The 72,089-nt window shown below is 39.2% G+C and overlaps 2 protein-coding genes across 2 annotated transcripts; one reads left to right on the plus strand and one right to left on the minus strand.

Annotated features, from left to right (window-relative positions):
* Window positions 1–11,978: 11,978 nt before the first annotated feature.
* On the minus strand, window positions 11,979–22,912 carry cebpg (CCAAT enhancer binding protein gamma). Its single transcript, XM_079460984.1, is given in 4 exon segments — window positions 11,979–13,811; window positions 14,012–14,034; window positions 14,037–14,233; window positions 22,798–22,912. Coding segments are annotated over 3 exon segments (504 nt in total). The 5' UTR covers window positions 14,128–14,233; window positions 22,798–22,912; the 3' UTR covers window positions 11,979–13,421.
* A 1,424-nt stretch (window positions 22,913–24,336) lies between these two features.
* cebpa (CCAAT enhancer binding protein alpha) lies at window positions 24,337–26,531 on the plus strand. Its single transcript, XM_079451587.1, has one exon. It carries the CDS (start codon window positions 24,544–24,546, stop codon window positions 25,414–25,416), a length of 873 nt encoding a protein of 290 aa, XP_079307713.1. The 5' UTR covers window positions 24,337–24,543; the 3' UTR covers window positions 25,417–26,531.
* Window positions 26,532–72,089: the final 45,558 nt, after the last annotated feature.

Genomic DNA, 72,089 nt, shown 5'->3' on the forward strand with positions numbered 1-72,089 from the left:
CCGGATATCCGGGGGCGGAGCCCGGCATGCAAATTTCATTCGCCAATTTCATTGGCCTTTTCAAAATAGTCAGAGATGATTGGTTCTCAAGGGCGAACCCCATCTGTCGGCTTCGACACAACGTCTTGTTCCCTCCATCAGGGAACAGAGGTTACATACGTAACCGAGACGTTTGCAGGACACTGTTGAATAGGAGCTACCCATGGTCTTTAAGACTTCAGTTACAATATGCATTGTGTCTTATTATTACATGTAAGCTCTTTTGTTCCAAAGAAAACAAAAGTTCATTTTTTAAATGTTTATGGCCCCTTTAAAATATTTTTTATGTAATCTGGCTTTTCCTCCTCATCACAGAGTGATATGTTCTCAAATTGACCCAAAAAAGACTTAACATGTAAAGTCAATATTGGCATTCATTTCTCCTATATCTGCAGGACAAATCTGTGAGAACATACTTTAGTTTAAAAAAGGCACTTTTAGGATGTCAGCAGACACACAGGGATTAAGGCAATATACTCAAACAATAATTTATTGTGTTCTTATAAAGGAAAGTTTTTCATTTTAACACACAAACACACACAGATAGCTGCCGCTGTAATACACATGTGTGTTGTCTCTAGGAAGCAGTTCCATTATTTATCTTGTCCTTCATGCTAATGGCTTGAGTGTGTTGGCAGCGGTAAACCAAGCATCAGGTTTATATACACAAAAATGACAAAGACCCAAAAGTCTCTCTTTTCATTTCTCTTTCAGATTTGTCAGGTACTGGTTGCTCTGAATCATTTGCTTCCAGCTTCTTAATTTAAGCATGCTCAAAGAGCCAGTTAACAAAATAAAAGAGTTATTGAATGAAATTGTGGCATTTAAAACTCTTATTCTTCTTGCTTTTGTGAGACATTACTCAGTCAGGACCACTGCCATGGGAAACTTGGACAACTCTAGTTATAGCACTAAACCCAATATTGTTTACACAGTATTTTTTATTTTCATGTTGTGTGTGTTTGTGATTTGATTTTGTTTGCAACTTTTCCAAAGAACTGTACAGTCCATCAACTACAATGACATGTATGCTGAAGCACTAAATAGCACTTCAATTGGAAGCAGAAAGGCTTTTACAGGCTGATGCTACAGAAGAATGTTTTAAAAGTAATTTTATTATTCCGTTTATTGGTAAACTAACTATGTACCGATGCCCTTAAAACCCAGAATGCAAAACACTGGTCTGTTGACCTATAACATCAACTTTTTTCATTTCTAAAAACGATATAGTCAAAAATATTTTGAACTGCTAAAAGTGGTTCTTGATTTAAATCTACCAAGAAGACTTAATGCTACGTCATTCATAACAATTAGGTATGCTCAACACTTGAAACTTGAAGTATGAAAGAACTGAACTTACTTATTTTTGCCTTTGCAGATGTTTACGTTCTCCCCCATTCCCCCATCACCATCAAATTGGTCCTTGTCCATCTGTCTGGGGGGTAGGCTCCTACAAGCTTTCATCTTCAGTTAGGACCAGCCAGAATCTGCATCCCTCAGGTTTTGGACTAAGGGTGGGCCAAGCAAAAAGAAAAGCTATATCATTAGTGATGAATAATTGTTGCTACTTTATGATAATGTTTTTATGAAATAAATAATCTAAACAACCACCTGCCCCCCAAGCCTTTCTGGATCTTAAATTTCTTTTTAATATAGTGAGTCTACTATGCTAAAGCATAGATACTAAACTTAAAGACATATTGCTTGTATCTGAGACAAATTTGGCCTCTCATTAAAAGGTCTTTTGTTTGAAGAGAAAGTTGTCCCCAGAAATATAACATTTATTTTGGGGACATTTAAGAGATTTATGTGTGTGTGTGTTACAGTATTTGTTCTATAGTAGGTTTTCCCGCTCTTACACACAAACACAAAAAGTATATTTATGGAGAAGAGCCAGTCTCGCCTGTGGGGGTGACAAGCAGATGTGAAATGTTAGTCCTGTAGTTCTCGGAGTTCTTTTTAACTTCGACCCTATTTGTCTTTTCCATTTCTCTCTTTTATTTGTCCAGCATCCACCATCTTGTCTACTGTGTTGTCAACAACAACAGGAAAAAAGATAAATGTGTGAAACGGATGAAGAGAATAAGGATCAAAGAAACAAAATCCCTACATCATATGACTTGTTCATCGATTACCAGCATATCTGCTTTGTCTGAACAAATTTAACATTGTTGGCAATAAAACAGCACGTCAAGAGGCCCAGCGGCTTTTTTCAGTGTAGAGTATGTCTGTATGCATGTTCTTCTTCACGTCACTAAGACTATGTTTGTAAGCTTAACATACTATGTGTGAGTGCTATAAAACAGATGAGAATGTACTACAAGCATTGAGCACAGAGAATATCTTTTCATGCCAGGAGCATGTTGGCAGCTCTCTCCTGAAAAGATCTCTACGTAAGATTTGTTTATACATATATATTTCAATATCTGTTGCAATCATTCATTCTGTAGAAAACAGCATCATGTACCACACATGCACCACCAGGAAACCATGGACAGACATAAAAACAGGACAGTGAGAAAATCTCTGTCACATAACATTGCAAAGTATTAAAGGATGTAGGTAAAAAAAAGTGAAAATGCATAAAAGGTACTCTCCCTCTGTTGCCTTATCTGACCTGTCGCAATGAGGCCGAATGCTCTTGGCAGACGTGCAGTGCTCGGTCACAGATGACATCTCCACTGCTCTGAGTTTTATGGGGAGACTGTATGAATAAGAGATTATTGAAACGATTATTCTATACTTTATGCAAAATTATGAAAACCATTAGGGGCCTTTGGTTCTTAAAAGACAAACAATAAAATCTATCTGCATAGGGCCTGTTTTCCAGATGTGCCGCTACAGGATGATTCTCGCCAAGTTCTTCGAGGAGGTTTACTTTAAACAAACGTATCTTGGCATTCACAAAGGAGGAGGGTGAACTTTAAAGTGAATCGTTCATTTTTATGTTGAAGTTTTGGATGCTTTTTAGACCGTCCATCTGCTAGAAAACATGCAACAAGAAGTGAAACATAATGTCAGTATTTGCAGTTTGTGGGAAAATCCTATTTTATCTGACTAAATCTCTTATCGCTGTTATGATCACAACTACTCATGTTTTTGTGCTCATGTTGTCTCTTTCCATTACAACTATCATGGCACACTGAAAACAAAGCCAATTATTAATAAATACCAAAGACTGGTTAAAGTGCAGTCCAAACCATTACAATGACAAATGTGGACATAAATGGCAGTCAAACCAAAAACAAGTGTTCTCTCTTACTAACACTATATGTAAAATCAAAGCAACCAAAGTTGTTACCAGTGTAACCTTAAATCCTCTAAGCAACAAAGTGTTTGGTTGATCTGAACCCAGATGTGGAGAAGATTGAAGAGGAATCTGATCTGCCTGTTTATCAGGGGAGGATTCTGCCAGAGACACCTGGCAACCAAAACACCATGACCAGCCAATGACCTTCTCCCACACGGGCTAACAGCCAATAACATCGTCTGATAGGGGCCAACAGCCAATGACCTTTTGTTGACCAGCCTGAACTACCCAATGAACTCCAATATTGATTCCAAATAGCAGAAAAATGCTAAAATGTAAAGTGTTTGTACATCTATTACAGATTTTCACAAAACAAGCTAAATAAATGCATTTTGCTCAATTGCATTTTGACATTCTTGTACTTTAACTGTACCAGGTAATTGTGGTTTGCCATTCAAAATGATTCACTTTTGCTTCTAATGTTCTAATGTATATTACAATTCAAACCACACAACATCAACCTCATATTTAGGAAATTGATTTTAAATAATTAAAAAACTTTAAAACCACAATTTTTAACTGAAAGTCGTCAACTACCTATGATACATGCTTAAAAAAGGTGTGAGGTAATGAGATTGATTGATGAATTTGTTATATAATGAAAGGTGAATCGTGCAGCAGTAAACAGGCAGATAAGAGTTTCAGTACAGTGCATATGATAAAGTAAAGTCTAGAGTTGAAGGAGGATGTGGTGAATGATATTAATGAGCATATTAAAACAGGAGATGGATAGAGAAGCAACAGAGTAAACAAGTTCAGCATAGATGAAATTCCAACTGAAAACCCACTGAATTCCACTCCTCTTCATGAATCAGAACACTGCAGCCCCAGCCCTGCTTGTTCTCTGCCTCCCTCCTACACCGCCCCGCAACGGTTCTTTACTGGGATTACCGGGTTTTTCAATTTCTATTGAGCGTTTACCAATTTTTAAAGTAATTTCTCTAAACTCTTAACATAGAAACACCCCTACATCCCAATATGCAAAATAGTACATTTATGGGCCAAAACCACAATTTGTTAAATAAATACAAACTGTACATTGCAAAATGCTGAATGCCTTTTTCTACATATACTTACTCTATCAAATCACAGCAGACATCATTCAGAATCAATCATTCAGTCAAAACATTAGCACTGTCCAACAGGAACACATAGTCAATTATAGTGCATAGACTAAATGCTAACAAATAATTCCTAAAACTGCATCACTTCTCAAGTTTCATGTCGACCTGTATAGAACATTTAAAAAAATACTGTAATTCAGTCAGCTGCACTGTGCACCTTACTGCTGATTGGCTACAAGGTTGTTTTGGTAATCAAACTTTGTCTAAACAAGTGTAATCGGAAATCGGACACCCCGCCTTTAAAGCCAGCAATTAAACGGTTGCACGCACCTCTCTGAACAACATAGGCTACAGCGGAGATCGGCTTAAAAAACCCGGCTACCTCCTGGTCGGGTTGGTGTCATCCATCCATTTTCTACCGCTTATCCGGGGCCGGGTCGCGGGGGCAGCAGTCTAAGCAGAGATGCCCAGACATCCCTCACCCTAGACACTTCCTCCAGCTCTTCCGGGGGGACACCAGCGTGTCCTAGGTCTTCCCCGGGGTCTCCTCCCGGTCGGACGGGCCCGGAACACCTTCCGGGGAAGGCATCCAGTAGGCATCCGTAACAGATGCCCAAGCCACCTCAGCTGACCCCTCTCGATGTGGAGGAGCAGCGGCTCTACTCCGAGCTCCTCCCGGGTGACCGAGGTTCTCACCATATCTCTAAGGGATCGCCCAGCCACCCTGCGGAGGAAGCTCATTTCAGCCGCCTGTATCCGGGATCTTGTCCTTTCGGTCATGACCCAAAGCTCATGACCATAGGTGAGAGTAGGAACGTAGATTGACCGGTAAATTGAGAGCTTCGCCTTGCGGCTCAGCTCTTTCTTCACCACAACGGACCGGTATATCGACCGCATTACTGCAGAAGCTGCACCGATCCGTCTGTCAATCTGCCGTTCCATCCTTCCCTCACTCGTGAACAAGACCCCGAGATACTTAAACTCCTCCACTTGAGGAAGGAACTCTCCACCAACCTGAAGTGGGCAAGCCACCCTTTTCCGACTGAGGACCATGGCCTCGGATTTGGAGGTACTGATTTTCATTCCAGCCGCTTCACACTCTGCTGTAAACCGTCCCAGTGCATGCTGAAGGTCCTGGTTTGAAGGGGCCAAAACGACAACATCATCCGCAAATAGCAGAGACAAGATCGTGTGGTCCCCAAACCTGACACCCTCCGGCCCCTGGCTGTGCCTAGAAATTCTGTCCATAAAAATTACGAACGGAACCGGCGACAAAGGGCAGCCCTGCCGGAGTCCGACATGCACTGGGAACAAGTCTGACTTACTGCCGGCAATGCGAACCAAGCTCCTGCTTCGGCCGTACAGGGACCTGACAGCCCTTAGTAAAGGACCACAGACCCCATACTCCCGAAGCACCCTCCACAGGATGCCACGAGTGACACAGTCGAATGCCTTCTCCAAATCCACAAAACACATGTGGATTGGTTGAGCAAACTCCCATGAACCCTCCAGCACCCTGTAGAGGGTGTAGAGCTGGTCCAGCGTTCCACGGCCTGGACGAAAACCACACTGTTCCTCCTGAATCCGAGGTTCTACTATCGGCCGTATTCTCCTCTCCAGTACCCTGGCATAGACTTTCCCGGGAAGGCTGAGAAGTGTGATCCGGGGGTTGGTGTCATATTTTATTTAAAATCATGTTTTTAATCAATATTTAATGTCTCGGTCTCTACTCTACTGATTAAATGTTGTATTACCAGTGACTAGTATTTTAATATCTTACCCAGGTGATATAAAAATGCCCCAATGTGATATACCTGTAGTGCAAAGAAGGACTTTAAACAACACGATTGCATAATTAAACCAAAGGGAATAAAATCCTCTGTTTTTATTTCACATACATTTACATAAACATTTGTTTAATTTACTAATCTCGAGCATAATGCCAAATTACTTTTATCTTCAACATTAACTTTCTATGTCAAAAAATTTAGAATATATATTTTTAGTGGGCTTAGATTTTGTTTGAGAAAGCATTTGAAAGTTTGTTTGTATCGATCACAATGCGAATTTTGGCAACCGAAATGTGACAGTAAAACGCATTTTTCAGCTTGGGGAGCGCTTCGCTGACGCTTACCTTGCGCTTGAAACAACCTCCATGCCAGCAAATTCTACGAACGACGCGCAGCTGCTTGTGAATCCGTGAATCCCGCGAAGCTTCCGTAAATGGGACACATTTACAAAAAGTGTATTCAATGTACCTATTTACAGCAAAGTATACATTAACGTAAAACTACAAACGGCCCTATCTACGAGTGCTGTTTACTTATCCCTAGACCAGACCTGACCTATGTAACTCTAACTTAATTTACTGTATATTGGCAAGAATCGGCAATAATGGCTTTAACAAATATAATTAATTGCATAGTAATACATCGGGAAATTATTTATTATCAGTGGCGCCCCAGAAATTTTTTATTGGGGTGGCCACTAGGAGGCTACAGCTAAATCTTGGGGTGGCACCAAAAAAAATAAAAATGATGTGTAATGTTTGTTACACTTGTTTACGTTTGTTTCTGGTTAATGTAACAATATGAATTTAAAGCTGCAGTCCGTAACCTTTTTTGGTAAAACATTTTTCAAAATCAATTTGTCACGTGTGAAGATGCAGCCGGTGGCAGATCGTTCTTAGCCTATTCTTCAAGCAGCTGGAATGTAATTAATACAGTAGACAACTGAATGGCATACATACCCGTTAACGTTTGTCGTCTGTCCAAAAAGTGAAGAATAGATGCTCCCCTGAGTCTTGTGATCGAATCAGTCAGTCCTGCTTCCTGCACTTGCACTGACTCACTGAGCAGCCAAAGACAGACGCAATAGAACAGGGGGAAGGGCAGTGAAACAGCTGCTCTGGTGGCGCCAATCAATCTTCTATTATTTTTTTGTGGCTGCAGCGGATGTTGAATTTTATTTCACTTCACAAACTATTGTGAATTTACATTATGTATTATTATTAATAGTACCCACTGCAAAATCACACTAGGGGTGGCCATGGGGTAGCCAAAGTTTATACAGTGGTGGCCGTTGCAACCCCTGGCTGCCCCTTAGGGGGGGGGGGCTGTTTATTATACACAGTAACCCAAAATGGAACTTGAAACATAATTATATTTATAAAGGACTAATGAAAACATTGCCAAAACACCATCCAAACCATAGATACATCAACCTAATTAATTATTCATAAACAACAGCCAATGGCAAGTCTCCAACAGCAAACCAAGCAATATTTCTATAATTAATATATTGTTATATTATATAATTAAATATGTTGGCAAAATAACATATTATCATTTATAATAATGACATTTTATACTATAACAGCAAGGGTGGCGATATCTTGATACATTAATGTGATAATGTGATTGCAATCAGTATCCAGAGCCATTGAACGAGCAGTATTCATAGTTTCAATGTGATGTCATTCGCTTCAGGGAAGATCCCACTGACGGGCAAAGAGTCTGCCATTATCCATCATGTTAAAAGTAGGTGATTTTTATCGTTTAACTTAAATACAGCGGCATCATTTGTATGTGGCAGGGGCTGGCGGCTGCCGTACGTTGGCTCTCTGGTCAGGTCAATTCAAAGTAATATTTTATTGCAGTGTTTATTGCAGGAGTATGGGCATCAGAAACACAAAAAAATGTAGGTGGCTCCTCTCCCAGTAAAGAGTGTCAGTGCAGCACTTGCAGTAGCAGCATAATAGGGTCAGGAATTAATAAACACATGTGAGACCGTCACACCTCACTAGAGTCTGCCATACCTTGGCTTTAGGTGAATTGACGTCACTGCTTTAATAACTTATAGTTGTTCACCAATCATTGAAAAGACATGCCTGAACTATGCATACAGAATCCCGTCCGAGAAAGGAAACATTGAAAGGATGAAATTGTTAATTTTGTAAACGTGTGTCTGTCCCCAGTGATAGGAAACAATGGCAGCGATCAATGTATACTCATATTTATAGTGAACATGTAACAAACCTCATGTAAACACTGGCTATATTCATCATAAAAATTTTTGCCATAAATCACATTTACAAAATGTTCTTACCTAAATTGTTGTCGGGCACCAGGCTGCGATTAGTTACACCAAATGTTAGCTAAAGTTAGGTTCTGTATTGCAGTATTAGACATAAGCTACAGTAAATAAACTGAAAATGCAATGATTTGCAAATCCTTGAGCACCTTTATTTGGCCATTATATTAAACTTGTGTTCCGACTGAACTTTATTGCTATTTATTAATATAATATGAACATAATACAATACGTGTTAGTATTGATAACGTGGTGGTAGTATAAATCAAGGGATTCTCCAATAATCTGCAATTAAGATAATGACAAAAAGGCACCTTTCAGTGTGATACAAGACCCCACATATGTTTGCTGTGGTTAATGGATATTTGTGTGATGATGGCTATATTCAAAGCATGGATATTTTATGAATGGTATTCGCCAGTCTTCCCCTCAAATTTGCCAGGTATGGCATTTTAATGCAGTTACCATGAAGCAGTTTAATACTGTATTCCTTAAATCTGACATTAATTGTCTTTATGAGAGTTTGCCACTGCAGTTGGATGTGAATGCCTTACTTGATTCTTTTAATTCATCTCGTTTGTCTATTCTTAACTCCATCGCTCCTCTTAGAGTCAAACGTGCAAGGCCAAAACTAGAACCTTGTTTAAATGAAGTCACTCGTGATCTAAGGCGGGCACATAGGAAACGGAAAAGCGGGGTGGAAGAACGACAGACTACAGGTATCACATGAAATATTATGCGAGACATTCGATTCTTACCAATATGCAGTGAGATCAGCAAAGAGGAAACATTATGCAGATTTACTTGATATATCTCGTAATAATCCTGCTATTTTATTTGACACCATTAAGTCAGTGATAAATCCTACTGCTACAAGTACTGTTGTGCCCATTCTCTCGTGTTATGAGTTTATGAATTTCTTTGTACGGAAAATTGAGGGATGAGAATTCATGTTACTGCGAGTCCTGTTGTTTCAATGGCTACCTGCTTTAATTCTGCTGTGTTTGTCCAGTTTTCTTGGATCTCCCTCCAGTCCCTGGCAGAAGTAGTCTACCACTTAAAGTCTACAAAGTGTGAAAATTATTTTACTCCTTAAAAACTAATGAAGAATGTTTTTGAGATAATTGGCCCTAGTAAACTGACTTTTATTAATAGAAGCTTTTAAACCGCTGTGGTCCCCTCGCAATTTAAGCATGCTATAGTTCATCCTTCTCTGAAAAAAAAGACTTTGGATCCTAATGTCTTATCGAATTATAGGCCTATTTCGAAGTTGCCATTCTTATCCAAAGTTTTGGAACAAATCACACTAAATCAATTACAAACTTTTCTCACTAATAATGAAATCTTCAAACTTAAACTTTAAATAAAACCACAGCACAGAGACAGCTCTGCTGAAAGTCCTAAATGATATTCTAATTTCCATGGATTCCGGAAACCCGGTGGTATCATTTTTACTTGACCTGAGCGCGTCTTTTGACACTATCGATGACAATGTCCTCATCTCCCGATTAGAAAAAACGACAACTTGCGGGACATGGTACTCGAGTGTTTGAAGTCCTTTCTGTCTAGCAGAACGTTTTCTGTTCATTTCGGTCAACAACACTCCAGAAAGGCCCTTTGTCTAGTGGGGTCCCGCAAGGATCCATTCCTGGCCCAATTCTGTTTTCGTTATACATGTTGCCCTTGGGTTTTATTTTCCGTATGATTGTGTATCTTTTCACGATTACACACAGGTTTACTCACCTCTGAAGAAGCATGACAAGGGTTCTCTTGATTCATAATTGAGGTGCCTACACAAAGTTAAATCTTCTGAATCTAAATCACAGCAAAACTGAAATAATCTGGTTTGGCACCTCTGATACCAAGGTATCTTTGACTTGGGTTAGTTAACTCCATTTAGTTAATAAGTGTTGATGAATCTGGGTGTCAAATTTGATGGCCATTTGAAATTTGATGCAAAGATCAACTCAGTGGTTAAATCCTGCTTCTTCCAGCTTAGATTAATAGCTAAGGTAAAACCGTTTTTGTCCCCAAGGGCCCTTGAAATTATTACCCATGCTTTCATTTTCGGAAGATTAGACTATTGTAACTTTCTGTACACCGGTGTAAATCAAGCATTGTTAAACCGTCTTCAGCTTGTCCAAAATGCTGCCACTAGACTTGTAACTGGTACCAGGAAAAGGGAGCATATACACCTCCCTTTACTGGCTGCCGGTGAAATATAGAATTCCCCTGAAATTGTTGGTTATTGTTCACAATGCTCTTCAAAATCTAGCCCGCCTTATTTAACAGCTGTCCTACATGTACATAAACCGATCCCTCAGATCAATCAACCAGATGATCTTGGACATACAGGTAGATCCAGATTAAATCTAATGGTGTTCGGGCATATGCGGTTGCAGCCCCCAAGATGTGTAATAATTTGCCCATTCATTTTAGGCTCACCCCATCCATAGGATTTTTTAAACATGTGAAACTGCATTTTCTAAAGGTTGTCTGCATTTGGGTCAGTAGGCCGATCCTAGCCGGATGCTTATCTCAATGGTCGTGTGTGAGAAGGTGTTGAACGCTGTGTTTCTTTGTTTTCTATTTTTATTGTCTATTGCTTTTGTATTGCCTCTATACTGTACAGCACATTGGTCAACTTCAAGTTGTGTTTAATTGTGCTATATAAATAAATGTAAAAAATAAATGTAAACTATACTAAACGAAAGACCTGAAATATATGATGTAATGGAAAATACACTTTTCTGTATTAATTATTGGGTCTTTAAAAATGTTTAAAAGAGTCTATCACTGTGTCTTTATCTTCTAAGAATACCCTAAGTGGAAAGCTGATTGAGGAAGGAAAACAGAGAAGTGGGAGCTCCAGGTAGAACTTGGTGTTCAGTGTTCTTCCTCTGTTCTGGGATACTGTGTCTGTGTTCCAGGACGTGTCATTCATCTTATCTCGCTGAACAGGTTACGTACGCACACGCACGCACTTCCAGCAGTCCAGGGTCCAAGTACAGAATGACCCACATTCTCCCTGTCAGTCTGAACATCCTACCATCATACCGCAATCTACATCAACACATTTTTCCCTGCTTTAGATGTTTATTCTTGCTACACCTGACTGTTCAAACTGTTTAAAGAAACTCAGTTTAACTGGCTAGACCAGTTTGAGAACTTATTTTATACTATGTTATGACCAGTTTAAAGTCATAGCAAAAGATGATCTTCAACTGAAAATGCTTCACAAGTAACTCAAGACTTTGTGATCCTCCAGTCAGATTATTCTTTAGGAATAAAAATCTGTTACGATCAGCTGTATTCTGAATAAATAAACAAACACAGTTTTTTATGTATAAACTTAAATATTACTTCTGGTAAAATGTCCCAAAGCTACAGTACAGCTACGGCGAGTGTGTAGCTAACCTGGTAAATAAATGTCTAGGTTTCGTTCGATTTAGTACAGACACAAAGAAGGTGTTTTATATTCAATTTTAATTTACAATGCACAAAAAACCCAATATACATCATGTAAAAAAGCAAGATTGCCCAGCAACCCTCATACTTAAGCAAAATAGGCCAATCAAATATTCAATTAAAATATTGAATTTAGTCTTTTGTTGAAGAAGTTTTTCACAGTAGCTTTATTTCAGCTTAGCCTGATACTATATAAAAATGTGTTTTCTATTTAACATAAAAAAATAAAAGCATAACGTTTTAGTTGTTTAAATCGTGCTAATCATGCATTACCTTTCATGCTTGTTTTAAATGTTTAAAACATTGGATATAGAAAATATACAATACAATTAAAGATGCTTCAGACATCTAACAAGACCCCTCTTTAATTTTCTTTTAAACAGGAATACAGGTCTTAAAGGCTGTCTGGTGAGGCTATTACGTATAGCCTGAGGTACAAAAGTCTATCTACAGTAACTCCAAGAACGCACAGCCCTATGAGAGTCAATGAGGGCAAAAGTCATTTGGCTACATTACCAAGCTGATCCACTGACCTAAAGTAACACCTGCTTCTGCAGATGTAAACTTCACACGTACTGATCTTAACCAAGACGAGTCACAGACAAACAAAATGACTGCAATTTAATGGCTGATATTCAAAAGGCCTGTTCTCATTCTATATCTTATATGCACAATCAAGAGTATTTACACAGACACAATAGTTACTGTTACGAAAAACTTTGTAATAATTGAGCTTCCAACACCCTAAAATTCAGGCTAGAGCTAATATTCTCAAATTCTTCTACACCCTTGTCGGAATTGGAGGCTTAACTGTAGGGATTTAAGGGCTACTGTTATTGCAGATACTGTCTGGAGTCTGATGCAATATGTTTTGTCTGTCTGGAGTATGTTTCTATGGATACAACAGAATATTTCGGTTTAATTTAAGACAAGCCGACAGGAAAAAAACAAGAATATAGTAAGTTACTTAACTTTAGTTTCTAATTTAATTTTAGTGCATTCCTATGCACTGATGAAACATATTTATATTACATATTGTAATATTGTTAAATCAACTTTTACAATCTTCAATCTTTGTAACCTACTTTGGCCACAAAATAAAATTCTCCACTGACAAGCACATTCCTCTAAGATACTGCTAAGCTTCAAGACACTGAAACATGCTTCAAAATAGATTAGGCTATAAAAGGTGGTTATCTCTTGCACATCAAATCAGAGCGTGGGTTGGACATTCTGTAGTTGCTATGGCAATGATGTCATAAGTCTCAGCATGAGACACAATACGTTTGGAAAAAGAAGCCGAATTTAAGTGTACAAGAGAAAACATAAGTTAACATTGCAGGCAAATTCTAGGGAAAGGGAAATGAAGCGCAATATGATTAAAATGCTCTTTGCCTAAAGAGTCTCAACGGCCACAGCATAGCACACTGCAAACCAACGATAGCCCCTCACTGGCTGCTGTTGTTGTTACTGCCATTGTGGTTGCTGTTGTTGTTGCAGAGGTCTCCGGGGCCTCCAACAGAAGCAGGGGGCTGCACGTTATCTGCTAGGTTATGAGCATGCTCCAGAAACAGGTCTTTGAGCACGCTCAGTTCTTTGCTGAGCAATTTTATTTTGGCCTCCAGTCTCTCATTCTCCTCCTTGAGCTCATTGACACGTTGCTGGGTGTCCTGTGCCTTCTGCTTGCTACGCATGCGACTTTTCTTTACTGCCAAATTGTTGCGTTCTCTTCGTTGGCGGTATTCGTCACTGTCTTTATCTGCCATGTTCTTCTTCATCTTGCTGGGTCGTGTGGCCTTACCCCCACCTGCAGGACTCACTGGGACTAACTGAGGAACCTGCAAAAGATACAACAATTTCGTACATAGTTAATATAAGGAATAGGATGGCACACTTCAATTGTACAGCACTGTGCAAAAGTGATTTTACGGTTCAAGAATGTTATATTTTCTATAAACACGTTGTGGATTCTTCATGGATGCATAAAGACGTACTTTGTAAATATGATGTAAGCACATAAGAGTGTTCATATGTGTACCTGCTGCAGTCCAGCTGTGCTAGTGGATTCACTTCACTATTATGAGGCTGATTCGGTATAACACTGACACCGTTCTGATTTGTGTTGGTTTTCTTCTGTTGCAGCTGCTTGCTCATGTGGATCCGCTTCCACTGTATCTCTCACCCACTCCGACATATGCTGTCGGGCTTCCCAGAACTGGATAGTGTGATGGGGCTGATGCCACTGGGAGAATGTGTGTGCCTAAAGCCGGACACGATCAAAAGAAGGAATCAGACGAAGTACTTTACACACATTAGCATAATCCCCGATCGGATTGTACATTTTTGTATATCGCGATGCCCCACAGTCCCCACCTGAAAAGATGCTTATCGCAGAAACGCATTGTTTCAGCAAAATGCTGCAATACCTAAAAGTCGTCTCAACCACCCGTGCTCATCCGTTAGCACCATGTTGCTGTTACCCGACCGTGCTGCCATGTCAATGTGCATATGTGGCAAATTTTCTTTCTCCTATGAGTGAGCTCAAGTGTTGCCCGCGGTTGCATCATCGCTCGCCCTCCCACCCGCTCCTTTGTAGCACGGGAGAAGGGAAACTCCAAAGTCATGCAGGACTTAGGCGAGTAAAGTTAACATTTTAAACCAACATCAGAAAAGCGAGGTTACAGTCAAGAAAATGCAAGTTTATTAGTGAGCATTTGTCTGAGAGACAGGGCTAGTGTGTTGTTATTTGACATGTCAGGCTGGTTACATCATACACGGAACTATGTAGGAATGAAGGGGAATACCACGGTGTTAACTGCCTCAACAACACGGCAAGCGAGCTTTTAAAATACAATATAGCAATACAGCAGACAATGTAAAGATAGAACGCTGACACAAATTATACTTTAATGCGTCTACGCGAATCTGTAGCCAGTGGATCTAACCTACTTCAAGTTAGCAGGCTTGCTAAGTAACTTAACGTTAGCTGACACATTTCACCGCGGTCAAGCCAGCCGCAGTTCGAAAATACACGGTCAAGCCAGCCGCAGTTTGATTAATTATGCGCGCATACTTCGTAAACTACGGTAATTTCTAGAAACACCGCTTTTAAAGCTTTATTTAAATGCGGATCGTCTGTGTGTCTCCTCAATATTATATATTGCGTTTTACGTTTAGAATTTCCGTAATTAAAGAACATTTTTATCAGAATGTTTGCTTATGCATGTTGTGAAAGCAATGTCTCCGTCTGCAACTTTTGTTTAACAGTTACTGTTACTGATATTTCCATCAAATAAAACGGGTTAAAATTGTTTTACCTGTAGCCTACTCCTGTGAAATTATTTTTTTAATGTGTATCCTATAGTAAATGTGTTGTAAGTGTCTAAATGATTAGCTACAAAATGCAAATACATTATTTTAATACAGTAACATGAATTTGTACAAGTTTAACTGTGTAATGGCTTTTGAAAGCGTATTATAGCGTTTGAAAAACCATGCTTTCATACTATAATGACTTATAACTAATGGTAATGGTTTACTGTAGCATTTGGAGAAATTGTCATTTATCCAATTTAAATGCCTATAGAAACATGATTTCCAATAAGTTTCACAAACGGATGGTCGGATCCTGTAGGGGGCATCCCATACTATATGCACACCATATATGGACTTATTTTACTGTGCCGTTTGGGAGAAATAGTCATTTTTCCACTTAAATGCCTATAGAAAAATGATTTCAAATAAGTTTCACAAACGGATGGTCGGATCCTGTAGGGGGCATCCCACACTATATGCACACCATATATGGACTTATTTTACTGTGCCGTTTGGGAGAAATAGTCATTTTTCCACTTTAAATGCCTATAGAAACATGATTTCCAATAAGTTTCACAAACGGATGGTCTCTTCCTCTAGGGGGCATCCCACACTATATATACACCATAAATGGACTAATTTTACTGTAGCATTTCAGAGAAATTGTCATTTTTCCACTTTAAATGCCTATAGAAACATATTTCCAATAAGTTTCACAAACGGATGGTCGGATCCTGTAGGGGGCATCCCATACTATATGCACACCATATATGGACTAATTTTACTGTAGGATTTCGGAGAAATTGTCATTTTTCCACTTTAAATGCCTATAGAAACATGATTTCCAATAAGTTTCACAAACGGATGGCCTCTTCCTCTAGGGGGCATCCCACACTATATGCACACCATATATAGACTCATTTTACTGTAGCATATGGGAGAAATTGTCATTTTTCCTCTTTAAATGCCTATAGAAACATGATTTCCAATAAGTTTCACAAACGGATGGTCGGATCCTGTAGGGGGCATCCCACACTATATGCACACCATATATGGACTCATTTTACTGTAGCATTTGGGAGAAATTGTCATTTTTCCTCTTTAAATGCCTATAGAAACATGATTTCCAATAAGTTTCACAAACGGATGGTCGGACTCTGTAGGGGGCATCCCATACTATATGCACACCATATATGGACTCATTTTACTGTAGCATTTGGGAGAAATTGTCATTTTTCCACTTTAAATGCCTATAGAAACATGATTTCCAATAAGTTTCACAAACGGATGGCCTCTTCCTCTAGGGGGCATCCCACACTATATGCACACCATATATAGACTCATTTTACTGTAGCATATGGGAGAAATTGTCATTTTTCCTCTTTAAATGCCTATAGAAACATGATTTCCAATAAGTTTCACAAACGGATGGTCGGTTCCTGTAGGGGGCATCCCACACTATATGCACACCATATATGGACTCATTTTACTGTAGCATTTGGGAGAAATTGTCATTTTTCCACTTTAAATGCCTATAGAAACATGATTTCCAATAAGTTTCACAAACGGATGGTCGGTTCCTCTAAGGGGCATCCCATACTATATGCACACCATATATGGACTCATTTTACTGTAGCATATGGGAGAAATTGTCATTTTTCCTCTTTAAATGCCTATAGAAACATGATTTCCAATAAGTTTCACAAACGGATGGTCGGATCCTGTAGGGGGCATCCCACACTATATGCACACCATATATGGACTCATTTTACTGTAGCATTTGGGAGAAATTGTCATTTTTCCTCTTTAAATGCCTATAGAAACATGATTTCCAATAAGTTTCACAAACGGATGGTCGGACTCTGTAGGGGGCATCCCATACTATATGCACACCATATATGGACTCATTTTACTGTAGCATTTGGGAGAAATTGTCATTTTTCCTCTTTAAATGCCTATAGAAACATGATTTCCAATAAGTTTCACAAACGGATGGTCGGACTCTGTAGGGGGCATCCCATACTATATGCACACCATATATGGACTCATTTTACTGTAGCATTTGGGAGAAATTGTCATTTTTCCTCTTTAAATGCCTATAGAAACATGATTTCCAATAAGTTTCACAAACGGATGGTCGGACTCTGTAGGGGGCATCCCATACTATATGCACACCATATATGGACTCATTTTACTGTAGCATTTCGGAGAAATTGTCATTTTTCCTCTTTAAATGCCTATAGAAACATGATTTCTAATAAGTTTCACAAACGGATGGTCGGACTCTGTAGGGGGCATCCCACACTATATACACAACATATATGGACTCATTTTACTGTAGCATATGGGAGAAATTGCGATTTCCCCAATTTAAATGCCTATAGAAACATGATTTCTAATAAGTTTCACAAACAGATGGTCTCTTCCTGTAGGGGGCATTCCACACAATATGCACAAATAATTATTATTGTGACATTTTTTTTCAGCCCGTAACTAGTCGTAACAAATCGTCTAGCTTATTGAGGAATGGTGAGCTATGACTTTTATAAGCGATCAGGCGTAGGGGGTATGATAGGGGGGCAAAAACTCGCCCCAAAAATCCCATTGACTTAACTTTACGACAAATTTCGGCGGGTCGTAGCTCCGAGTGAGAATTTCGTTGAGAAACATGCTGGTAACGACATTTGAAGAGGCTGGCAGGCCCTTTAAGAACATACCTCACAATGGGGTGTAAGTTGCACCCCTGGGGTGTAGGAGCCCCCCCAAAAAGCCCCACTGACTATAATGGATGCCCATATAAGGAGTTAAAATGTCCCGCATGATATAACTTAGCAGTACCAGGCAACGAATCAGCATCCCAGGAACTTCAAAAAGATATGAAGCCACGCCCATAGTAGCCATTTACATGGACTTAGCAACCGATCCTATAGACTTCCATTATAAATGGCCCACATTGATATCTTGTCCACACAGTGTCGTAGAGACAAGGGGGTGGTCTCATTTGACTCAGGCATTCAATTGGTCTGTCACAGGATCATTGTGGAGCTTTTAAGCCACGCCCATTGCAACCAAATAGGTTTACTTATTTTACAAGATGTATATCTCTGCATCAGAACATCGTAGAGACATGGGAGTTGGTTAATTTCAGTTATACCTCAGAGTTTTATAAATTGTTTAATGCCAAGCCACGCCCATGGCAACCAAACAGCTTAGCTTAGCAACTGTTAGGGCCAATAGCAAAACCTTCATCTTTGCATCAGAACATCGTAGAGACATGGGGGTTGGCTGTTTCACTAGTGGTTTGAATGGTCATCCCCCTAGCCCAACACCAGCATTTTGCCACATTAGCACCACTTTACAATTTCTTCAGAGAATGTACCTTTCAGTTTATAATTAATGTGTCTATAACTTTTGAAGCAGAAAAATGACAATTTTGGCCATCCGTTTTTAAAACTTATTAGAAATCGTGTTTCTATAGGCATTTAAAGTGGAAAAATGACCATTTCTCCCAAATGTTACAGTAAAATGAGTCCATATATGGTGTGCATATAGTATGGGATGCCCCCTACAGAGTCCGACCATCCGCTTGTGAAACTTATTAGAAATCATGTTTCTATAGGCATTTAAATTGGAAAAATGATAATTTCTCCCAAATGTTACAGTAAAATGAGTCCATATATGGTGTGCATATACTGTGGGATGCCCCCTACAGGATCCGACCATCCGTTTGTGAAACTTATTGGAAATCATGTTTCTATAGGCATTTAGAGTGGAAAAATGACAATTTCTCCCAAATGCCACAGTAAAATAAGTCCATATATGGTGTATATATAGTGTGGGATGCCCCCTAGAGGAAGAGACCATCCGTTTGTGAAACTTATTGGAAATCATGTTTCTATAGGCATTTAAAGTGGAAAAATGACAATTTCTCCCAAATGCTACAGTAAAATTAGTCCATATATGGTGTGCATATACTGGGGGATGCCCCCTACAGGATCCGACCATCCGTTTGTGAAACTTATTGGAAATCATGTTTCTATAGGCATTTAAAGAGGAAAAATGACAATTTCTCCCATATGCTACAGTAAAATGAGTCTATATATGGTGTGCATATAGTGTGGGATGCCCCCTAGAGGAAGAGGCCATCCGTTTGTGAAACTTATTGGAAATCATGTTTCTATAGGCATTTAAAGTGGAAAAATGACAATTTCTCCCAAATGCCACAGTAAAATTAGTCCATATATGGTGTGCATATAGTGTGGGATGCCCCCTACAGGATCCGACCATCCGTTTGTGAAACTTATTGGAATTCATGTTTCTATAGGCATTTAAAGAGGAAAAATGACAATATCTCTGAAATGCTACGGTAAAATTAGTCCATATATGGTGTGCATATAGTATGGGATGCCCCCTACAGGATCCGACCATCCGTTTGTGAAACTTATTGGAAATCATGTTTCTATAGGCATTTAAAGTGGAAAAATGACAATTTCTCTGAAATGCCACAGTAAAATAAGTCCATATATGGTGTATATATAGTGTGGGATGCCCCCTAGAGGAAGAGACCATCCGTTTGTGAAACTTATTAGAAATCATGTTTCTATAGGCATTTAAAGTGGAAAAATGACAATTTCTCCCAAATGCTACAGTAAAATGAGTCCATATATGGTGTGCATATAGTGTGGGATGCCCCCTACAGGATCCGACCATCCGTTTGTGAAACTTATTGGAAATCATGTTTCTATAGGCATTTAAAGAGGAAAAATGACAATTTCTCCCATATGCTACAGTAAAATGAGTCCATATATGGTGTGCATATAGTATGGGATGCCCCTTAGAGGAACCGACCATCCGTTTGTGAAACTTATTGGAAATCATGTTTCTATAGGCATTTAAAGAGGAAAAATGACAATTTCTCCCATATGCTACAGTAAAATGAGTCCATATATGGTGTGCATATAGTGTGGGATGCCCCCTACAGGAACCGACCATCCGTTTGTGAAACTTATTGGAAATCATGTTTCTATAGGCATTTAAAGAGGAAAAATGACAATTTCTCCCATATGCTACAGTAAAATGAGTCTATATATGGTGTGCATATAGTGTGGGATGCCCCCTAGAGGAAGAGACCATCCGTTTGTGAAACTTATTAGAAATCATGTTTCTATAGGCATTTAAAGTGGAAAAATGACAATTTCTCCGAAATCCTACAGTAAAATGAGTCCATATATGGTGTATATATAGTGTGGGATGCCCCCTACAGGATCCGACCATCCGTTTGTGAAACTTATTGGAATTCATGTTTCTATAGGCATTTAAAGTGGAAAAATGACAATTTCTCTGAAATGCTACAGTAAAATTAGTCCATTTATGGTGTATATATAGTGTGGGATGCCCCCTACAGGAAGAGACCATCCGTTTGTGAAACTTATTGGAAATCATGTTTCTATAGGCATTTAAAGTGGAAAAATGACAATTTCTCTGAAATGCTACAGTAAAATGAGTCCATATATGGTGTATATATAGTGTGGGATGCCCCCTACAGGATCCGACCATCCGTTTGTGAAACTTATTGGAATTCATGTTTCTATAGGCATTTAAAGAGGAAAAATGACAATATCTCTGAAATGCTACAGTAAAATTAGTCCATATATGGTGTGCATATAGTATGGGATGCCCCCTACAGGATCCGACCATCCGTTTGTGAAACTTATTGGGTCAGCTGTGGCCTAATGGTTAGAGCGTTGGGCTTGTGGTCAGAAGGTTGCCGGTTCTAATCTCAGTGCCAGCAGGTCATGACTGAAGGGCCCTTGAGCAAGGCACCTTACCCCTGATTGCTCTGCAGTAATGTTCCACTGTATAAAAACTACTTGTAAGTCGCTTTGGATAAAAGCGTCTGCCAAATGAATAAATGTAAATGTAAATGTAAATCATGTTTCTATAGGCATTTAAAGTGGAAAAATGACAATTTCTCTGAAATGCTACAGTAAAATTAGTCCATTTATGGTGTATATATAGTGTGGGATGCCCCCTAGAGGAAGAGACCATCCGTTTGTGAAACTTATTGGAAATCATGTTTCTATAGGCATTTAAAGTGGAAAAATGACAATTTCTCTGAAATGCTACAGTAAAATTAGTCCATTTATGGTGTATATATAGTGTGGGATGCCCCCTACAGGAAGAGACCATCCGTTTGTGAAACTTATTGGAAATCATGTTTCTATAGGCATTTAAAGTGGAAAAATGACAATTTCTCTGAAATGCTACAGTAAAATTAGTCCATTTATGGTGTATATATAGTGTGGGATGCCCCCTACAGGAAGAGACCATCCGTTTGTGAAACTTATTTGAAATCATTTTTCTATAGGCATTTAAAGTGGAAAAATGACTATTTCTCCCAAACGGCACAGTAAAATAAGTCCATATATGGTGTGCATATAGTGTGGGATGCCCCCTACAGGATCCGACCATCCGTTTGTGAAACTTATTTGAAATCATGTTTCTATAGGCATTTAAAGTGGAAAAATGACTATTTCTCCCAAACGGCACAGTAAAATAAGTCCATATATGGTGTGCATATAGTATGGGATGCCCCCTACAGGATCCGACCATCCGTTTGTGAAACTTATTGGAAATCATGTTTCTATAGGCATTTAAATTGGATAAATGACAATTTTTCCCAAATGCTACAGTAAACCATTACCATTAGTTATAAGTCATTATAGTATGAAAGCATGGTTTTTCAAAACGCTATAATACGCTTTCAAAAGCCATTACACAGTTAAACTTGTACAAATTCATGTTACTGTATTAAAATAATGTATTTGCATTTTGTAGCTAATCATTTAGACACTTACAACACATTTACTATAGGATACACATTAAAAAAATAATTTCACAGGAGTAGGCTACAGGTAAAACAATTTTAACCCGTTTTATTTGATGGAAATATCAGTAACAGTAACTGTTAAACAAAAGTTGCAGACGGAGACATTGCTTTCACAACATGCATAAGCAAACATTCTGATAAAAATGTTCTTCAATTACGGAAATTCTAAACGTAAAACGCAATATATAATATTGAGGAGACACACAGACGATCCGCATTTAAATAAAGCTTTAAAAGCGGTGTTTCTAGAAATTACCGTAGTTTACGAAGTATGCGCGCATAATTAATCAAACTGCGGCTGGCTTGACCGTGTATTTTCGAACTGCGGCTGGCTTGACCGCGGTCACATTTCGGACCATGACGTCAGGCGTCCAACATCACCAATTGATAGCCTCAACAGACCGCTTTCAACATAAAACGTTATTAACATGAAATATAACGGTTTAAGGTCGATCATAGTCATGTTTAATCACGAGGAATGAACCTCGCTGGTCTCAGGTCTGAGCTATTTTGCAATGGGTTGAGCAGAAAGGATCCACTCCGTTAGCAAACCATCGTTTCGTAGGTAAAACTACTACATTCGAGAGTCTAATAGGTATCTAATCTCCCAGACGACTTACCTTGAAGACGTTCGAGGCTTCACTTGAGTTAAAAAAGAATAATATCCCCTTTGTTTACGAGAAATAAGCGCAGGATGAGGTGTTATTGTTTGGTAAAGCGGCGCTTGGGAGTATTGCGAAATCTTTTGACCATGTAGGGAAATCTGCTTTACTAACCAATCAGATCAAATGGTGGGGAGAGATGACGAAATACAGCTTTGACTGACATGTTACTAAACCACTTAGATCGCGATTGTTATTTCGAGGCGTTTCCATGCAATAAGACATAAGATCATTGAAGAATGCTAAACAAGGTAATTCCTTTTTATTGGGAAAAGTTGTAATTGTATGTATAAAATCACACGGCGAAGTTTGTTTTAAATGTTTTATTCGAATATTGTCTAATTCCCAAAATAATGCGTTTTATTCTCGTATGGAGAACATTTTATATAAAATGTTACTACATAGCCTCAATAAATAATTTTGAAACTTGTTTCGAAATGTAAAGTAAAGACAGCAGCCCCAAACTATCCAACAGATAAAAAACAGGACATATCTGCTGGTGGCTACATTTCCTACCCTCTCATATTTTACAGTGGTACATGCCAGGCGCGCGCTGTAACAATAGAGGGAGCTCCCAGACTGCACACGCACTGATGAGCCCGGATAAGCGCTCCAACTTTAGCGCACACAATTGTCAAGTTCTCTAGCTTTATTTTGGCAAAGATACATACTCAAAACTCTTATTACCAAAAAAAGATTTTAAATGGTCAAATCAAATATAAGTAACACGTTCAAAAAATCAAACAAGACAAAAGCATACACACTCAAAATGCCTTAAAGACAAATATTTAATGTCTCACTCGCATAAGCAGATAATAAAAAGGTACAATGCATCTCTGTTCTTGTTTGCCGTTTTCTCTTTTTGGGAGTAAAACGACTTCGTATAGGCAATTATGTCAAAAATGTCATAGAGCCTATATTTTGGTGCTTTATTAATCTGTCAAGTTCTTTATTGATATTATTCATATTACGGTGGGCTGTGGTCCGTATGATTCCTGCCAGTTAACGTTTTTTTCATTGTATCCGTTAGGCCAATCGTTGTTTTTATAGTACGTTTAATTAAATTGATATGTCATAACTAAATTGATTACAATTTATTAAAACAATTGATTAAATCATAACTAAAATGTATTATTTCCACAAAACGGGTTTCAAATTGAATTTTAAAATCAGCAATAAAATTTACAAAACATCTACACCCTTTTATTAATCTATTTCTCAGAATAGACGAAAATATTTTGCCTACTTCCTAATTTTGATACAATGTGTTTGAATTCGATAATAGTAGGCTATTTATAATGTTTACTTTATACTATTTGTGTTAATATATACCCAAATATTGGCCTATAATTTAATTTTAGAGGCATTTGTATGGGGAGAGTACGTTAAGTGGTTTAGGTTTTCTGACAGAGACACGACCACAAGTATATGGACCCGCCCTCTAAACGCAAGCGCGTAGGCTATATAAGTGAACTCAGAAAACTCTTTGACAGACGTGAAGCTCACACGCTGAGGGTGTAATTGTCGTCTTAACGGAGATCCCGTGCGGTCAACTCGCATCCACTTTACGGTGAAGTACGCAGCCACGACCAGCTGAAAGTTTGTCTGTCCCAAGAACTTCGAGCCAGCGCGGCTTTCTCCGGTACTGCGAGCAAGCTGGATTCCCGGAGCTCTTCACCATGTCTGGCGGGTTTTAGATACTCCATGGAGCAAGCAAACCTGTACGAGGTCGCCCCACGACCACTGATGACAAGCCTTGTACAAAGTCAGCAAAACGCCTACATCTACAAAGACACCGCCACCACCGGAGACCTGAGCGAAATCTGCGAGAACGAAAACTCAATTGATATCAGCGCGTACATCGACCCTGCTGCCTTCAACGACGAATTCCTGGCTGATTTATTCCACAACAGCTCCAAACAAGAGAAACTCAAGCTGGCGAGCGGAGACTACGATTACCCCCACGGAGCCAATGGCACACCGGGGGCCCAGCAGATGTATAGCTGTCTGAACAACTACATGGACTCTTCCAAACTGGAACCGATCTACGACAATCCGGCACGAATGAGACCTGTAGCCATCAAACAAGAGCCCCGGGAGGAAGATGAGCTCGGTCACTCGATGCCACCCACGTACCACCACTCTCAACACCATCCGCCGCATCTGTCTTACCTTCAGCATCAGATTGCGCACTGTGCGCAAACCACCATGCATCTCCAACCGGGACATCCAACACCTCCACCGACCCCCGTACCCAGCCCGCACCACCAGCACAACCACTTGCCGGGTGGCTCCATGAAAATGGGCGAACGGGTGAAATCCAAAAAAAATGTCGACAAGAGCAGCACTGAATATCGGCAGAGGAGGGAGCGCAATAACATAGCTGTGCGCAAGAGCCGGGACAAGGCGAAAATGCGCAATGTGGAGACGCAACAAAAAGTCATCGAGCTGTCGTCGGATAACGAAAGACTGCGCAAGAGGGTGGAACACCTTACACGAGAACTGGAGACGTTACGGGGCATCTTCAGGCAGCTTCCCGACGGATCGTTTGTTAAAGCCATGGGCAACTGCGGCTGACGCGACCGGGGAGGGGAGTGTGCTGGACATTTAAAGTTTGTGTGAATTTACGTCTGCTGGATAAACCCTGACAGATTCTGTTTCTACAGGAGCCAGGCAGCTGCGGTATACATGTGCCTTTTGTACAAAACGATAAGCTCATCTCTTCACACATTTGAACTATGGACTTGATGATTGCTGTAGGTGTAGTCCTATTAAGAATGTGTGTTAGCTACGCGAAACATATCAGTGCAGCTAATGGGCATGATTTTATCTATTTTAATGTTAAGTTACCTGTCTTCATACGTCATCCTTTTTGAGCCTTTCGGTTTATATACGAACTGCAACTCTTTTTAAAGACAAAACGCAGTGGAAAAACTTTCCTGCCATTCCAGGTTATATTCTCATCACACCTGTTGCTGCATAACGTTCACTGTATGATATTGTTGATTTATTATTTTTTTCAGAGGGTGGGAGTGGGGTCGTTTAACGGCAATAAACAGAATGCCAAAGCGTAGGACTGGGACGCGTTCTTTTTACTGCGGTGGGCTATTTTGTCATTCATAACACAGATTGCATGTCGTGAAAATGCGGCCCAATGAAGCACATCGCATTGTGAACATTTTGCCATGATTTCGGGTACTGATCTGTAAACTGCCTTTCAGTATACGCTTCGTTGAGTAAATGCTTTGTATTTAGGCAATATGATTGATAAAAATGTGAAAGGGTGCATATCTATGCAATGTCTGTTGCTGTCATTAGAATGATTCTGGTGGAAGATCACCGTGTGCACTCACTGATTTTGCAGTGAAGTCCTGTATTGCTCTGTGTGTGCATTTCATGTGAACTGTTTATTTTTTTGTACAAGAACACTCGAGCAGAGTCCGGTTTCAGTGCCTTTTGATTTTTCCTGTCTATTTTCGTCACCACTGACTGAACACTTGGAGAGAAATACACAAGCAAGGAAAAGGAGGCACTTTTTTATTTTCTAGACGGCATATTGAAAATGTAATACAAATGTTTAAATACGTTTCATGTTTCAATGAACAGTATATATATAAAAATATATATATATGAATATATATATATTAATGCCAAAAAATATGAATTAAAAACATTGTCTTACTTATATCGCCTCCGTTGTCATCTCTTCTTTTTTAATGTCTAGCTTGGTTACTAATCTGCGGATTAGATGCATAATACATCTTTGTAGGTTTATCGGTGATGCTATTGTTTACTATAACTGTATTTCTATTTAGGCCTGTAGGTGTAGTTTGTGAAATTATGTTCATGTTCGTTTCAGTCATGAAGCTTCTCTTGATGAGAAATATTGGGCTCTTCGCCGATAGGTGGCGCTCGAAAGCCGCTTTGCTTCAACTAGTCTAGTGAACATATTTATGCAGCCGATACATTAAAGGTCGTGTGTAGAAACAGAAAACGACTAGGCTACTATCGGAAATGAGAATATATTACAGGTTAAATGGTAATCCTCATAAAAATTTTTTTATTTAAAAAGGGTGTTTCCTGACATATTTACGAGCAGTGCGCTTGCATTGACTCAAAAGTGTCAGAATCATGCGGACCATTCTCAGTGCTAATGTTTACAGTGAGTTGCTACTATTATCACTTTGAACACCATCTCAGAGAAAAGATTTGTCAATGATAAGGATTGTTTCCCCCTTTATTGGTGAGTATGTCTCATTGATCAATGACTCTGCCCTCAGTTCTGAATTGATCAGTTTATCTGACACAAGGGTTAATGTGTCTGCACTTCTACTGATATCTTATTTCTCTTGAGTACGCCAGTCCCTGTGACCTGTATAGACGTGTTACACTCCATTGTTGTCAGATGCAGATTTCGCTTAATCAGTTCTGGTATGAGTGAATCAGTAAATCATTCCCCTTTCCAAGCCGTGGTTACAGATAGAATGATGGCACATTAGGAATATGCACGTGCCAGGTTCAAGCATATCAGTTAGGGCAACTATTGACTGCCTCATTTTTGCCTGCCAGCTGTGTTCTGTGGCCAGCTCCTTTTTATCTTCCGGTTTTGATTCCAGCATGCTTGAGTTGAGTTTGCTAAATTGGGGCCAAAGACAATTAACACCCTTTAATTCTACTTAATATGTATCCTTTTAATGGGACGGGGAAGGTCCTGATGCTGGTTGTAACATGTATGAGACTCGTCAAACTTTATGGCACGACCCAACAAAATACACCATGCTGGAGTCTAAAATTTGCAGATTTTAAACTAATTATATTAGCTCTTCTGTAGCCTTAATGTGCCATGTTTACTTTCATGTTAAGTTGTAGATATTATCATCATGATCCTTTTTGACCATATTGTGGCTTTTTCGTTAAACTTGTTGTCTTCAAAATGGGATGTGATGATCGAGAAGCTATTATGTAATGTGCAGCTATTAAAGCAAGTGATATGTCTGCAACCAAATCAGTATTACAAAAATGAACAAAACCAATAAATGTGCTTCATCTGTCATATAAACAGCCCAATCTGATCAGCCCTGTAGTGTATGTTGAATCTATAAGATCTAATATACAGGAGACCATAAACATATGGTACTACAGAAGCTAGTTTAGGAGATGTGTGGGAATGTCTGCAGAGCGCTTAGATGGCTTCTCTTCTCTCCGGATGGAAAATATTAAAGCATCACGCTAAAAGCCTGGATGCTTCCTCTGCCATTTTATTTCCTGTAGCTGCCCCAATTCTCCATTGACTCACTTTTGTCTTCTCTCTGTCGGAGCCAAATCTAACTTGATGTGAGCTTAATATTTAGTTTTGTACAGCTGCGTTTCATGTTCGCTTTGTTTCGAAATTACAAATTCTGTTGCTGGGGTTCTCTTTTTCAGTTTTCTTCTATTGCGCCTTTGATAAGAACTTTTTGTTTTGTTTATCATCGCACACAAAAAATCTGTAATCATTTATCATGTGGTTGACCTGCCTTGCGTGCTCGAAATATTCAGTATCCGTTCTCATGTGATCACTTCTAATGTGGAAGCTAATTTGCTAAAAGCTTAGTTTTAAAGGTGTTGTCCGTATTTAGTATGTTGTCATATGCTGAGGATGTTTGTGAATATGTGTGTTTTGATAATGCATTTGATCACGTTATTTAGTGATGCCCTTTTTCCTATTTGTTGTCTGAGAGAAATGTACCTGACTTTTGCCATGAATTGGACTGCAATTTTGTGCAGAGTACACCCGAGACAAAAGCCAGAAATGTCTCCCAAAGTCCACATTGGAGATTCTTTTCTTCAGGTCAGATATGTGTGTTCGCTCTCATATTTGAGTTCTTGGTGTAGTAAAACTCCCTTTAGTGGTAGTAAAATTTAAAGCGAAGTCCCTGTCCAGTTTACCATTTGCCAGCAGGCCCAGAAATTTCCTTCTGGGCGCAATAATAAATATACCCCACAAAAACTAAAGCCCAGTGAAATAGAAGGAAGTATATCACTGTTTGTTTGCTTAAGGATGACCGATAGAAGCCTGAAACCTGAACTTGGCAGTTGCCAAGACAACCAAAAAGAGTTTAAACCCCAAAAACAATAATAAAAAACAACACTCTGAATCTGCACTCCTTGCCACTCGTTCTGTTTTTTATCAATGAATAAAGTGAATGCTTTAGTTGGTTGGTTCAAGTTGAAAATTGATTGCAGGAAATATTTAAGTTAATTAAATAATGTTTTTTAGCAACCTCTCATTTGATGTTTTTCTTTTCGTCTCATTTACGCCTAGCTCGTTTTCTTGCCCTCTTAAAGAGCATTACTTATAATTTTTTTATTCATAACTAACAGCAAATGATTGAAGCTTTACTTATGGTCTACTTTCTTTCTTTCTTTTTCTTTTAGAACAGCTTCTTCACATGGAGTGTTTGGCTTTTCATGCAGCAGATAAGTATATTGAAATAGCTGTTAACAAGGAAGGCGTAAGGTGGGTGATTTGGCATGCCGCTGAATATATATTTACTAAAATACTTCTTTTACTAAAATACATTTTTAATAAAACTGAACAATCAAAAGTGCCTTTAAACTTTTCATCCACATTCCACAATTACTGCTCGTACTTAAAACAGGCTAAAGTATAAAACTGTGAATGAAACTGTGTTTATGCTTATTCGTGGTGTTTGTTTTTCATCATTTAATTTTACATTTATTCATTTGGCAGACGCTTTTATCCAAAGCGACTTACAAGTAGTTTTTTTTTACAGTGACACATTACTGCAGAGCAATCAGGGGTAAGGTGCCTTGCTCAAGGGCACTTCAGTCAAGACCTGCTGACACTGAGTTTGAACCAGCAACCTTCTGATCACAAGACCAACTCTCTTACCACCAGGCCACAGCTGACCCCTACTATTTTACTACTGTCTACTGTAATAGAGTGTGAGTATATGTGCACTTGTTTATTTTGAGCAGCAGTTTGTGTTTGCATTGAGCCTAGAAGGACATGTGTCCCTCTCCCCCTGAATCTTTCTCTCATATAAAAAATCAGAACAGATTGTCTTCCACACAATGTGTGCTTGGGTAACAACTGCTTCTTTCTATATGGATTCATCTGCGTCAGACAGTCACACACACCTTAAGCACACACAGTTGTTAAAAGTACAAATAAATATGTGGTAGTCTGTGGCTTTAATTAAATTAGATTGGTCACTGAAGCCTCCAAAAGTTTATAAGATGGAAGCTTTTAGAAAGGAATATTCCTTAACATCACCTTGTCATCTTTCAGTCTTTTCAGATTTCAAGTCTTAAAGTTCAGTTTGGAGGCCCATATATAAGTGAACTTTGTTGAACATTTATACATTTTAATGAATATTTTGTAAGAGACAAATATATATTTCGATATTGCTGATTTAAATGGGCCTGTTCTCAACAGGCATTATAACATGTGACCCTGGACAACAAAACCATGTCTTTGTTCTGATGAACACAGAGAAAGATATTTGGAAGAATGCTTATAACCAGACAGATTTTGCCCCCTATTGACTCCCATAGTAGGAAAAAATACAATGGTTGTCAAAAGTGCCCCAGAACTGTTCTACATTCTTCAAAATATCTTCTTTTGTGTTCGACAGAACGAAAAAAATTATAAAGTCATTTTTCCTATTATGGTAGGCAACATCTTGCTGGTTATAAACATTCTTACAAATTTTTTTCTCTGTGTTCATCAGAACAACGACATTTATACCGATTTGGAACAACTCGAAGGTCAGTAAATGATGACAGAAATGTCATTTTTGGGTTAAGTATCCCTTTAATATCCTAATTATTTTTGGCACAAAAGAAAAATGTATCATTTTGACCCATTTTTGTTTTGTTGGCTTTTGCCATAAATATTCCCATGCCAATTAAGACTGGTTTTGTTATCCAGGGTCACATGTATGTATTTTGCTTCACTTTTTACTCTTTCCATGCTAATGTTTCGTGTTTAAGTCTGATAACATCGCCTGTGGTTCTCAGCTGACAGCACTTGGCTGTGACATGTACTATGGCTGTGTGGGACTGCTTTCATGTCCTGCCCTGTTGTTCAGGTCTGCAGCCCCATAGAAAGATCTTGTGGTGCTGGTTTGGTTATTTTTTTCACTGGCATGGTTCATGACTTTGAAATGCTTTATCTGATTCACATAAAAGTTAACACAACATTTGTCTCTCCTTTTCCCCACAATCACCTGCATGATTTGTGTGGTTCATTCTTATGGAACAATCATTTCTGTTGCTTTATAGGTTTTGTCTGGTGGGTTTCAAAGACCATATGAAATTATAGCGACAGTGTTTTTTTAGTTGTTAATTGTTTGGATCTTACTAAAATAATTTAAAATGAGTGTCAGCTGCTGAGAACAAAAAGATGAAAGGCTTGTGAGTTTACATACTTGTGTGTATATGAGGGTAGTTTCCAATGGTCCATTGCTTTATCTGATTAAGTCCTTGTGATGGCGAATCAGGTGCCAAAATGCAACTACAGTTTATGAAGCCTCTGCTGCGAATTTAAAGTTCTCCTCCCTTTTTATATGAATGACTGACAGAATTGTTTGGGAAATTTAGCTTGTTACTGAACTGAAATGTTGGACAGCCGCATGATATGAATCCATGTTCCTCCCAGGATTTGCGTATTTGAGTGGTTCCAAAGTGTTACTCCGACATGAATTATACTTACTATCACAGCCTTCACAGTTGCACTGAATTTGACATGTGGTTTGGATCTCTCTTATTTTTCTCTCTTGCTCTTTGGTGTCACTCTCTCTCATGTTCAAGTTTGTGGAATGTACCCGGGGGGTCTAAAAGATTGTGTATTATGGTTGAGATGAGCTAATTTTTTTCATGTTAATATACATGGCCAGTAGTGGATGTGAAATACAAAATACTTTAGGTAATTCCTCCTGCCTGTCAGTCTCTCTCTCAGAAATAAGCCCTGACAGTGTGATCAGGACCCGACGTGAAGTGGAGGGTCTTGTATTACACTGAAGGGGCTTATTTCGCGATAACAGCTGGCTGCTTTTACAAGGCTACTTGCCACATGAGAAAAAAACTGGACCTTGAAATGTAAATTTGAAATATTTTATTAGCTAATTTTTACCGAATTCAGACCTGCATCTGGGTTAGCGTGTGTTATTAGTTTTGAGAGGTTGTTATCTGGGAATAGCGAACCTGCAAATGTCACGACTGGGCAATCAGAATCAGGTGTAATTATCATAAATAATATGCCAGATCATACAAACCCCTTTAAAGTGACTTACTTTGAGCCTTTATTGTATCTTTAGGGATTTCTGAGAAGTACTTGCCATATTTCAGAGCAAGACTTTGGTCTGAAGCCATACCTCAAATGAGGCAGTTTATGTTCATGGTCAACCATATTATATCTAAGTTTAGGCTTGAACAAGGGCTTGTGAACTTGTCACTAAAACCTAAGTACTTGAGTTTGACATAAACTGGACAGGATTCCAGATATGGCGCCAATGTAGCCGTTTCCAACTGTTGCCTTCAGATCCAGAAACTAGTGGGAGAGCTCAGATTTCGCATGTGTGAGGACTGAGACTTATTTAAAAAAAAGTTGCTTTTTCAAAGCCGTCACAGCTTTTTTTGTGCCTGGAAGACACTGAGTTTCCTTCAATGTGGCTGGGCCTCCCGTCTTTCTGAAATCAAACTCTACCACAATCCGCTACCTGTCTTGTACAGCCGGAGGGTTCCCTCCGTGGCATGCCGAGGTGTCAAAGTCCCCTTATGCATAATCGTTCTTAACGAACAGCGGTTTTAACCAAATTCTGACCACAGTTTCATGTAGCTGTGTGCATTTAGCCTTTGGGATTTTAGAGTGTTTGGACTATGGAATGATAATCTGAATAGAACTCTAACTGGAGCACGTGGGACCTGGATGTTTTGAGTGCTTAGATTTCTGCGCTCGGCACACAGCAGGGGTGCAGCGAGATGCCTGCTCGTGCGTCACTCAGCAGAAGGACCAAGCAAGAAAGCAGAGTCATGCTCAATTTAAACAGGGGAATTCTGAATGCTGTTAAAAATTGCATCCCAGAACTCTTACATGGTTCACTCTCATTTATGAGGGGGTTCAGAGGCAGACAGTCTGATATTCTCTCGTTCTGATATTTGGAGTTGTGGGCACTTTATAAAACATAACCATGAATGTTTTCAATTCACCTCTGTGACCTGTGGGGCTTTACAGGGGCTAAATGTTTCTCAATTATTTTTGAGTCATAAAATGTTTGGTGTTTATTGAAAACACGCGCACATACCATACTGTAGTTTGGTATAAAAATAAAGGGATTAAGAAAAAAGATCATAAAGATAAATCACTTCATTGGTCTTGTTTGAAAAGGTTTGAACATACCAGATGTTAAAATACTTTTGCTTTTTGATATAATCAGATGCATAAAACCACACAGCTTGGCTATGGAGCCAGACTATTTACCTAGCAGGGTGTGTGCCTTGAGTTCACTGCCGAAAACATGACACTAATGAAAGAATACAAGGATAATAACATTCTACCACCTGATCTATAGGTTAGCTAGTAAACCGTAAAACTGATTATTACTTACTAAAGTTGATTCCAGCTCTGTTTACTAAACTTTGCTTTGTTCTTCGTATCAGCACCATGGTAAACACTCAATACCAGACAAAGGATCCAAGGATTTCTCTTGCTGGATTGTTGGCTTATTTGGTTCTTTCCTTTTCCAGAAGCAATTGTATGGATTACAATAATACAGGGTTTTATGAAACTTTACAAAAAAGTAAATAAAATATGCAAAAGGTTCTAATTACATAATTTCACACACTAAAAATGGTGGGTTATTTTCAACCCAACTTTGGGTCAAAAAGGGACAAACTCAACCGTTGGGTTAAATTAACCCAGAAAATGTAAGTTATGTAATGTTATATTTTACCCAACAGTGAGTTAAAACAACCCATGTTGGGTTGACACAACCTAGTAGGATTTAATTTCCAGCCTAATGTTCGTCCCTTTTTGACCCAACACTGGGTTGCAAATAACAGTTTTTTGAGTGTGTTTCATTAGAAAATTTACAAATTAATGTAGTGTTTGTACAGTTTATATTAATTTGTGTTTTTCTGTTTCCTTGCATTTATGCAGTTAGCAGAAGCTTAAATCCATATCATTAGCATGTGTTTACTCTTGGAATTAAACCCATGCCATGACCCCCAGTTTTGACAAAGTACACTATTTCCTTAATACAGTTTTGCAATGTGAGCTTGTTACAACATTAGCCTTTACAAGAAAATTGAATTGACCACAATGCTGGCAATCTTTGCGTCCAGTCATTTGGTTGTCCATGTGTGTTTATGATTTGAGACATAAATAATGTTGGTGAGTTTGCATCCACTTAATTTTGCACATATGCATGTCATTAGATTAGATCTGATACCCATTCTAATTTATGTGCACACACCATGAGCATTTACTCATCATTTTTGATAAAGCTCCTGCTGGCAAATTAATCTGTACACAACAGGAATTGCAATGTGATGGACTGAAGATATTGCTGTGTCCCAAATACATTGGTACCCCATGCTAGGCAAACATCAATGTTGTCATTTCGAAACATTGAATGTCCAAATTCACAGTTTTTTCAGGAAATAAAAAAACACTGTAATTTTCAAATTATTCAGTACTGTTTTCTAAGTTGAAAAGCATTTTCTAATACTTTTTATTGGTTAGATATGTGCCAAACCCAGTGACAACTTTAAAGGGTGACTAATAATAATGATTTAAGGAAAACATTTAAATCATGAAATATGGAGACATGAGGTTTCTGACTGACAGCACCAGTATTCAAATTAGCTTCACTTTAACCATTTGTGTATTGTTTGAGTACAAAGTTAAAACTCGGGAGGACAAAGGGAAGTAAAAAAATGTCTCTAAGTTTATGACTTGTTACTGTTTGCTTGGATACAGAAAAGCTGAGCGTGAAAATGTGATAATTCACATTTGACTGGACTTTTAAAGCAGTTTCAGTTTTGGCATAGTTTACCTTTGTAGCTGATTTTGTCACAACATAAAATGTTATAGTTACCAGAGCTACTTAATGTGTTGGCAGGAAAAACTTCGCAATAGATGTCAATAAACAATAGCCTGGGAACTGATTTATAGCTTTGTCTAATTCTGCCTACTATACGGAGAACTGACTAATATTCTTCTTATTTCATAAAATTATAAGCACATGAAGCTGCTATAAACTCTACTGGATGATAGCCAGTTGTCCTGGGGCTAAAGTCTTTGCTGGCCCATTTAGGTTACTATACGCATAAACTTTCTTTTCTCTAGACTGGAAACGACTTGCCTTAAGCTGAGATGAAGATCTGGTTTGAATAGAGCTTTCGGTAAACTTGCTTTAGAAGGCAGTATAAACATGTTAATCTCCACATTGTTGAAAGCCATGTATCTGTATGGGCTCTCTCCCCTCCACCGTGCCGATAAAGTAATGATGTACTTCCTGTGTGTGAGTGACCGTAAAGAGTTAAAGCACTCATGCGCTGGAGAGCTCCTCTTAATAAATTTGTGTGTTTGTTCTCTGTGCTCGCTTTGATTGATGGTATTGTTTTAAGCCAGGGAGGTTTTGGACCGCTCAACCATTGTTTCAGCTCTTGGCAATTTTTTTCTCTCTGTCTCTGAAGGGAAGAGCGAGAGGGAATAAGTTTAGATGGGGGTCTAGTGTAAACGACGAATTAAAAAAGGCAAATTGTAGCATTCATCTTGTTTATTCACTCAGTATTAAAGCTGTTGAAATCTGGTATGTGGATTTCCCCCTCTCTGAGAGGTTTTGTGGGTGCTGGTGTTTCACAGTTTGCCTTTGGCATGAGGGTGGTGTGAGTGTGCGAGTATGTGTTTTTGGAGCGTGCGAGTATATTTTGTGAATGTGTGTGAAAGAAAGAAGCAGAATGAAACAGAAGGAGAAACGGAGGTGAAGGAATGATGTGTACATGCATATGTGCGAGCTTACAGCCACATCTCTCCTGTCCAAACATATACTGACCACAACCACACAGCTGTGTACAATCTGGATTCTACTTTTCCCTGTAGTCCTGCGTATGTGTGTGCGTATGCGCGTGTGCGTATGCGCAAGTGCGTTAGACCCCCAGGACGACAGAGAGGGGAATAGCATCTCTGCTCTCTCTCACCACCGTGGCTCAAAACCGGGTATGGAATTTACAGTGTTCTAACAAAAGCCGTTCCAACACTTTTTTAAGTTTACGACTATTATTCTTACAAGAGGTTTTAGGTTCTGGTCATCCTTGCTGACACAAACCGCAGTACTTCTGATTATTCTTTTCTTTTCGTTGCTTGGAATGTTTTGGGAAAACAGAATGCAACTGAGCTCTGATGGTGGTCTGCTTCAGCTAGGGTGTTAGCCACCAAGAACATACTGAAAATGTTATTTTAGGGATGACCATTTTATATGACGGATATATGAAATTATAACTTGTTTTCTGCTCTCTTTCAAATGACCCTGTAGAAGCGCACTTTTATGACCCCTGGGATTCAGCTCTACAACCTTCTCTCAACATGGCTCATGCTTGTATGCAGTTTTCATGATGGAAACCATGTTTGAAGATGTTGGACTTCCGCGGTTAACTCATCATTTATTGAACAGGGATCCCTGTCTGACAGTTTTCTCACAAAAAACACTGCTGCTAAATAACACTCTGTTTACAAGTGACTGCTTCTCAGATCAGCTTTGCATTAATTATATTCCTTTTTAGTAGGAAAGCGCATTGCCAAGCTTATCCGAATTTTAGGTATCTTTAAATAACTTCAGTCACATGTGACTCAGTGCGGCTTTCGCACAAAGTGAGTCACAACTTCGGGTGAGATTCCTGCTGAGAAACCTCAAGCATCTCACCCAGAAAGTGGTTTGACACAGGTCGCCACAGTCCAGAGCATCTGTAGCCTGTAGGTGTCCTTACTCTGTCCAAAACAATGTGTGTGTTCTCTTGCTCTCTCTCTTTCTCCAGAATAGAGCTGATCAGCATCATTTCCCACCTCTCGAGATTTGTAAACTCATCCTCCGGTTTAACGTACTGCATGTTTACACACCCTGCTGTTTTTATGTTTGTCTAATTAAACAAAAGGAAGCGGGGAGAGAGAAACAACATTCTCTTTCTGCGCTGTTTACTTGATCTCAGAAGAACTGTTCATAAAATGAACAAGAAATATTTCTAATCCTGACTTGAGATAAATAACGTCCTTGTTGTGATTTTTTTGGTTATTTTCTATTTTTACAGTGTGTTGGGGTGTTGGTGGGGTTAGAGCTGAAATCTTCAGGATGGTCGATCTCCAGGAGCAGGGTTGGTGACCACTGCTGTAGACACATACAGTTAAACTAGAGGCTTTGTGCTTGGATGAACTCAGGTTTTGGGGTTAAAATGTCATATATTGCTGATTAAGGTCACAAGAACTGGTTATTGATCTCCTTCTCCCCCTCTCTATATGTACAATATGTGCATGTATGTGTGTGTGAAGGTCTGACAATACATTTTATACACAAACAATACAATCCTCTGTCTAGTCCACCAAAGCTATTTCTTTGTTTAGATTGAAACTGGGCTTTAGCAAACAGACTATATGGGTGATTAGCATCTCTAAACAGACAAAGAGAGGATGAGCTGTATCGAGCGACTGAGGATTATATGACTTGTTTGGATAATATAGCTGGATTTATCCAGCAATTATTTGTCTTGGTCTGTGCTTAAAGACTTCTTACCAACAGCTTTTTCTTATTTGAACATTTTGTTGCTAAGGCTGAACTCCTGCTGCCATTGCTCTTCTTTTATGCCAGGTTTACAAACCTGTGCCCCTGACTCACTCAAAATCCCAATGACTCTCAACCTGTAGCTAAGACCTTAAAAACCAAGTTTTATCTGATTTCTGGAGCTTTGCTTAACCACAACGTTCACAATTGCTCTGCTGCTGGGGTTTTTGATATGTGGGTGCAAGAGAGGTCATGTTTGCCTCTGTTTTTTTTACTTTATTTGTACAAGTCATAACAAGTTTGATAAGAACAGCAGTCAAGTGCTATTAATATACTGATATACAGCCATGGAAATAAATTTGTTCCAAATTTTCAAAATGTTCATTTAATCACAATTTCTAGATGTATTGTGGCCATGTCAGTCGAGTGTCTGTTGAATTTGAACAAAACCAAACCTCAGGAGTGACATAAATTCATCCAAAAGCAATGTCATCCATAACATGATGTTACGTTGCAGAAAGTGAAGACAGAGAGCGGAGAGATATTAATTATAATCCGTAGAGTAATCACAAAACATCCAAAAATAGACTAGACAGACACCAACATACATTAACAACAATCGACACAAGACAAAGGAGACGGGGCTAACAGGACACCTGGGAGACAATCAACAGGGAACCAATGAAAAAAAGAACTACAAATGACTACAGGACAGGAAACAGGAACTCAAAAGAAACAAACTAAAAGTCCAAACTACCGGGGAAAACAGACAGGATCGTGACAGAGCCCCCTCCCTAGGAGCGGATTCCAGAAGCTCCTAAGAAAAGATGGGTGGAGGTGCAGAGGCAGAACAGGGGGAGGGAGGACCATGCCTGTGCAGGGGAACAGGATCTGGGTCGTGGGGCAGAGGCGGACCTGGGCCCAGGCTGCTCAGGAGGCCAGGGCGTGGCAGGCAGGGCTGGAAGCCTGAGCGTGGCAGGGAGAGCTGGATGACATGGAGGTGCAGAGAGGGCCAAGCCGCGGCCACAACCGACAGAGCTTTTCTGTTATTTTGACCTGTTATTTCTCCAGATTTCATTTTCTGACAATAAATGCAAATAACAATATTTTTATTTAGAATTTGGGAAAAATATTGTTAGTAGTTCTCAGAATGAAACAAAAAATATTTTTTACCTGACCACATACCTATAAGTAGTCAATTCAGAAGAACTAACTGTACAATGGTGTCTTGATTTTCTCCATTGCTGTATATAAAAAAACAATCTGGTTTATATCTGCCCAGCTGTCCATTTATCACTGAACATTCAGAATCTAAGTAGTAGCCTACATAATTACTCACCTAATGGGAGTTAAAGTCATAGTTCACCCAAAAATTAAAATCCTCTCATCATTTTCTCACCCTCCTGTCATTCCAAACCTGTATGACTTTCTTTCTTCTCCAGAACACAACAGAAGATATTCTGAAGAACTTCCTGGTTTTGTATCAACATTCTTCAAAGTATCTTCTTTTGTTTTCTGTGGAAGAAAGTCATACAGGTTTGAAATGACAAACAAAGACAGCATTTTCATTTTTGGGTGAACTATCGTTTTAAGGTGCAGTACCAGCTCAAGACTAATTCCTGCCATACATTGAATTTCCAGTGAAGTCTTATAACCAAGATGAGAGTATGGAATAAAAATAAAATCCAGCCGAGTTTGTATGTCAGGTCATGTTGATTGTGAGCAGACACCTGTCAGAACATTACCATTCTTCGCTGAAGTATTTGGAAGTAATTGGTGTATGTTTTTTGTATGGATGTGTGTAATGTATGTGGTGGGATATGGGTATCAAGGGAGGTGGTGGACACACCTTAACCTCCAGACATACAGTACATGAGCTTGTGCACATCAAAACCAATGAACACACTAACACATTTATTATGTTAATCTTTTGTTGTTGTGTGTGTGTGTTTCACCTCACATGGCTCTTGTGGTAATTGCTTTGTTGATGAAACAATTTAGTCTCAATCTGATGTAAGGAGAGCACTCTTTGGAACCTACTCTTTGATTAATCACACATACACGAGTGCACATACTCAAATCATGCGCAGTGCTCTCTGGATCACACTCTCCTTCATAATGAACATTAGTGTTGTGCTAAAGTTTTGCTATAGTTATCTGTTGATGCTATCAGTCTTCTCTGAGTTCCAGTAAACATACACATTCAGAGTTCACACTGCTCTCTGCAGACCTTGCATTCTGAAATGACGCCCCCACAACACACGGCTGATCCCTCACACATACACATCCACACATGCTTTGATAGCTGCCAGATGTTGAGAGTTTAATCTGTTCAAGTGCCTCAATAGTACACTGATGCTATGGTGCATGCATGCACAAACACAGTTTCAGACCTTAATATGTTTTATGGCTCTTATACGCTAATACAAAAATTGCTTCTATTGTAAGTCGCTTTGGCAAAAAAATAACTAAATGTACAAAACACAGACATAAATAATATTTGTCTTAGCGTACTTAAGTAAACAATACGAAAACTGTGTATGTGCATGTTCATGCATGTGTTCTTTATCATGCGTTAAACTTGCTACGGTAAGATAGGTACACAGATATGGAGGAATATTTATATTTAAATATTTATAGACATATTTATGAGATTCATTCATTGAGAATTTTTTTTTTCAGTAATACATATAACCAGCTGGGAAAATATTGGTGTAGGACGTAATTATTTTTCCTTTATAACCACAGCACTCCAGAGACAGATATTTTATTATGATTAACCTTCGAACTTTTGGAAAAATTAGTGTTAATAAATTGTTCCAGGTTTAATCTTGGAAATATTGCATACTTGTAATGATAAATGTCTCCCTGTTTCGTTTATAACTTTGTAGACATACACTACACTGTCTTTACAGGTACATACAGGTACATAAACGTTATATTTCTTTACGGATGTTTTATCTTTCAACCTAGCTGCCTTTTAAAAGATAGTCAAGTAGTAATACAGAAAGTCATGGGGATCATGTTAATGCACTAACCACTCGGTCACATCTCTTTCTGTTTTTCTCTCATTTGAATGCACTTGCATTCGTACATAGTTTACAAATTATTAATATGTTTGCACTTTGATGTAATTTCCTTGTTGTGTTCAGTATGTGTGCTTTGTAATACACACCTGACTTGTTTGTTCTGCAGCCCTTCTTCCCAACTCACTTACTCATCACCAGAGGAGGAGGGGCTAATGATGTCAGAAACACGCAATGGAGCCAGTGTTTTGAATGTTCTCCGTTCTTAACATTCCTGTCAAAAGTGAAAAGAGTCATTGTCTCTGCTACTCCACCCTGAGTTGGTTTACATTCTACTAACCTGCCATTATAGTCTATTGATACTGTGTTTTTATTTGTTCATCTATTTTTAATCTTGTTTCTATTTTAAAGAAATGTTATTCTAAAGTACATGACAAGAATTATATATGCTTTTTATTTTTTTTGTCAAGGAAATGTAAATAATACCTGACTGAGGAGGCTTACTTATCGTCTTACCTTGTTTTTTTCATATTATTTGTTATGTTCTTGAATTATATATATATATAGTATTAGAATCGTAGTATAATATAAAATTGTATAATTAATTACTATTTACATAGTACATACTGTATACTGTATAAACCCCCCGAGAGAGATCTGTTTATATTCACTGTGCTGGCTAACAAAAATGTTCATTTATAAACATAAGATTTCCCTCAGTAGACCACTTTGGATGACGTAAAATGGATGGTGCTGTATTAATGCTAGAAGAACTTCCTGTTTTAGTGTTTCAACACTACAAAAACGTTTTAACAATCACACATCACTGCCATGATAGTTTAGTCATGTGTCTTTTTTATACAGTTCTTAGGAACTGTAATTGCATTTGTGCGTTGTATAAATTATGTGTTTCCTTTCTCTCTCTTCAGCGCTACTTCCCTCTTGTGCTGCTATATGTCTCACTTGGTAAATGTTGATGCAGTCTCTGTCTTGCAGATTACACCACCCTTAAAGACCTTTTGTCTGTTCCAATAAAAACAGCCTGTCATTTAATAACATGCATTCTCACAAATACATGTATGAACACGCACATGCTAACACACACACATGCATGCACAAAAACAACCCACTGTCCCTGAGCAACCAACATGAATTCTTGTAATACTTAAAGCCACAATCTGTCATCATCAGTCCACAAACTGCCTCAGTTACAACATTGTTCTCTCTCTATCTCTTTCTCTCTCTTTTTTTTACTTGCTATTGTTGAAAGACACTAACACTGAATTTAGCTGCAGCTATAACAGGACCCAAGCTTATAAATAGTGTCTCCGCAGATCTAGATTCTCTAATTATTACTTCAGCTCTCAAAGAAACTGAGTTCTTTTGTAAATTAGTATTTTGCTTGGATGTGACTACGCTGTTAAGGCCTGTCAGTTTGCATAAGTGCGGATGTGTGTATTTTAAACACATTCTGGGAATCAGATTCTTGGCTGATTTTGATTTGTGTGCGTGTTGTGTTTGTCAGGGTAAAAATGGTAACCATATTTTTTTAACTAATCTCGGAATTGAGTGTTCACATTGATTCGGTCATTAAAATTAAAATATATGATTTGATTCGAATAAAAATAGTTTATATAGACGTAGCTGCACAAAGCATGTTGAGGTCATGCTACAAAATAATTTTCAGCAAAATAACATTGAAAATACATTGAAACTTCTCAAAAACTGAGTTGTGAAGTGGTTAAAGAGGTTATGAAGGTTTATAAATCAGCCAGATCATATAGAGTACGGCTTCAAATCTACTCACGTCAACAGGTTTGTTGTTTAGATGTTTGATCACAGAGTCTGATTATTCAGTGTTGTGATAAAGTGCCAGCGAGTTGTGAGATGGAGACATGCTATAACTGGAAAATGCATTAGAGAAAGAGCTTTGGGTTTCAAGGTTTATGAATATAATCACCCCTGTAGACACAAAGAAGAGTTTTTCGCGTTCTGTGATTTTATTGAGAGCTAGAAGAGAAACATTCAGCAGGAAGAAAAACCGCAATGGCTAAATAATAACACAGAACGGGGGACCACTTTCCCCTGAGAGCATCCCACAACACTCTCTCCCTTGCTTTATTTCTCACTCTGCCTCTCTCTCTTTTGCCCATGTGTAATTTACAGTATAAACATTGTGTGTCTGTGTTCATTCTCTGTGGCCCTCTGGTGCCGGTCTGACTAACACAATCTCTTTTTCAACCTCCCTTCTTCTCCATACAGCCCTATTTACAGTGCTCGCAGCCTCTACAGCCAGTGCTGACCAATGAGTGGTCAGTTCGGTGCCATTTGGATATTATTTTGTCCAATTAGATGTGGGTAAGAGCTAAAGATAGACCCTGTTTTATAGACCTTGTGTCTGTCTTGATGGCTATTATGCCAAATCTGCCACGCTAGAAAACATAGTGACCTCTTAACCATACTGGAGCTTTTTTTGGCACTAGTGATTTGACTCACTCATTCTTGAAACATCATAGTCAGCTAACAGCTTATTATGTTACATACTTCTACATCATGTCTTCCATCCATTGGCCTCATTACACTGTAAAATATTTTGTTAGGTAACCCAAAAGATAACAAATGTCCCTATGGTGTGTGCGTGCATACGTGTGTGCGAGAGAGAAAGAGAGAGAGAGAGAGACTTTTGCTTGTGTGTGAATGACATTTGCCAGTTTGTGATGGAATGCTTGAACAATAACTAATAAGATTAGAGCAAGGTGGGATGTGAGAGGTGCATTCTGGGAGTTTTATCCTCGCTTTTAAACTCTGCTTGAACTTACTGTGCTTGCGTGCGTGCAATCTTCTGCCAAATACTTCCCTGAGGATGAAGGGACACTTGGGTTGAACCAGAGCTGACATCACTAGCAAGTTTTGTTTCATAGTTGTCGACACATGTTGTGTTTCTGTGGCTTTATAACATTTAGTCAAGAGAGTCTGTTTTGTAAGACTCTTGTGTGGTGCTTGCTATATTCTGTATACAAAAGAGTCTGTTTAGTATGGAGAGAAAGGAGCTTACAAACAAACTCTTTTTGGATAATATCAGTGTAATTGTAACTAATTGTAACTCTTGAGCCAAATCCTTTGAGAACTTTAATAAAGACAGAAACAAGGCGAGCTGTGCTGAAAAAGCCACAGGGTTAAAGCAGCGGTCATTAATTGATATATATTTGCATAGTGAAAAAGTGGGGAGGGACAGATGAGAGCGCAAACACAGAAAATGTGCGTAAGTGCGGCTCGGAAAGCAGGCACGTGTAAAAGCACACCTGTTTTTACAAATGTGTGTGCGTGTGCACATTTGTTCTCACCTATATGTATAGGAGAGATATATCTGCCCGATCGTTTCTGTTTGAGATTATTAATACTAGTTGCACTCCACGGACCAGCAGATAGAAGAGAAGATATTATATGATAACATCCACAGATCTGTGATTTAGGATATAATTCCTCTACATTAAAGGGATCCTTCACCAGAAAAACAGGAAGATATTTACAAGAACGTCAAATCTCATCACCCCACCCCGTTGAATACAGACGATTCTGCATCAATGCATATAATGAAATAATCGATTCTTAAAAATGTAAATCAAATATAACACCACACGTTGTTTCTGTTAAATATAATATTTTTTATATTAATAAAAATGGCCTTTGACCTTCGGAAGTAAACAGCACATACGTTAGATGTGCTTATATATACATTAGGAGACATGGCGGAGGGTGAGCCTTCGACTGCCCTTTCATTCACCAGACCGATGCCTCAGATACCGGCTCGGGAGCACTTCTGTCGCAAGTGAATGAACGGGAAAAGCACCGGTGCTAAAAAAAATGCACCCACCGTTTTAAAAGCTGACATTTCGGATTTAATTTATTTTATATTTGAATTAACCTTACTCTAAGAGAATTAGAGTCAAAGTCATACTGTAACAGACAAGTTGTCATGTAATTTTACATTGTTTTGTTTCAAAAGCTGCTAAATAAAAGAAATTGTAATAGACAGAGGTTCAATTGTTTGTATATTTTTAATGACAAAAATGGCGGACAAGATGCATCGAATCGTGACCCTCTGAATCGTAATCGAATCGAACGTGAGGCAGGTGAAGATTCACAGCTCTAAAAAACAGTGGCTGTCTGTTAAAACTACCACAGAATTTGTTATTTCTAAATAAATACTGTTAAGACACTTTCTCTGAGATATTCGACAGGAAATCTTCACAAATCTTAATGTTTATCTTGTGTAATCTTTTACTTGGTAAATTTGCAAACGTCCTGGGAAAATATCTCAGGAAGTGAGTCTGTGGTCACAGCTCTGAGTGTGCGACTAACACATTATTTGTCAGTGATGATCACACACATGTACGCACACACACAAACAAACACAAGAACACACACAAACACCCTTTAAAGACATCAGCTGGTGGTATGGTTATTTATATGTGAACTTGCACAAATATATATCTTCTTACCCCTGACTTCCAGTATAGCAAGCAAAGCCAGTCTCCTAGTGTTTACCTATATGGTTTGTTTTCACACAGGTGTTTGAGTGAAGGTCACTGTGTCCATTGTATGAGTTTAACCCAGCCTATAGACACTGCTTCTGCTCCAGGATGTTTCAAACAATCTTTTAATACCTGTTAGTTGGTCCGCCTTCAGAGCAAACATCACTAATGATAAACAAACCTAGGATAATTTTCATTTCAGTACTGAGACCATTTGTTTCCCCTCTGAAGATCACCCTCCTTCTGAAATTAAATTAATACAGTAAATGCACACAGGACAATGATGTCACTTTGGTCACTAGGTCACTTTCGCTCACATAGAACTAAGGAGATTTTTACCAAGTGATAACGATGTGTTTAGTAAGAACCGACAGCACGCGGGTGAGCGTTGTGATCATGCCTCTAGGTGGGTATTGGTATTGCCATGTGCCACTGTCCCCTGAGTCGAAAGAGATAACTACGGCTGCGAATATAGACGATCTCGTCATCCTCTCCGACTCCCAGCTAACCCCAAGAAGTGCCATTAGGTCTGGGTGAAGCGTTTACTTGGGTTTACGCATCAGCAGAGGTGTTATACAGCCGCAAAGTAAGAAAGTTGAGACGATACCGGATGCCACCAGGCCAAACAACAAAACCCAGGTATGCACTTTTCTGAGGTTGGCTGGCTACTACAGATGTTTCATACCTACTGTAACTTCTCTTCACTAGCCAGCACACTGACTGACCTGACCAAAAAGGGGCAGTACGAGAAAGTAGAATGGACCGTAGAGGCAGAGAAGGCATTCCAAGTCCTCAAGCAGGCGCCCTCGTCATCCCTCGTGCTGCACACGCCTGCCTTCGACTGCCCTTTCATTCACCAGACCGATGCCTCAGATACCGGCTTGGGAGCACTTCTGTCGCAAGTGAATAAAGGGGAAAAGCACCCTGTGGTGTACATAAGCCGGAAATTCACCCTGGCTGAATCCAGGTATGACACAGTAGAAAAGGAGGTACTGGCCGTTAAGTGGGCTGTCCTGGAGTTGCGATATTATCAGCTGGGCCGAAGCTTCACCCTAAATACAGACCACACGCCACTACAGTGCATGGCCAAAGACACCAACGACCGAGTTACCAGGTGGTTCCATGCACTCCAGGACTTCCACTTTAATGTACAACATGAGGCTGGAGCCTCTCATGGTAATGATGATGGTCTGTGGAGGATGTGGTCAGGCTGGACATCCCGGTCAGGGGGCAGTGTGGCGAGTCTCCCAATGTGGAATCAGCGACACAACCAACAGGAATCAAATCTACACGCAGGCCGATCGTCAGCACCTGATCACAATCAAACCCACCTCTTATAAGCACAGGAGAAGAAAGGAACATTGAGCTTTGTTCTCCACGCATACTAATGTGTTGACTTCTCTGTTTACACAGAAACCAGCGGCTGACGATCGGCTCTCACTCTCCCAAAGTCTTCGCTTCGCCAGCATGCCCCGGAGCACCCATTTGAACTGTCCCACGGCACAAGAGACTTACGTATTCCCCTTGTTCTCTCTTTTTTTGGACTGTGCACAAAATATTGTGAATTAATCACCCTCCGGGGCATTCTTGCATACTTTTTGTGTCCGAATCATCACTCTACCCGTCACAATATCTATAATTACATGTATTCTTGGTGTCTCTTTCTCTCTCTCTCTCTTTCACACACAGACATGCAATCATTCTCTCTTCGCTGTCTACATTCTCACTGTTTCTTCTGTTGTGCTTCTTTTCTTGGACATAAAGTCCCTTCTTCTTTGCTGTTCAAAGTTCATAGATAAAATAGTGTGTGCCTACAGGTCATATAGACTTCGCCTTGTCACCAGGGGTCATCTTTGGGGGTCAACCCCCACCTCAACCCTTTTTTCTAGATTGGCTTGTTCAGGCTGTCCAGTCATTACATAAGCACATAAGATGCTGTTCAGCCCAACAGCAGGTTGATCATTCCTGTGTACTTAGTTTACATAACAAAACATGCAGTCCAAAAAAGGGGCTTGGAACAACAAGGTCCAAACATGAAGTTCTTAGCAGTAACTAATATCAATACAGACTTTAAAGTAGCCAGCACATAAAACCTTGCTTGTGAGGAAAATTCCTTTACGGCCAAGTTACTTATCAACTTTATACCAATGGCTAAGGTCTCTTTTCACACACTGATTAGGCTTTGAGACTTTTGCACAGTTTGGGTGGAGACACGAGCCAGCCAGGATCCCCAGTTGACAGAAATAAGCACATAAAAATAAAAGGCAGATGTAGTTGCTGTTTTTAAAAGCACCTACTTTGCATTTTGATTTGATTTGTGTATTCCCAAGAAATCCGACTTATTTATTAACATGAAGCCACATATTGTACCAGTTGAGCTACAGGAACACATGGAGCCTTAAGTTGATTAAACAAATGAATAGAACAATGTTTTCTGAAGCTTGGAGTTAATCAAGGCCTATTCAGTTTTTTTCCTGTAGTCTAAGACAAAGATCTGCTTCACACTCATTCACACGTTTTGCCCTTTTTTTGTTTAACTTTTTAAAGGGACGTTCACCCCAAAATGTTATTCTGTCTTCATTTACTCACCATCTTGTCATTTCAAACCTGTATGACTTTCTTTTGCAGTATGCAAAATATGTTTTGAAAAATGTTGGTAACCAACCTACTTGGCCACCATTGATTACCATATTAGGAAAAGTGCTTAATAAATGTTATAAATTCTGCTGAACACAAAAGAAGATATTTTGAAGAATGTAGGAAAACAAACACCTTTGTCATTTTTTCTACAATGGGTCGTGGCCAAGAACGGTTTGCTTTCCTACATTCTTCAAAATATCTTTCTTTGTGTTCAGCAAAATTAAGAAATGTATACAGATACGGAACAACTCAGGGGTGAGTAAATTATTAAATTTTTTGATGAACTGTCCCACTGTCGCCTGTAGTGTGTTGTGCTGGTACAGTATGTTATGATAATATGTTAATGTGTGTATCGTGTGTGTGAATGTTCAGTGCTTGTCTAGCTCAGAGAGAACCAGGAGTGCATGCCTTCAATCATTAACACAAGAGGCGTAATACACAAAGTTTAATGTTACCAAGAAAAATTGTGTGTAGTTGTCCTGCTATCAACATAGAGAAGGAGTTTATCCTTCTCAGCCGTGGGCAATGTCCATCCAGCCAGCCAGAAACATATGCTGAGGAATTTCTGCTGCATGCCAATAGAGCACAAAAAACATCTTAAAATAGTATTTTCACCATTTTACTAATAGTTGTGCGTGTTTATCCCCCAAAAAAAACTCCTCATCTGGCTCTTGATGGTGTAAATTTACTCAGCAAATTCTTCATGTTTTGCTTTCTTTACGTTCTCTTTTAACTGAAAGTGAACCCATCTTTAAAATAAACCGAAACCTGTCGAATCAGAGCCTGATAAACCACTGAAGCCAGAAGAGAGCTTTGCTTCTGTATTAAAGGCCATGGAGCTCTGAATGTAACTCACAGGCAAGACGCACAGATTGATAAAGAGAAGCACTAAAGTAGAGGAGAGGGGAACTGTCTAAGGCAGCTGATTTTCTGCCATCACCCTTAACATACCCACTAGCATAAACATGTAACACCACCTTTGTCTGCTTTTACTTTCTCGTTCCGACTCACTTATTAATATAGAAAATGAAATGCTGAAAATGAATGTGTCATGAATAATTTGTCCTTAATATGTATGACCAAATATGTACACACAAAACTAAAACAAATGTATAAAAATGCTCATACATTTGTGCATGTGTAGATGCAAATCCTCACATATTAATTCCACTCCTGGCACACCATTGCCCCCAGTCCCCTTTCCCATCCTACATCAAAGCATGTCTGGATTGTTGAGATGAGGCTCTTTGAGTTTAAAGAAGGAAGTCCAGGGCCTGGGAGATACTATCACCACCAACCAGCTGAGCCCAGAGCGGAAACCAAAAGAGAAAAACCAAAAAAGAGAGACATAAAAAGAGAAAGAAACAGCTGTGGGTTTGGGCTGGTGGTTAATGGAAATGAAAGACAGGCAACAGATCATAATTCAGTCTGTCACACAAGTGAAATGACATATTCCACATTGTCAGTGGCGAATGCAAAGAGAAAACACTTCCCGGTAACTGAAACATGTCTATTGTCACATAGCAACACATACACACATCATTTGAATTATTCACAAGAAGAGATCCACGTCAACCACTCTAAATCTGTCCAATCAATTCTTAAGATATGGACGCCTGCTCATTGAGGTAATGATGTCTTAAGCTTGAGCTAATCTGCTGATTCATATAGAGTTTACAGTAAATGTCATTGTGTCTGAAACTGGAGTCAGTCCCATTGCTCTGATACAAAGAATCAGGTCTGACTGCCTCAGATTAAAAGGATTATACAGACCAAAGGCTCAGACCTTCTGAAGCTAGTCTGTTACTGTGGGAGATCACGTCTTGGATATTTGTATATTAATAAATAGAGATACAGGTAGGAATGTTTGTGGTTGTGTTTGAACGTTCACATGTAAGAGAGAGCGAGAGAGAGAGCAGTATCACAAGAGAATTATCGGTCCATCTATTAGCTCTTATTCATGCTGTGTGTGTGTATGTGCGTATGTGCGTGCATGTGAGAGATTACAGTTTGGGCTTTAGTTGGCAGTGCGGTACCATGTCTTAATTTCAAGATTTATGACGGTTAAGAAAGAAAACTCCCATAATCCCCCATCACTCATTGTCATTGTATAATACCACAAACACACAGCAAACACAAACACATATTAAATAACATCTTGATCTCTGGCCATCTCAAGCGCTCTCTTTTCCATGTGTTAAGATTTTCTTGACAGCAATAGTGATGTGTTTGAAATGCCCATGTGTGAGCATACAGTACATGTGATTGATGGAGTTGGTTGCTTTTCCTCAGCTAACCCTGTAGTTTGGCTAATCAAGGGTGTGTGGGTCTCATGCCACTTCCCTACAACCTCACTCCGCCCCCACAGATCCCTCACATTCCAGCTTGTACACACGCATTGATGGTATGTGATGTTTCGTTTCCCTCCCTGGCATTAAAATATGGCACTTGTGCAATCAGACCAAGTAAACTAGAAACAGTGACAAAAGGGTCTTTATTTTATGTTCCATCCTGAAAAATCACTCACATGGATTTGGTTTATCAAGTTAGGTGCATTCTATTCATTCCATGTTTATGCATTGATGTCTGCCAATAGAAATTGGAAATTATTGTGTGATCACACTTTACCGTAGTGTTCTTGTGATGGTGAGTTATTCAAATTAACATTTATTTATAGGGGTAGTTCTCCCCAAATCTAAAATTCTGTCATCATTTACTCACCCTCATGTTGTTTCGAACCTGTTTAAATTTAGTTTTTCTGCTCAACACAAAAAAAGATATTTGGAAGAATGTTTGTAATAACACAGTACAGGAGCATGAAAACAGGGTGAGTATAAATCTAGTCCTGGTGATTGGGTGATCTCTGGCAGGTGAGGGTGATTGCAGACTAGAAACAGGGGCGGGAGAGTGGATGAGCGTGGGTGATGAAGTCCAAGGGGGAAACACGGGAAGAGACAGAGGGAAACCGTCTTGCTTACGTATGTGTGTCGAGACTGACAGAATGGGGTTGGACTTGAGGAACTATAATCTCCAAATGTATATTTAAAAGGCAAATGAACTTGGCGAAAGGGACTGAGAAATCTGAGAGGCACTCTCATTCACTGCAGTGGAAGGCAAAGCACTTATGGCATGATGGACACAATGTCTTGTTCCCTCCATCAGGGAACTGAGGTTACATCCATAACCGAGACGCTCCCTCTCTGTCAGTCTCTGGATATTCTGTAGAGACTGACAGAAAGGGTTTACTATTGTGATACACACAGAGTATGTATACAATTGTGTAATGTTTTTTTAAATTAATATATAATCACTTTGTGTTTAGTAATAACATGATGGCTGTTTGGTAAAATGAAGAAAAGTAGACAGTGTCGGAAATGTGATTTATTTTGATGTTGGTGACATTTGGGTGATGCACTGTGGGTAACGTAGACAAAAGAATGTCGAGTAATGCTTTCAAAATAATTGCTTGTACTGGAATTGCACTGGTTGGGCATTGAATAAAGAGATCAGCAGAGGAGCTGTGAAAGAGCACTTGTGACTCTCCCATTTTTCTTCTGACATTATTCCTGTTTTACAGGGAGCAGTAATCTGACTGCAGGGTCTGTGAAATCGGGACCTGCAAAGTATTGTTGGGGGCTCGTCCGGGATCGGCATCACGTAACACAGGGAGGCTGATCCTATCATCTCGTCGGGACTAGGTGGCGTTGGGCTGCAGCTGCTACATCCACGGGCGACGAGACACGAGGCATGTGCCAGGTGATCTGAAGATGATTATCCATCCTGAGGTTGAGGCTGCAATGGAGGAGACGTCGGAGAACGAGATCATGGTGGATCGTACGAGGAAACGCTTGGTGTGGGACATCCGGAAAGATTTGACCACACTACTATTTGTTCCACATTGCCAAGGCTATTGGGCCTGTGAAAGGTAAAGAGTCATCTGAACTGGACCTGGAGGACAGTAACGGTTGTTTCAAGTACATCGGTGCCTTCATGTCGAGTAAATCCTTGCTTGAGACTGAGGATCGAGGTATGAGTGGACTGTTACAAGAGATTGTAAAATCACCAAAATAGATTTGCACTGCTATATGTACATCTGACATTGACACAAACACTCATAACACACATACTTCACACACATCACCTATTGACGACACCTACCTGCCACTATCGCACCAACACCTCACAAGCTTAGGGGTTTGGATCTGAAACTAACCTAAATATGCAAAAAAATGCTTGCAGAGTATGAAGAGCTTGACAAGAGGATCTGTTCACACATGTCACCTACCAGACACACCAAATGATCCTAAGTGCAGAGCAGGCGAATGCCGTTCCACCACCACCCCTGTACCAGGCTGAACGACCTCAGCGTGTAGCTCACGGCAGTACATTCACAACGGTGGGGCTCCCATGTATCCAGCCCCGTGAGTTCGAGATACATGGAGGCCAGATTGTTGAGCACTCATCGGACATCACATATTACAATGTATGCAGACAGATGGCTGCGGCCTCAGAGAGAACTTCAGCGATACCGAAATTGTCAGAGGTGAACTTAGAATCATTAAACCCGGCATCTTCAAAGACATGCTGATCAATAAAGACGACATGATGGTAAACTAGTTAAAGGGGTTCCTCCAGTCACATCTGGGAGTTCGGAGCAGCACAGAACTCTTTCTAGAATTGATGTGCAACAAGTAAAGCGACCACGAGACCCAGTTGTTATACCATGCAGTTTTTATACCATGTAACGGGATAGAAACAGAAAATACTTTTTGCAGCGAGGCAAAATTATTTAAAACCGCAACTATATAGTGCACAGTGCAGGACATGTTTTTACACACAGTATACCAGGGCTTGAGTCAATGATGCAAAGACGTTTGCAGCGAGTTGCTTAGGCAGTCAACCAGCTCCCCGCAAAGTGAGCCGCTCGTGGGGCTGTCCAAAGTGTACAGGAGAAGGGTGTCAGGACTGCCTACATTGCTTCATTTGCAGTGAGGAGAGGCACCGGGCAGCTGGATGCTTGAGACGATCTCAGTGGGAGGGAAACAGGCATTGGCCACTGTAGAGGGACCACCATTGACCTCAGAGCAAATTTCCCAAACTCTTTACACCTACTCAACACTGAACAAACCTGGAGGAAGAAAAGCAATAGATCCAAGACGTACCAACCAGAGACAAAATGATGAATCAACAGACCTGAATGGGGACCACAGGACACGCCAAACCAAAACAGACACTATCATTAAGCTGATAGGAAGCAAAGCCTTAACCCGGTGCAACTTGAACAGACTCACTGTGAGAGCACTGCTGGACACCGGGAAACAGGTCAGCATGGTTGAATGTGTGATGAAAGAGTTATACCTGCCGGATATTGATGTGGGACCACTGCGAGACCTACTGGGATGTGGGAACGATCTGGAGGTATGTGCTGTTAATAGAGATCCTATTCCATCCGATGGATGGACAGTCATTACAGTCAACTTAATAGGAAATGAGGATCCCAGCCTTTCCATCAATGTACCATTTCTAGTAAGCAAAATGCCACTTGAGAGACCACTCCTGGGCTTCAATGTAATTATGAACTAATTCAGGGGCGACCCGAACAGCTCATGCTAACACTCCCTGCTCTATTAGCTGGTTCTATTGATGTACCAAATGAGAAGGCCCAAACCCTTATCGAAGTCATACGGACTGCAGAAGAAGTGGAATGTGGTCGTCTGAAGGTTGGGCAGAGAGGACTCATCATTCCATCTGGGCAGATTGCCTGGGTGCAATGCTGGATCGCGCCAAAGTTAACATAGTTGGGCTCTGTGGTCTTGTTTGAACCACAAGAGGATAAAACCCATCTAAAATGTCTGGATCTTGGAGAGGAGCTCCTGGAGATACCCAAGAACAAGTGAGAGTCCATCATAGAGAAGGACAGCTACTTACCTTGAGTCACTACACGTGGAGCACTAGATCAAGTATAGTAGTTTGCCTCGTGAGGGAAACTCACCTACACTGGGCACCGAAAAGGGGGCGTTTCAAGCTTTCGTGAGCTCTTCATACACCTCCGGGAAGAATGGCATGGGGGCGGAACGCGGTTTGCCCTGATGTTCCATATCCAGGTACCATGAGTCCAACCGTGAGTGCTGCGGGGAAGGGACAATGTCGAGAGACCAGCAGAAAGGTAACTTTACATAATTTCACCTTCAGGAGGCGCATCCTCTTACCTATACAGTAACAACTGGGGGAGTCCTAGTGCAGAAGGCTAGTGCAGAGAAAACGGGACAGGACAGGAAGCCTCCAGGAAGGTATGGCACCAGGGATCAGAGTGGCCAATAGAGTTGCCGGGAGCTTGGGAGGCCTGGTTTCGGCCAGAGGGAGCCCCCAAAAATATTCTAGGGAAGGGCCAGACGGGACCGGGGGGACTTGGAAGCGGGCTCTGATGACTTGGAAGGGTCCCCTTTAAACAGTGGGTACTGCGGGGTCCCCTTTAACAAATAGGGGATCGAACTCCTGCAATATCTGATCGATCTTGGGGATTTCAGATGTGGGAGGTTCTGGTGGGAGGCTCAATATGCTTTCCAATGCGATCTGATGATGATCAGTCTCATCCGGAATGGCCTCGCTCAGGCAGAAGCAGGAGCCATTTATTTCGAGGTTGAGACTGATAAACTCGACAACGATTGGAGAAATCATAAAATCCAATCAGAAAACCTGTGTTGATCGTGCAATCGTACCAATTCACCGGATGGCAGACCTCAATAAAGTCCTCCACATACCTCTCCAGAGGTCGAGATATGAGGTTGTTATGTGAGATTGTCATCTGGAGAGTGAAAGCCATATATATATATACATTCGATTTCTGGAGGTCGAGGCTTCTGGGGGAAACATGGGGAGAGACAGAGGGAAACTTTTGTTTTTTATTTAGACATAATGGATTTCAACATATTTGCAAAGTAATTGTTGTTTTTGTTAATTTAAGGCTGTATTGTACAAAATTGGATTGTTATGCATTATTATTAGCATTTCCTCCATTTGAAAAGGTCATATTGTGATGCATTGACCTTTTATTGGGATACAAAGTTCTGGTCAGAGTTCACCAAAGTTGACCTTTGGAACGCAGCTCAACGAACTGGCATGCATATGAATAGAAGTCAATGGAATGAAAAATCTAATGTGACTGCTGCATTAGTGAAGACAGGACCGGACCAGACAAGACCGTCTGTATGATGTATGACTGTAGTGTTAATACACAAAACTTCATGTTAATCTAACATTTGGAAAATGTTTCTTTCCAGCCTGTGTGCGTGTGTGTGTACTGGTATAGCTTTAATGTTTTTCTTTTTCTAAGCCTGATATAAAATCAATATAAGTCTATGGATTGTCCCACTGTTATAGCAATACAACACTGTGTGTGTGTGTGTGTGTGTGTGTGTAGTAGCATGTAATGTCAAATCACACATCAGAAAAAAAAATCCTGTTCCTTAAAGCGGGTATAGTTCTGTGGATATTCAGTTGTACTGTTTTTAATCTATTTACTGTGCCTGGGGGAATGTGTGGTTGATGGTGTTAACATTTAATTCCAATTGAGAATATATAGTTTGTATTTTGTATATTTATATTCCATAATGACCAATGAAACCTCTATAGTTGGCATCTGCTGCAAAGCTACTATCGAGGGGAATCACATGTTAACCTCCAAAAATGCTGATGTTCAGCCAAAACAAAGTAACCATAATCGGCCAGAGTCAACCAAATCCCATGACACTGCTCCCCCACACAAACATACACATGTTCTGCTGCTTTCTTACAAACAGACACACTCGCACAAAATACATCTCCTGACCTTACTGAAGCATCCGACTGGTAGTTTCTTACAAACACATACTCGCAGCTATTCACTAGCTTACCTCAGCAATGAAAGCTATTGCTGCAGACAAGAGCAGCTAAATGAGAAGTGAAGAGAGAGAGAGAGTGCAGCTTGGATAAGAGGTGTGTATTAATCAGCCAAAGAAAAGAAACTCTAGCTTCACTCTCTTTAGACCCTTTCTGCAGGAGATGGCAATTATATTGAATGCACTCCTTCTCTTTCTCTAATATTCTACATCCCCCCACACCCCCCCTGCTTTGAGACATAAACATGTAAATGTGTGTTTTTCTATGCTGGAACCAGAGAAACTGAAACGACTTTTGCTTTTTGTGTTTGCAGAGCTAATGTTGAGGTTTTCAGATGGGCTTTCCCACGACTGAATTTGATCTCTCCTTTTTCGCTTTTCCTCTTTCCTGCAAGCATACGGTTTCTCTGGCACCTCTCCTCTCTTCTCCATTCTATCCTTTCTCTCAGGTCACTTGGTTCCTGCCAAAAAATATGTTCCTGTCATGTTACACTGAGACTCACACTTTTTCAATTATCTGTCAAGACTGTAAGTAATATTAAAAGTGTGTGCAGAGGCTTGGCTATTGATTTTCTTCCTAAAAGGGGACTAACTAATAGAAATATTTCAGAATGTGCGTGTAACAGTTCATAATGGCTGCTGTGTTCCTGGGTTTTGTCCTATGTAAAAATATTTTCTAAAGATTAAAAATGTCCAGCAGGAGAAACAGAGGCGCTGTCAATCATTTAAAAAAATCAGGTTTGCTGACATGTTTATGGAGGGTGGGATTTTGAAAAGAGGGGGTGTGTCTAGTTCAATGGTCAAGTCAGGTCATTAATGGCCCACAATACTGATCTGAATTGTGCATGAACAACCACAGCTGTATCATTCCTGGTTAGTTGACAAATATACCCTACGTGGGTCCTATGGTGTGACAGCAAAAGTTTAGAAAACAAATAATATTATATTATTATAAATTATGTAATATAGATAATCTGTTATTCTATTATTAGTATTTATGTTATAAAATAACAATGAAAATAAATCTCTTTTAGGCTATTTTGTTCTCGATTTTTGCTGTCACACCACATTTATTTGTTTTTACTACATAACTATTTGTCTTTTAAAATAGCACACTATAAAACAAAAACAGAAGTAGCATAAAGATGCAATGTGATTGTCGATCATTTAGCTGTTTCATGAGCACTAAAGACCCACTTGCTATTAATAAGCTTTAGTCATTCTGGGAGAGATGGACATCATCACTAAATAGTGATGATTTGGCTTGTTAACGCTGCCTCCTACTTGTCTATCCAACAGTCTGGTAAAGCATCATCAAAGGTGAGGGGTCATGAGCAGCTGTATTTCCGCTGAAGTGTGCACGGTCATCTCAGAGCCATTGTAAGCTGAGATAACCAAACAGCAGAATTGTTCATCTACCTTCAAAGGTGCATATTCATAACCGAACCCAGTAAACACATACAGCCCCCCTCCCAGCTTTGAATGGATGACTCCACCGCCTTCTTATCAGGATTATGTGGCTGTTGTACTCGTCATGCTGTGTTTATCTCCTCATCAGTGTGTGAGTGTGCTTCTGCCTGCTATCACTACTCTGAGACCGAGAGCAGTACTCGAGAAAAACCCTCGGTGGCATAAAGAGTAACACTGTGTACTTAAAAGGTGTGTGTTGGGTATATGCACAGACAGCAGCTGTACACAAACCAGGTGTGAAAAAACAACACGCAGACACAAACGCAAGTGTCTATATGCTTTGAAAGATTTATGCATCAAAACGTCTTGCTTTGGCAAGCACATGCATTCACTGTGCTCTTGTGTTGCACTGATGGAGAGATAGAAAGAGAGAGAGTGTGTTTGTGATGGACCCAGATATTCCCTGTAACACATCAGTTAAGACAGAGCAACTGAAATGTGTGCCTGTAATTACAAGAATAATGTTGCTTTGTCCTCTATGTCAGGAATAATGCAAGGTATGTGTGAGGTGCGTAACACTATTGTCCTCTACAGAGACATTCAAACACACTCCCATGCTGATATCGCCACTAACAAAGAGTCAGTAATATGAATCTACATGTTTCAAACTCTACTGAGCTCATAGGCTGCAAACATACAGTACAACAACTTGTAGAGTAACATAATATCCGTGTGGTTTGAAGACTGGTGGTTACATAGAATTAGGCAATAAGGAGATGAGGCTGTGCTACTGTATATTGTGAACATAGAACTGTATTCACAAAATGTCTTAAATGGATAGTTCCTCTAAATAATTCAGATTTCTTCATTAATTACTTATTCACATGTCATTCCAAACTTGAATTACTTCTTCTGCAGAACACAACAATGGTAACCAAACAACATTGGCCCCCATTGACTTCAGGTGTATAAACACAAAGCCAAGAGACATTTCTTAAAATATCTTCTTTAGTGTTCCACTGATTTCTCTTTCAATAGAGCTCAAAAAAAAAGAAGTGCACTTTAAACAACCGGGTGATGCACCCATTCAACAGAAAATGTGAAGTGTGGAACTCTGGACACAGATGGTCGCATTTTTGCTTACGTAGCGGAAGGGAGGCGGAGCTATCAGATGCTGCTCAATCAAAGTTCTCCTGCAGAGTGATTATGCTTCAATTTAATGCTGACTGAAGTCATGCTGAGCAAAACAGATAAAAATTACATTAAATGTACAAATTGATTTTGTTGACATGCATTGCGTTGTGAGATTGATGTAATTTGTACTCATCTGGGAAACTGCTCACACATCCAGTTAGTATAAAACCATTTTGGCTTCAATTTCGGACAATACTACCCTTCTTAAATTACTACGTTACATAGTTGGAGACGTGGTTGAGTGCATTGTGCATAGTTTTAGTGCAAAGCGTGGCCTTTAGTATATAGTTTGGGACACAACTAAAGTCAAGCACAAATTACATGAAGTGAATCTGAATTGTTGGTGATAAGCGAATACGCCTGCAGGTTTCTGCACTTAAATATAAAGTGGTGCAGCTGTGCAGAGATTTTGAAAAGATGGCACAGATACGCCTTCATTTTCTGATTTCATAAGCTTCAGCTCACAACTGTAGCTTGTGTTATCTGGAAGAGAGAGGTTGTGTGTTTGCAGTGGTTTTGAGGGTGGGGTGTTTGTTGTTATTGCGTTAACCTGCCGCTCTGATGGTTCTATGAGCACTAGCGGTTTGAGGAGACGGCCCGGCTGCCAGCCTACGCGTACACAAACATGAACACACGTAATGTCATCTGTGCTCTGTAAGCCTGTATAATAGCTCTCCATTGTTGCCGGCTGATCCTGTGTAATGAAATATGTTCTCCAAAACCACAGAGTGGCAAACAAGTCTTTGGTTTGGAGGCGTGCCTGCCATGAAAGAATCACCCGCCATCAGACGCTGATTAGGAGATTAGCAATGCAGTCAAAATGTAAATCCTTGACATGAAATGATCACTCACAACCTGCTGCAATGGGGGTAATGATGAAACGCGAACAGTTATCTCTGTGACCTGCTTATACATGAGCCAGTGTTGTGAAGTTGATAATAAATGTTATATACTTATATCACAGATATTAATGAACTGCATTTGTCTATCATCGCTTATTCAAACCAGTTCTTATGTCTAAAATAATTTAACACATAAAGTTTTTTAACATGTTTTGATGTATTTTCCATTGAATTCCAGTGATTAGTCTATCGTGTAAAAGAACCCATCCCTTCATTTTTTTTAGATCGACAATAGGCTTTAGCTGTTATACAGGCATTTCTTACCTGGCATTAGCGGGAAGAGAGAGAGCATTTGAGCAAAAATATTTGTAGTGAATATTTTGGTCTGCTTTTGATAACATGACAATGGTACATCTTTTAAAATTCACTGATGAGTGGTTTTGAACATTTAAAAACTTTTGAAAAGGGCATGAAAAAAGTTTTTGTTCTTGTGTTCCCACATCAGACTCATCATAGACTAAATGGAAGTTGCAGTAAGTTAATTTATGTCAGGAGAATTTAAGTTATCACCCATATGGACCACATTTTCTGTGCGTATGTGTTTTGAGTAGTATTCTTTGCAGTGTGCTTTTAATCTGGGGTAGAATTTAGAGCGTTCACAAGCACCACGGAATAATGTCAGACAGGGATGGGCTCTTATTTGGCACAGCTACAGTACCCTCAATTATCATGAGAATACACACACAGACCCTCTTAGTGAAAACCTCCAATTTATGCTAAAGTCTTTGAATAATGATATTTAGTATATTGTATACAGTATTCTACTACCCTTACATATATGTTGTGTTTACCTGTATCTCTATCTCTCTTAGAAAGTGAAGCAAAATAGTTGAAAAAACACTAGTCCGTGACAGGAACACAACAATGCCAAAACAAACACTCCCTGATCCTCATTTTTCTTTATCTGTCTTGTGAGGAGTGAGACAGGTTAGACTGGATTAGATGTCTAGACTACAGAATTATCCTAAATATAATAACATTTGTGTATGTTACATTGTAATACTGTCATGTTGGGACAGATGGGGTTTCAGCCATTACAGCTAAACAATGAGATGTTACATTTAATATTTTGTATTGTATTGAATAATCATTTCAACCGGTTAAACTTAGTGGTTAAACAGACCCACTGTATTTACAGCTATTTTATTTATTGTTGACATAAATGGTATCATATCAGAAAACATTTAGTCATGAGAGCTGATTTAAAGTCCCTGTGAACCAGAAGTTGTGATCGTTTTTATTTCCGTAGTCTGACACATTTCCGAGTGAAAAGGAGTTTCAAAGGATAAAATTAGTGTGTTTGACTTGCGTTTTTCACTGTTTATTGTAATTTTTTTCAAATTTATTGTATTGTAAAAACAGCTGTTATATTGATTTTGAATATAAACTGGCAGCAGACTGAAGGGGAGGAGTTAACGGATGCTCCAGCCAAGCCGTCTAATTTACTTCATTTGACATAGATAGTCATTTCAGGGCGGAAGTGCACTTTCAGATTTTAATTGAAGATTATGAGGGTATATGGATTTTAAAAAGAAAATGACCCACATTGATAAGCTATTTACTATAAACGCTGCCATACTTCATTACAGTTTTTCTCAGTTGCTTGGGTACATTTCCCAGATTAGAATTGAAATTCTCAGAACTACCTGTTCAATCCTCACATCACTGTGTCACTTGTGCATTTCAAAAAAGCATTTTGTCATTTCTTTGAACAAGTTGCAAATGCTTTGGTACATCCATGCAAATGATTATGTACAATTCTCTGCTGTTTCCTACATTATCAATTTCTAATGTCATGTTGATTAAAATTTATTATAATGGATTTATGTTGAATAGTCTCACCCCCCACAACATTTAGGCAGTATTTCATAGCATAAGTCTTTGCATGCAAAATGGTTAAACAAGTTGTCATAATATGTCAAGCATATTTCTATACATTTCTTATCTATACAGACTTTTTTCTAAATGTGTTCTTAACTGGTAAATTGCTCCTAGTGAATCTTGACTTTCTCTAACAAAGGCACATCTCATGAACCATCAAATGGCAAGTACATATATATAGCCGGAGCACAACACAATGTTACAATGTCTGACAACAGAAGGACAAGGAATTGCACAGGGTCAACAGCCAGAGAGAAGAAGAAGAGGAAGAGGAGTGAGGCTGCATGGCGGAGGAGTTGTGAGGCAAAACAGAGGAAGAGGCAGAAGAGGCCGAGGACATATGCGCGTTCCTGATGAGATAAGAGCCACACTTGTAGATAACGTTCTCAATCATGGGCTTACAATAGTCGAGGCTGGTCGAAGGGTGCATCCAAATGTTGGGAGAGCAACATCTGTGTCCTCAATCATACAGACTTTTTGTAGACAGAACAGGTATGTAATCTAACAATGGGCACTGTAATGTAATACTGTATACTTTCTGTAATGCTTCATACAATATTACAGTATTACACTTGCATGTTACAATATACAGTTAGTATACTTTACGTAAACAGTGACATTTTATCTTACTCAATTTTGTGTTTTGCATTATACATTTTTTTTCATATAGGACTGCAAGAGGGCCCCTTTTCATACCTGAATAGGAGGAGGCTACCATGGTTGTAGAAAGCAAGACTAAGGGAGATAAAGAGTGCCATTATAGAGGACCACAACATATTTGAAAACATCCAAACAGTCAGCATCTCAACCACTGGAATGTGCTGAAAAGACACCAAATGAATATGAAGCAGTGCACACTGTTCCATTTGAAAGAAATGGTTAAAGAATGAAAGAGCTGCGCTACCAGTATGTACAGGTAAAACATTTATGAGCATGCAGCAACTGTACCTCCCAGTAAACAGTACAACATTGTATAGTGATATACAATACAGTAAGTGTGATCTTTACACATTTGCTATGGCTGTGGAAAAGAAGGTGCAATATGTGATGGACACATTTGATGTAACTGTATCTTGGCCATAGCAAGATTGGAGATGACCTAACAAAGTATGTGATAGTTTGGGACAATGTCAGACTCCATCGCTCTAACATCATCAGGCAATGGTTTGTGGCCCACAACAAGATGCTGATGGAGTTCCTCTCACCCTACTCTCCATTCCTTAACCCATTGAGGAATTTTTCTCAGCATGGAGATGGAAGGTATATGCTTGGCAGCCACATACACAGATTACCCTTCTGGCTGCCATGGACGATGTGATGACATAATAGCAGATGCCCTGCAGAGGCTGTATAAGACACTCTAAAATATTCTTTCCACGATGCATCGCAAGAGAAGATATTCATTGTGATGTGGATGAGAATTTGTGGCCCAACAGACAGGAACGTCAGGAGGTGTAGGAAGACTGCACTGTAACTGCTGTCTTTTCCTTTCTGGATCACAGTGACATGGTCTGTCAATAAATTACAGTATAAACAGTAAAAGCGCAAATGTGAATCATGTCCAGTCTCTTGAAATCAAACTCCCACATACACTAAGGTGTAACCTACAATTTTCTATTTTGTCATCAAATCTTTAGCCATAGGTTACATCAGAACATCCCTCCAGAGTACACTGTTATATTGACAAGATGACTAAGCAATTTGACTGTCTTATCCTGACACAAGGACTTGTCATTCTGATGGCACTGACATGTTCATTGACACAGATATTTATTTTTGAGACAAGCATTTTGAGCAAGAGACTGGCTTTTGCAGGTAATCCATGGTGTTTTGCTATATGTACGAATTGTTTTGAGAAATGCACTTACTGTTTTGCAAATGTCAAGGATGATTCCAAAGCGACTGAGAAAAACTGAAAAAAAAAGAATTGCCATTTAAAATTTCACTGGGAATTTAAGATCACATCACATCTAGTGTTTGCAAAGGGTAAATAGTTTTTTTAAAAGTCATCATTTGTCAAAAGCCTGTTTTGAATATTGAGTCATGGGTTAACTAGGAGATATATATTGTTCTCTTTAAAGATGTATGCTAGGTGTGTAGGAAGTGACTCAGAGGGCTTTAACTATTGACTTTGTTGCCGTCTGCGGCTGCACTCATGATTATGAATAAAAAGTGTGCTTCATCTCACCATAAAGATACAGCAGCATAAACATAATTCACATAGGAGATAGACAGAGAATGTGCTTTTGAGAGAGGTCAGTAACAATTTTCTGCTCGTTTGAGAAGTTGAAGAGTGACTCTTAACTGCTCTGTAGAGTGCAGAACCCTGTGTATTATTCTTAGAGAGAGCAGGGTTTAACAAACACTTTAGAGATGCACTTTGTTCCTTGTCCTTATCCGCGTGCCGGCCGTTTGTCTGGTCGAACTTGCTTACCAGAAAACAGCCGTTTTATCTCGATTTATCAGTCTTTTGACAGCATTTGTTTACACAAAATAGTTGAAGTGATATTTAAATTGTGTTTTTTTTTCTTTTTGTTATTAAAATACTGGCTAATAAACATATTTCTAAACATTTAGGTGCGGCTTCCTGGTAGTCCTACCTAGACCAACCTAAATGTTAGAGGTGTCTTACCGTAATGTTTCCCTGTAAAGTTTTTAAAAACATCTTAAATTTCCTAAATTACAGGCCTAGTCCTGGTTTAAGGTAATCTCTGGCAGGGAAACCATTCCTTTATCAGTACATTCTGTTTTGGTGTTTATGTTTTGTTATGTTTTAAGATCAGCTGAAGTATTACATGTGATTGATCTTGTTTAGAAACGAAAAGTTACGCTTGGGTTCAGCCCATAGGTCTGTGACAGGAGCAGGGCCGTGCAGAGACATTTTGAGGGAGAGTGGCTGAAACAAAAAAAGGCCACTTAGGGTTGGGGCAGGAGAAGACAGCTTGTCTTTCTACGTATCACACTATAGCTCTCAGTGAATATGTAAATCTATATTTTATGTTGTATTATGTTATGGTACGATGTATTTTAGCGGGGATCTTGAATGGTTGCCTGCCCAGAGGTGGGGTCAAGAAGTGGTGTACCTTTCATGATTTATCAGATTTTCTTCAGTTGATGACACATTTGAGCATCACATTTTTAAGAGACAAAGTAGACAAACTGATCAAAATTTTGTTGTTTTAAGCGGATTGGGTCACAGAAGCTTTAAATTGTTAACCTTGACAGATTTAAAGGGATAGTTATCCCACAATTCTGTCACCATTCACTAAGCCATATGTGGCTCAAACCTGCATATGACTCTTGTGTCACAAAATAATATATTTTGAGACATGTCTCAGTGGTTTTATGTTCATACAATGGAGGTCAATTTAGTTTGGTTACCAGCATACGTCATAATGTGTTCTTTTGTGTTCTGCAAGGTTATACAGGTATGGAATTTTTGTTGAATAATGATGACAAAAAAATGATGGCTTTTGGTAACCTATCCCTTTGAATTGCCATTGGGCCAGGGACATTATGTGTTGAACAAAATCCCCTTCACGTCTTCTCGCTCTTCTGTCCCAACGGAAGATGCTGCAACATGGACACTAACTTCTTTCCCAACTTCCAACAGTCAAACAAGTACTGACATTGACTTGATTGCTGAAATATCTAATTTATTTATTATTATTAAATAAATAATAGTTAAATCATATTTTCCAATAATATAATTCTCAACATGGCACTATTGTTTATTATCTTGTTATATTCCTTAACAAGCATGTTATATGTATGTTTTGTATGTCTTTGTCTGTCATTGAGAGTATAATGGGGATGTGTGTGTGTGTGTGTGTGTGTGTGCAGCCAGGTGTGTGTATTTCCGCTGTTATGCTCCTGTTATTTAACCTCCGGTGCGGGAGATTTGGACTGAGATAAGGCTGCAGCTCTTGGTAACAGACGCTTGGTCACTCAGTCACACTGTTGCTGATGAAGATAGGTGCTCGGTAACCACAGCACTGGGGCCAGGCCCTGCCCCCTCGGCCACAGGAAGTGTGGAGACTGATAAACACACAGTGCTTCCTCTTTCTGCCCCACATCTTCTTAACCAGCAACTTCCTCAGAGTACAGTCTTACATAACCCACACACAATCATGCACACTATCACCGCAGGTACAAACACGCAGATTCACACACTTGTGCGTGTATGCAGACATACACAATTACAATGCAACACACAGACACAGGAAAACATTTAAATCCAATACGTATTATCATTTTGTAGTTTGAAATTACATAAAATATCAAATAAAATACACATGTACTGCAGTAAGGCTTTTGTTCTTGTCCCAGCGCATCCATTCTATCCAGAAATCACACCTTCTCACCTAGTGAAATCATACAATGTGTACCGAATATCAGGTTCTCACACACTATACTTATCGTCCAAACACCTCTGGGTTATATCTAATTCTAACAGTGAGAATTTCCCTTTACTATGAACAAATTTGAGATAACCAAAAACACAGTCTTGAAGTGACTCTTCTGGCTTATCATTTGTCCTTTGAATTATTCTTTGGAGGCATCATATTCTCTAACAGCTGTTTCCAGTCACTGCGTTTCTTACAAGTGGCCTGAGACCAATAAAAACTGACCACAAAACTCTGGGAAGACACATTATTTTCCTGCTGTGTACAAACAAATTCCAATTCTTTTCTGCCTCACATATACGGGAGGGGAAATTGCAAGTGTTTCTTCATAGTCTTTAATTCACAACTGTAAAAATGTTTTATCAGGTAACCTATAAAATGTGCTTCGTGCGCTAGCATCCAAATTAACTGGTGTTTGTATATTTACTTGGCCTGAATAGCTAAGTCATTTTTAGGGGTCATGTCAAGTTCACAACTTCACCCAAATTGGAAGAGTTCACCCAAAGATGAAAACTGATTGACCATTTACTCACCCTCTTGTCATTTCAAACCTGTATGACTTGGTAATCGAACAACATTGTGCCCATTGTATGGACATAAATCAACAGAGACATTTCTTGAAATATCTTCTTTTTTGTTTCACAAAAAACTATCCCTGTAAATACCTGCACATTATAACTTTCTGCCCCTTTTAGTGCTTGATGTACAGTGGACTTAACTATACAATGAATATTTGTGCTTTGACAAGTAATTCATTTTTTTATTATTATTGTTTTTATTATTATTTTCTATATGTGTACATTTGTTCAGATTAAAGCTTGCATGAAAAGTAGCAAAAATGTCTAGTCCCTCAACAACATCCTAATCTAATAAGGAAAGCAAAACATTTCTATTCATTTCAACATATGGAAACTGTTTGGTATATGTTTGTGTACCATAGACCTAGTATGTAGTTTTCCTTTGAGTAAGACTTATTATGTCACCAAGCTATTCCCATTCCATATACTGACAATGCCAAACCCATATAGCACTTATTATTATTTCTCTATAAAAGAGGCGGGGTAAGGTTCAGGCAATATTTACTCGGGTGAGATGGGTATGCTGCTCTTTGTTCTCATTCTAAAGAGAAAAGGTTTTCCTATGTGTTGCAGGAATAGTGCAAACATTCTGTTCATGATCTGGCCAACAAAAGTGTGTATTTAATCATGGGCGTGTGTGGGTTTTAACCTGTAAAATGTCAATTTGTTTATACATTTTTTGTGGAAGCTAGTTTTTTTTCGTACAAACATAGTGTTTGTATGCATATTTTAAATATTCTCGAATAATTTATCCTTCCTCTTACGACTGTATTGTGTGCATAGAGAAATCCTGTATTTTTTTATTTCACACAGAAAACTTGACCCTAATGGATTGTGGGATTTGACCTGTAAATGATTCACCCTTTAGCATTGCCTCCATTGCTAGAGCTGACTACCATATCGTTAACCAAATTTTTATATCTTCGGTCAAAAATTGAAAGACAGGACCCAGGCGCAGACAGCAAGGTGTTAACTTAAAGACTCTTTATTAAAAAAAACTCACAATGGGGAAAACATGGTAGAAAATCTAAACAAGGAATCAAACCAAAAACTTCCCACAAGGGGGACAAAACAAACAAGGCAAAAGGCGCTAATCCAAATGATAAATCCACAACATGAAAGGGCACGGTGAACAGGAACAGGGTAATCCATAAACATCAAGGAGAGTAACGAAGAACAAGACAAGGAACGACATGTACGACAATGAACCAAGGAATTCACAGGGCTTTAAAAGGGGAACACTAACAAGGGATGATGACACAGGGATGGTGACGGGCAGGTGACTGGGCTCACCACTAATGGTTAGATTACCGGTGTAAACAAGGGGGACGGGGCCAAGAAAGAGACAGGAGGACACGCCGCGTAATGTCAAAACAAACTGCACGTGCCTCCACACAAGCCGTTACACAGACACAAGAGCCTACTGTCGCAACCCTGTCCACAAGGCTCGAACACTCCGTATAGCAAGGACAGGATCATCGGTCCAATAACACTTGACAAAATGGACCCTGATTATCTAAGAATGTGATCTTGAGATGCATGTGTGTGCCAAGCAAATATAATACCATGGCTTGTGCAGAAACATGTCTGGTATATTAACTCTGTGGGGAGGACAGCCCATATGTGTAATGATTTTTATACTGCACAAACTGTATTTTATCCCCTACCCCTAAACCTAAAGCTCCAAGAAAACTTTTAGCAATTTTTGATTTTCAAAAAATATTGTTTTGAATGATTAATAAGATTTCTTGCTCAAGTCTCCAAGTTTAGACCCAAGGTGACACGAGTCCCCATGAGTTGATGTATATTCAGGTTTAGGTCCCCACCGCAAGATAAAAACAAGGCCACACACACAAAGTGATCACCTAACTATAAAACCAAAGTGGAGCAGAGTTCAGTTCGCTGCAGGGATTTTAACTTATAACAGACATTTTTGGGATACACTTTGGTGTCTTTCTCCACCATTGTTCAGATTAAAATAAGTCTAATGTCATGGAACTTGGTGGCGTTTGTATATGTCAAAATATTTGAATGTTTCTGTGCAGCCGGCTTTAGTTCATTCTGCATTAAGTTACATTGTCTGTTTGATCTAAAAAAAAACTTTCATGTTTGAAAGACAGAAGTCCGGACACAAACTTTCATGTTTGAAAGACAGAAGTCAACAAGGGAAGAATTCACTTTTTAACATGTGTAAGAATGATTGGTGTTTTCCAAAGAAGTTTACATTATATAGTTTTCATTCTGTGTGTGAGAAAAACATCTAGTGAGAGTGAGACACAGTAGTTACCTCTGGACTATACAGGTGGGGTCAAAGACAAAGAAGTTGTTTTATTGTGTATTTAATAATAAAGTGAGAAATATCACTTGAGAAGGGACTTAATGTGCAGCGGTTTTCAACTGTCTTTGTTGCTGTTCTTTCTCCATCTGTTGAAACCACAGTTTTCTGTGGCGGTATTTCTAAGAGGCCTACACAAGGTATAAGTTCTTTTTAGCTATAAACAGAGCGATACAAGGTTTATTCTGAACAGGAATGTGCTGATATACCGTATTATGAGGTTTTATTCTCATTATAAAAATTTGGTTTTATTTAGGCTCTCATTTAACTCGATGTCTTTAGTCCACCTCTTCCATTCAGCAATTTATTGCTGTCAAGATTAGCCCCAAAACTGGCTCTTTTGTCTATCATCTTTTGTGTAAAAACATGCACTCTTCTCTGTTCTCCTCTTGTAAACATTTTAGGCCATTGTTGTTGGAACTGCTTAATTGAAGAGCACGTAGGAGAGAATAAACCACAGTTTTTGTTTAGAATCTGTTGGATTATCTGATTTTTGTGGAGATTGATTTGGCTTTGTTATCTGATTGGCTTAGATGGGGCTGAACTGTGAGGTCACAACCTTGTTGCTGTTGTCCAAATAAAAAAGTGGCTTAGCGAGTGAGCCAGAGATCTTATCGGGCAATTATGGATGATGCAGATGAAGCAAAATCTTCCGTTCCATTAGAAAAATAAAAATTTTACAGTTCTGCAAGGAATCTGTTCAATGAGGAAAGTTTCCTAATATGATCTACTCACCTAATGTTCCTTCAAGGACGCGCCTCCGGGATGGGGGAGTACTGTCACAGTCCTGTTCCCATGCCTGTTTCTCCTGTGTTTCCTCCAAGGACTCCATTTCCCATGATCCTCCACGTTTCCTCACCAGTCCTTCTTGTGTAATCACCGCACCTTCCATTCCATCATTTTCCTGGACTCTTTATATACCCAGTCTTCTCATGCACTCATTGTCCGTTCTCTGTTGTGTTAGCTTCTTAATGTATTCCTGTCATTATACGCTGTTGGTCTACCCTGTTGTTTTCTTTAATAAAGACATATCTTATTTGGATCCTTGCTCTCGTCTGTGAGGCCCTGTGACAATTACTAGGTTATTATTAATAAATCTATTATTATCCACACCTTGCTCAAAAATGTCCATTCTAGGCTTATCTTTGCATAGCTCTCATGAAACAAAAGTAATATACTGGAAAATAAATTTCCTTGGAAATGTTGGAACCAAGTGCTTATATTTTTCAGTTAACTGTATAGAAAGCAGCCATTCCTTATTTATTATTCTAAATAGTGTAATATTGTGATATATAAAAAATGTTTTATTCTGTATTTCAAATATCGAATTATTTAATATATTTATAGGATATAGGAAATTATATTTTATTTGGGTCAGGGAGCTATTTTGTGTTATAAGTTCTAGTATATCTAATACACTCTTGAAAATAAAGGTGCTTAAAAGTGTTTTTACAGCAATGCTATAGAAGAACCATTTTTGGTTCCACAAAGAACCATTCATCTCTTTCTTACCTTTTATAATCTGAAGAACCTTTCTCGTCACAAAGATGGCGAGTGTTAAAGGTTCTTTATGCAACCGTTAAGTCAAAAAGGTTCTTCTTTGGCATCATGAAGTGTATTTTTGTGTGTTTGTTGTTAAATGTGTTTAATACGGAAGAAAAAGCATCTGTCAAAGGCTTGTAACCCTTTTATATGAATAGCGTGGGTGAGAAATGAGTAGGAAAAATAGGTTTGTGCAAATTAATGTGGTACTTAATCATTTTTTTTGTTTGATTTAAAAAGTTTATCAAGTCAAGTCAACTTTATTTATATAGCACTTTTTACAATTTTCATTGTTAAAAAGCAGCTGTACAAGAAACATATTGATTATAAGCAAAACATATAAGGTTATACAACGCAAAACAAAAAAATTGATAACACAGAAGACAGACACAGACACACAGATTCAAACACACCCACACACAAAACACGCCGCACACACAGCATGCACACGCACCAACACAGACACACACACACAAACACGCACACAGACAGACACGCACACGCACACACACAGACACATGCACAGCGGCCATCACCAAGAACCACACACCCAAGATAAGGAGAGAGAAACACAGGAAATATATTAAACAGACTCTAATTCCTATATGCAGCGTAAATTAAATTAAACTTCTAGCAGCCTCCCCGGCCAGGCAAACTGTGCAAAACTGTTGCGAGGAACCCAAAAAAATAAAACCTTAGAGGGAAACCAGGCCCAACCAGGTGATTCCAGTTCCCCTCTGGCAAAAGCTGCTGCCTTGTTCTGTAAGCACTGTGGGAGCTTGTTCTTACACAACAAGGCAAAATAAAAAATAGATTTAAGATTACCATTAATAATCTAATAGCAGCTGAAATTTTGTTGTGAAGATGTGTCAAGTAGCCGTGTCCTTTATCCAGCTCTTGTCAGGTCTGGGCATGAACTGCGTCCTGCCCGTTGTGGTAACGTTGGAACAATGAGACAAGACTGGCTGAGAGTAGAGTACTTTTCTACACTCTTGTGTATACATCAGTTGTTATTGGAAGTGTTCCTGGTTCCGGTTGATCTAACTAATCCAGCCTAAACCCTCAGAGGATTTATATGATGGTAGTGTAGTGCATGCAAGATTGAAATTGACAGTGTGTCTGCCTCCCGGACAGTGACAACTTCACTGCATTTGATAGTGACAGCATATGACGTAGTTTAGATATATTTTTAAGATGGAAAAATGCAATTTTACAGGTTTGGCGACATGGTTCTCAAATGACAGAGTACTATAGAATAAAACGTCAAGATTCTTTGCTGACGACGAGGGTTTTATGGAACACCCGTCAATAGTTAAGCAGTATTCTTGGTTGTCAAGTATGGTGGTTTTCAGTCCAATAAGTAACACTTCTGTTTTGTCCGAGTTCAGTAATAGAAAATTGTTACACATCCAGTTTTTTATAACGACTATGCATTCCATTATTCGATGGAATTGCTGTGTTTCATGAGGCTTCGTGGAAATGTAAAGTTGCGTATCATCAGCATAAAAGTGAAAACTAACTCTGTGTCACTTTATTTTATCTCCTAGAGGTAGGGTGTATAATGCGAAGAGAGTAATTTTCGAGTCTATGTAGAAGTGTGCTGTGGTCAATGGTGTCGAATGCAGCACTAAGGTCTAGCAGCAGCAATAAGGAGATCATTTGTAACTCTGTTCAAAGCATTCTATGTACTGTGATGTGCTCTAAATCCAGACTGGAAGTCTTCATTGATGTCATTCCTTTGGAGGAAGGAACAAACTTGAGTTTAGACTACTTTTTCCAGAACTTTAGATATGAAAGGTAGATTCAATTCTAGTCTGTAGTAAACTAGTTCTCTAGGGTCGAGTTGGGTTTTTTGAGAAGGGGCATTATAACAGCCACCTTATATGCTTTAGGCACATGTCCTAGTGTCAGAGATGAGTTAATAATGCTAAGAAGAGGGTCAATCATTTCTGGGAGCATCTCTTTCAGTAGATTTCTAGGTATATGGTCTAGCGTGCATGTTGTTGATTTAGATCAAGGGTATTCAATTAAAGTTCCAAGAGGTCCGATCTTTATATTTTCTTCCAAACGGAGGTCCGGACAATATATTTTTTGAAAATAAAAAAATATTCAAACAATTTAGCCCTGTTGGATAAACTGTATAA

Source organism: Barbatula barbatula, assembly GCF_947034865.1.
Source record: "Barbatula barbatula genome assembly, chromosome: 1".
NCBI lineage: Eukaryota > Metazoa > Chordata > Actinopteri > Cypriniformes > Nemacheilidae > Barbatula > Barbatula barbatula.

Excerpts from the sequence above, each read along its gene's own strand:
- cebpa (XM_079451587.1), top strand. The coding sequence starts at position 24,544 with ATGGAGCAAGCAAACCTGTACGAGGTCGCCCCACGACCACTGATGACA.